Source organism: Physella acuta, unplaced genomic scaffold, assembly GCF_028476545.2.
Source record: "Physella acuta isolate Inbredline_101_S28 unplaced genomic scaffold, ASM2847654v3 ptg000651l, whole genome shotgun sequence".
Lineage (NCBI taxonomy): Eukaryota > Metazoa > Mollusca > Gastropoda > Physidae > Physella > Physella acuta.
In genome coordinates, this window is record NW_026732170.1 from 170,695 (window position 1) to 242,783 (window position 72,089).

Sequence of the window (72,089 nt, forward strand, 5' to 3'; positions counted from 1 at the left end):
CCACCCCCCCACCCCACCCCGCCCAGTATCAAGCAGAACTTATCTCCCCTTAGTTTCAAATCGTTTAAAAACCAAATTATCTGCCCCTAATAGCCGTCAATTATTCGAACCGGCTCTACGATTGTAAACATTCGGAGTGGACCACAGCTCACCTGACAGGTGGGGATGAGTGTGGTGGCTAAGCTGCGTGGTGTTTTCTATGGTCTCCATATATATATATATATATATATATATATATATATATATATATATATATATATATATATATATATATATATATATATATATATATATATATATATTGAGAGAGAGAGAGAGAGAGAGAGAGAGAGAAGAGAGAGAGATTGTTATATGAATTATTTAAACATTGAATTATGAGTTAAATAATTTTTTTAAAAAATCATGTTTTGTAACTGAAGGTTATAACGTTAACTGTAGGGTCTTTCATTGCATTTGATAAACAAAAGTTGAACCACCGAACATAATTACTGAATGGCTCATGAAGTGAAAAATACTTTTTTTTTTACAAAATTTACAGAAGAAGGAAGTTCACAGTTGTTTTTCTATAACGAAAAGTTGAAGGCCAGCTGAAAAGATTGATAAGAATCTTGAATCACTGTTTGGTGAATTAATAACCAGACGAAGATTTGTTAAAGTGTCTTAAGTGGCACAGGATGAATAAGAGTTCAACGGTTAAAATCGATGAAAACACGGGTTGTTTGTTAATATAAAAGTAGGGTTCAATTAGGCAAAAATAAGGTTGTCTTATAAGTATAAGAGTATAAGTGTAAACCCAGACCATGGAGTGTTTGGCAAAGCAAAGATATGCCCAGTGGCGTCGCATAAGCCTATATATATATATATATATATATATATATATATATATATATATATATATAAAGTTGCAATTGATGTTACCCCATCCACTATGTCTAATGGCGTCAATTAGCGCGCATTATATTAATCCACCAATTAGTTTATGTGGAAAAAGTACGGTTTTTATCGTAAATTATTAGATTTTGGTGTCACACGTTCCCCGGTCGTTGATTTACTTTATTAGTTATTCAAAATAATCAATAAAAACCTTTTTACTCTGTAAATTTTGAAGTTGGCGTTACACTCTCACTCCCACCCCCCCCTCCACACCCACGGGTGATAGTTTTAAAGACTGTACAGTTAATTTTAATGATGTTCATCTATTGTCAGTTATTAAAATAGGTGGATTAGCTCTAGCTCATCATTAATAGAACTGGCAAAAACATATTTCTTCTATATATTTTTCAACCTTTTGCCATGTTATCACCCCTTAAATGGTGTCACCACTCCACACCCCCCAGATACGCCTCGCGACGCCTCTGGATCTGCCGATCAATATTCCCATGTTATCAGGCATGCATCGTTTTTTCAACTAGACGTATTGATTCAATCAATAATGTACGTTATCTAGGTATAGGCTTTTGTTTGCGAACAATATAATCTAAAAACGGATTTTTTTTCTTTCAATCAAGACTCGCCATGTCTATCCCAGTGTTGGGAGCTGATAAATAATTAAAAACACAGGTGTATGGGGTTGTCGTTTCAGGTTTTATGTTAGATATAAATCTGCATGTGTCTAAAGCCTCGGTACGAACAGTTATTGAATTAAATTGATCATAATATTAAACAAGTAGAGTATCTATACGATTTACATAGTAAAACAGCATTCAGGTTGTTAGTTGCACATATGTCATACATAGGGATGACAAACCGTGGTTACAATCATACCGATAATGACAACAATGATCCATGAAATAAACTAAATACTATCGATAACATATGTTTACAACACTAGATTGTACTCGTCGTCGTTTTAAACAGCATCAGCAGCACATAACGCCAAATTATCTTACTGATTACTAATATGTGTGTGTGTGTGTGTGTTTGTGTTATTATGAGTGTATATATATGTGTGTGTGCGCGTGCGTGCGTGTGTGTGTGTGTATGTTTTAAACTCTAGACCTTCTGTTCAATGTTACACCAGGATAATAAATGCGAAATATACTCAACTTCCCATCTTCTTTTTAAACATTCCACAATCTTCTATATCATCGTTACAATGGCATATTATCTTCTTTATCAATATTAACACGAATTACTTTAAGCTCTACACCATCAAGAAGGGCCCTTGTCCTGTGTGAGAGCACAACGTCTCAAATTTAATTATAATTGTGTGCACCGTAGGATCCCATTTGTCTCTCTAGCTCTGATGAGCACACATGAACTTAAATTGTGAAAGCAACGATGACTAAATTACTAATACTGTTTTCCCTTAAGTTGAGTATAAAGATACTGAACATAAATAATATTGACTGCACGTTTGAAGAAAGATAAATGTTACATCTACTAAAATGAGAAGATTAAACTAATTTCTAGATTTGATTTTGCTATGTTTAGGCTCAATATTAGCAGCAAAATGTCTTCTATATTTAAGACCAAAAACTAGCCGTGTTCCAGGAACAATTCTCGTGACACATATAATTGATACGTTTTCAGTTATAAAAGCTATTGATTGATATCAGCCAAATTAACTGACACTACTTTCAACCAATGTTTCTGTCAGACTTTTTATCCGGGGATTGGGAGAGGGGGCATTTGATAATTTTGTGGGGGGGAGGGGCGGATCAAATTTTCCGGGGTGGCGGACGCTGGTAAAGTATATAGGCCTATATTCTATATGAATTCGCCTTCGTTCAGGTGTTCGGTAGACTTTCCGCCTGAAAAAGAGATGCCTGGAAGAAACTCAATATCAAACCATGTTGGCGCAAACTAGTATTTTAAAAAGTGTATATTTTTTTCTTCTACATAAATATTCAGGCACCACACTAAAAACAAACAAATAGATCTTCTAATGTCTCAAATACAATTACTTTCTCATTCTGTCAAAACATAAAAATATGTTCTTCTATTACTTTAGATAAAGGTTACGTTCAATGCTTTAGTTTTACATTTCTTTTATCTGATTTGTTTGATTTCAGGCTTAATCATCGCTCACAAAACATGGCCTTGATCCATAGATGTCTGAAACTCATACAATATTCAACACGTGGAGTTACGTGTATGTATCTTCTTGTATTTCGCTGTTTTGTGTTCTTGTTTATTTTGCTTTCTATTGTGTTTTTTCAAGTTGAGGACATTTTAATTGATTAAGGTTTTAGGTAATAGCAGTTTAAAAATTGTGTATACAAGATATATATAAATATATATATAAATATATATATATATATATATATATATATATATATATATATATATATATATATATATCATATATCATATATTATATATCATACATCATATATGTATGTATACAAAAATATACAGGAACATTAAAATATGCAGTGATAAATATATAACTATGTATATTTTTTGTTTCAAAGACAATGGTCTCAAACAAAATATTCTAGACAAAATTTCTCAGGTTTAAATATGTCAGGGCAAAATTGCTCAGAAATAAATACCTCAGGACTAAATACCTCAAAACAAAGTATCACAGATTAAATATCTGAGACTAAATATCTCAGGACTAAATATCTCTTGACTAAATATCCGAGACTAAATATCTCAGAAATTTATTACCATACGGAGTCTCTGGTTTAATGTGCTTTTTAAATATAATATAATCATATTAACATTAAATAATAAAACTCAAACACATTCATAGATCCTAAAATTTCATGACTGACTTTTGTAGCACAAAAATGCACCATACAAGTATTACCTACCACCTTGATGGAACGCAAGATGACATTGTTTAGTGCCAACTGCTTGCTTCCTTTCACACCACGTCTAACCTTAACATAGATCATTTTTGGACTTTACACGCCAGTTTGGATATTGGATATTCGATAAAATATGCCACGGAAATCGGCGTTTTGTTCACCTACCCAGTGTATAGAACATTGGTTTTAGATAAGGCAAACATTGCATACAGTTAATTTTACCATCAAATATTAAACTACAAATGGAGTGCTTAGATGCAGACATGTTTAAAAATTTGTAATAATGTATCAGCGGTCGGCGTGGTCGAGTCGGTAAAGCTCATGGTTGCTAAACCGAAAAGACTCGAGTTCGAACCCTCGGGCGGATGAGGCTCGTTAACTGGGGACAGCCACTCTTCTAGGAGAGACAACTCCAAAATTAAACAGCTGCTGCCTTGTAGTTTGTTCTCGGTTGGACAAAGGCTATGGAAGCAAATCCAAAAAGAAAAGACGTCTGAAATCGGAATCAATGGCCTCAATGGCGCATAACCAGTTGACACTTAACGCTTAATTGTGTTGGAGGTGTGGTCGAGTCGGCAAAAAGCTCATGGTTGATAAATTCGAACAAAGTATCGAGTTCAAACCCACTGGCAGATAAATCTCGATCCCCTTCAACACTAATAATTAAGAACGAAGAAGAAGAAGAAGTATCACGGAAAAATCTAAGTCATGGATACTTTGTCCATGACGTCGTCCTTCCTGATGTATCTTATCCTAGGATATTGCGTCTATGATCTTTTATATCAGTGAAATATTTCGAGATGAAATACTGTGTTTTGGAATATTTTGTCCATGGCATCTATTCTTTCGACATATTTTATATCTGAATTTGTTTTCGTAATGTTAAATTAAGATGATTACGTATAAACATATCTGTTGTATTTTCGTGAATATATGCATACATGTATAGATTTAGAGAGAATTAGATTAGAATTTAAGTAGAATCGAACAAACACGTTTCCAAGTTTATTTTAAATTATTTTCACTTTCCAAGCTCTATCAGCACTTCAAATATACAGATTGTTTCTCTCAAGCACAGGCCTCTCTGCTGACAATACACCAGCACATTCCAAATCTGTCGGTCGTCTCCAAATGTTGGAACACTCTACCGTCGATATAGCACTCCCCAGCTGAAATAAATCAAATTAATTGCACAGAAACGATGTTTGTATTTTTAGCTTTCAATTTCCATAGTTCTTCAAGCTCTAATGAATCAAGCACTATTTAATAACACTAGTAGAGATCGGCCTGTTTGGGCCGTTAAAGCTCATGATTGCTGAATAATAAAGCCCCGAGTCCAAACCACTTGACAGTGATACTCTATAGCTAGGGACAGCAACCCATGTGGAAGCGAATCCTTTTAATAGCTACAATAAGGCAAACTGTGTTTCTTCCAGACTTTTTTCTCCGAAGGGGGGGGGGGGGGCACTTGAAATTTTCGGGGGGGGGGGCTGTAGACTTTCTTCGGGGGGGGGGGGGGGGCGGACACTGTTAAAAGAATATATTTTCTATATAAATTATATAAATTTCATTTCGTTCGAAGAGATGCCTGGAAAAAACTCTGAAGGCAAATAAACATTGCTTGAGTAAGAAAAAAGTTGTCTTCTTTCGTGGGTATGGCACGGTCGGGCAAGTGAGTAAATGATTACTTACAAAAGTACCGAGTTCGGACCCGCGGGCTAATGAGGTTTGTTGGCTAAGGACAGCAAACCAGCTGTACTAGTTTTCTTTTCCTACTTCATTTTGCTCCACCAATATAACTAATATAAAGTGTGATCGTGCAAAAAGTTAAAGAAATACCGACTATATGGTATGAAGACGGTATCATGTGAATTCAATGACGACTTGAGGACAAGGCTATGTTATTCTACCATATAAAAAGCCCATGTGCACACATGTTCTCTCTCTCTCTTTCTCTCTCTCTCTCTCTCTCTGTGTCCGCAACACATTTCCCAAGGCCATGAGATCATCAGATAAGGAGCTATCAAGTCTTGTCTGCTCAAGGGTTCAAACTCGGGACTTTACGGCTTAGCATCTATGAGCTTTACGGCCCTACCATGCCAAGAAAAATAACGAGAATTATACAATTTTAAGGGAGAAAACTACACATATACTACACTTGCAGAGCAATTACATAAACGATAAACATTACCACGGGTATGTATTTTACTTTTGTTTTACACCGTTACATATCACTAAGGTATAAGTAAATGTGTGTAATTGACTTTGACTTACCAACGATTTCCATCAGATATGTCAAGGCTAAGAAGACAGAAACGGCTATCAGAGAATAAGGTTTCATCCTGCCCAGATGGTAGGACTGTTTGTTGAAATAAAACGTTTATTCTTCCTCTACACTGTCAGTTGAATTAAGAAGAACTGAAATGTATTATTATGGCTTTAAAGTACGCAAGGGGGAGGAGGGGGGCAGGAGAAGCTGAACCATTTTTATAGATAATGATTTTTGGAGATTAATTAACTTTGACTTACCAACGATTTCTATCAGACATGTCAAGGCTAAGAAGACAGAAACAGCTATCAGAGAATAAGGTTTAATCCTGCCCAGATGGTAGGACTGTTTGGTAAAATAAAACGTTTATTTTTCCTGTACAGTCCAAGCTTAGTTAACCCTTTATTTTACGGAATTAGGTTCTGAATGAATTTTGTTTTCAACAATGTGTTATCATATTGCTTTTGGCACACTTAAAGCATATGTCGAAGGAAATTTCGTTTCGTAAATTTTTAATTACCCAAACATATATTGGTACTTATAAGTACCGTCAGGAATGTAGGATATTTTCTCCAAAAAATTTCTTTTTTTACAAAACAGAAACAAACGAAACAATATATCTTAATATATAAAAGCCCATGTGCGCACTTCTCTCCTCTCTCTCTCTCTCTCTCTCTCTCTCTCTCTCTCTCTCTCTCTCTGTGTCTGTCTGTCCGCAAAATATTTTCGCCGGATATCACATCAGAAGCTGCAGGAATATATGGAGAACTTTATACGGACTTTTGTTGAAAATAATATGTTAGATGTTTTAAATGTATAACCACAATTTTAATTTAAAGAAGAAAAATAAAAAATAAAGGCGTATTCGAATGCAGAAAAACCATTTTAATTATGCAACCGGGAAAGTGTTTATACTTGGGACAAGAATGCACTTAACAATGTCGTCGCGTATTTTTTACACTAAAAGAGCACGAAACTAATGACGTCATCTGCCGAGTTTAGGATAAAAAGAAATAAACTATTTCATTCAAATATGATTTAGAGCTACGTACGCTATGAAATGTATACAATACAATTTTCTCGGCCTAAACTTAAAAAATTCACTTCATCTATTAGGATTCTAGATCTAGATAATATCCCAGGCTAGATCTACGCAAAAGAACTAGACGTAGACGCTAAGATCTAGAGTCTAGATCTAGATCTAGATTCTAAATTTAGACACTATCTGCTCTAGAATCTATTCGGTTAATACATTTCTATCTTGTATACAATACAATTTTTCCGGCCTAAACTAAATAAACCGGGAGTGATCTCCCCTAAACTTTCTCGAATATTCTAATATAACACTACGTGGGATGGCAACTCGGAATATAGACATGATTTTTGTTTACTTAAACTTTTAGAAATAGAATACAAATCTAGTAGAAAAAAGAATTGCAATATTATTAGTACTTTATAAATTTACATGTGTTTTTTGAGAAATCGGAAATAGCGTAAATTAGTACTTCCGGTCAACGGAAATTACTCACAATTTAACAGAAGGTAGAGAATTAGATCTTTTACTTACATGTGAAATTTCATTTATCTATCTGAAATAGTACTCAAGTTATAGGCTTTTGAAAAATTCAAAGTAGAAAAAGTACCACTTCCGGTTATCGAAAATCGCTCAAAAGTTGAAACGGATCTACGATTTTGATAAAATACTTATATATGAAATTTCATCAACCTAGCTGTAATGGTACTCAAGTTATCGTGTTTACACACAGACAGACAGACAGACACACACACACACACACAGACAGACACACAGACATACGGACAAGATTGCAAAATTATGTTTTTCCGTATCAGTGAGGTGTAAAACGTCGAGATTTGTAAAAATCTCGATTTTTTTTTTGCACGATTACAAGACTTTCTCTATACTTCGTATATACGAGAAAGTAAAAAGTCAAAACCTCAAATCTCGTCTAAAGCGCAAAAACTTGCTATAACTGGGCAGGGTTTGTGTAATTTGTAGTAACTATACCGAAATGTCTTTATTATTGTGCGGCTTTGTGTGCAACAAATACATAAACGACATAAAAAGCAAATATTAATTAATAAATTCACATTTCCGAATTTATTACAATGTATGTTTAAAATAAACCGGTAGTGATCTCCCCTAAACTTTCTCGAATATTCTTATATAAAACAACAGGGGATGGTAACTGGGGATATAGTTATGATTTTTAATCCATTTTAAATACTTAAACTTTTAAAAATAGAATAGAATCTCATAAAAAAAACATTGCGCACCAAGCAAACGCCGAATAAAAACGCGTATAATAGTGCGCAATATTATTAGTACTTTAAAAATTTACATTAGTTTTTTGAGAAATCGGAAGTAGCGTAAATTACTACTTCCAGTCAACGGAAATTACTCAAAATTTAACAGAAGGTAAAGAATTAGATCTTTTACTTACATGTGAAATTTCATTTATCTATCTGAAATAGTACTCAAGTTATAGGCTTTTAAAAAATTCAAAGTAGGAAAAGTACCACTTCCGGTTATCGGAAATCGCTCAAAAGTTAATACGGATCTACGATTTTGATAAAATACTTATATATGAAATTTCATCAACCTAGCTGTAATGGTACTCAAGTTATCGTGTTTACACACAGACAGACAGACAGACACACACACACACACACAGACAGACACACAGACATACGGACAAGATTGCAAAATTATGTTTTTCCGTATCAGTGAGGTGTAAAACGTCGAGATTTGTAAAAATCTCGATTTTTTTTTTTTTTGCACGATTACAATACTTTCTCTATACTACGTATATACGAGAAAGTAAAAATGTATTGTATCTATTTGGATTCTAGATCTAGAGATTCTAGATCTAAACTAGATCTAAATCTACGCAAAAAACTAGACGTAGAAGCTAAGTCGCTAAGATCTAGATTTAGACTCGGATGATTATAGATACCGGTGTCCGATAATGGAATTTTCTTTAAAAAAGAGGTGTTAGGTTGTTAGTAGTATTGTAATCTCGACTAATTTTTATGGTTAGAAATTAGGGTTAGGCGTATGGTAGGACCAGGTTTAGGGTTAGGGACAGGGTTAGCATAGACATTAGCCAGACAAGTGTGTATTATTTAACTATCAGTAACCTAACACCCATTTTTTAAAGAAGATTTCATTATCGGACACCGGTGTAAACATATTTTATAGAAATCTTTGTTTAACTATGGAACTTGCTAATTTGTGGGGGGGGGGGGAGCAGGGTTAGCGGCCGCTGAACCGTATTATGGATGGTGGCGAATATTTTTAGACAAATTAAATAAAATGTAATTTAAAACAAATTCCGCAAAACAAATATAAATAATAACACACAAAAAAAAACAATACAGCAAACACATTACTGAAACTACTCTTATGTTATGTACACAATTTTTAATAACTCTTTACAATTAGATGTATTGCTTACTTCTTAGCTTACTTATTGACGCCAGACACGTAAAAATGTTCACTTTAGCGCCTGCACATCTACTTTCCTGTGGTTTTCCTGCTGGATATACACCATCAACAACCTACAGATCGATCTAAATTCACAATTGTAGCCTTCGCTTGAGTTGTCAGGTTTAATTCAGCCTTCCCTCTTTCATATTGTAGTCCTATTAACTTTAGGTTTTAAGATCAATCTAGATACGTGGGGTAACTGCTTACATAAATTTTATTTCAAGGAGGAAAATAAAAGTAAAAGCTTATTCGAATGTAGAAACATATTTCTAACTAAAGCGTTTATTGTCGTGCCAAGAACGTAATATACAATGACGTCAAATGACACATGTTTAAAAATAAGGAAAGAACACAAAACTAAATATAAAGAAATGCACTAATTCATTCGAATTTGCTTTAGATCTACTTATTAAGACGTACGCCAATAATGAGTTTCTATACTTAACTATCTCAGGGCTTGATTTTTTTTATACATCTTTGCTTGCTTTGCTATGGAATTAACTAATTTGGGATCAAATTTAATTTGAAATAATAGTGCATATTCGCGTACTTTAGTTTCCTAAATAGCCCATTTATTCAGCATCAAAGCCAAAGTGCCTAAATAGCTGATAGAGTAATAGTTACCTTGCGGGTGGTACGGGTTCGAGACACACCAAGTGAATCTTTTTTTTTTCAATTTTTTTTAGATGAGAATGATGAAGTTGCACGGAGCAGGTGAAATATAGTTCACCTGTTTCTGTCTTCTCAGCATATGAAACGTTAGTGTGGTCAGACCCATGCTCGGCCGAACTACGTGTTTTGAAAAGACAAAAGCAATATAACTACCATCGAACAGCCGGCTTTTCAGCAAAATTGTGTCTCTTAATGTTAAGACTCTTAATCAGCGTGTGCATTGAATGTGGTGCTGTGTTGACTAATAAAATCTTTCCTTAGTGTAAACACGTGGCATGTGACGTCATTGTTTATTGCGTTCTTCTCAAAACTATAAACACTTTTCCTTTTACATAATTACAACGGTTTTTCTACATTCGAATATGCCTTTATTATTATTTTCCTTCTTCAAATAAAATTTAGTCTATACATTTAAAACACCCAAAATATTATTTTCAACAAACGTCTATGACAATGTCTCCACATATCGCTGAAGATACTGGTCAAATAGCATGTGAAAATATTTTGCGGACAGAGAGAGAGAGAGAGAGAGAGAGAGAGAGAGAGAGAGAGAGAGAGAGAGAGAGAGAGAGAGAATGTCACACATTGGCTTTTATACATTAGGATAGTTATTGTTTAGAAAACTATTTATTTCTTAAAATGCATAATAATTGATAAACGAAAATGTATTTATTTACACAAATTTACTCTCAAAATGTTTTTTTAAAAAAATCACATACTCGTTTAAAATTAACTTTAATTGTTTTTCATTACACTTAATACATTATATTTGTTTTTTTACACACAAAACATTAGTGACCCAGCATATACATAGTTTATCAGATATGAACTCCCACTCTTTGTACGTCTTCCCACCATAGATGCAATCACCAGCTAGAAGATAAGAAAAACAAATCGTGTAGCATCTCTCTTGTGTTACGCTGTGTTTTCTTTTCAAGTTTCTATAAATTACTAGCTTTATTTTTTTCCCGTTAATCAGACTGAACTGAATTTAGAGCAGATTTATATCCCATCAAAATAGCTACATGAAAGATCGAAACTGTTAATATGAAAAAAAAGGTGTAATGCCCGGTTAATGTAATAAAAAAAAAACAAGATTTTAGATACACTAAAAATATAAAAAAATGAAACTATTCTGTTTTTTTTCATAAAAGCTTTGGTCGCTAAAATATGTTTTACAAATCTTATGAATGACCGAAGCTTTTTCTGATAGAAAGCTGACTACTTTTATTTTGTTATTTTCAGTGCATTTAAAGCTTGTATTTTTAGCTTTGTTTGTTTTCTAAGTTTTAGTGATCGCTGCGTTTAATCTTGTTAAGTCACATTAGTTTCGAAACCGTTTGAATAAATTTTTATGCCAATTTACTATCTTCTTCTTCTTAAAAATTTTAGAAAACACAATTAAGAAAACGTGTCAACTGGTTATGCGCCATTGAGGCCATTGTCTCTGATTTCAGCCTGCTTTTCTTTTTGGATTTGCTTCCATAGCCTTTGTCCAACCAAGAACAAACTAAAAGGCAGCAGTTGTTTGATTTTGGAGTTGTCTGTCCTAGATGAATGGCTGCCCCAGCTCACGAGCCTCATCTAGCCGAGGGTACGAATTCGAGACTTTACGGTTTAGCAACCATGAGCTTTACCGAATCGACCAAGCCGACCCCTAATTTAACATCTAATTCAATACAAAATAGATATTAATGCAATGACTTCAAAGACGAAGGTATATTAAAAATTTTAACGAAATCTATGCTTTAAAAGTTGGTCAAAATTGATCAAGATTTGTCACAAACGGCATTGGTGTACCAAGTAAAAGCTTGTAAAAATAGATTAATGCAAAATTTTGACTAGGTAAGAAAACAAGTTAATTAAAAAGTCTAGTGACATTTAAGCGCAATTTCCTTATGTTATCTAAAAATAGCTCTGTCGTAGCGTAAATCAAGAGCAGGGTTAGTAAAACCATTGGTTAGTTATTTAAACGTTTTTTATTAATTTTTTTTTCAGTATTTTACATGTTTTATTTACAATAGAGTAACATGACTAAAAACCATTGCGCGCCTAGCTACCGAACGTGATGTCGCAGCCATTGAACGTGATGGCGCAGTTATTGAACGTGATGACGCGTGTGGTGTGGTTGGATAAAATGCCTACTAATTCGGTCCAAATTTCAATTAATTAAAAAAATTGTTTGTGACCGAACGAAAGGATATTTTTGAAAATTTTCTTCAGCAATATTGTTTTAAATTATGGCAGAAATCGATTGGTACATGTTTCAAGTCGCTAAGTTGTCTGGTTGCCGAGATATGGGCCGAAAACTGCATTTTTTCGAGGTTTTTTGGAGGAGATACGACTTAAAGCTGCGGACACATATCCATCCATCCATCTATTCATCCATTCCCAGAAAAGACGAGTTAATAAACGCAATTCTCCTGAATGGAAATTGCGCTAAAAATTACGATCTAATTTCCAATTATTAAATGTCAAATAGAACAAAATTACAATACATTCTAGCATTAAATGATCCTAAATTTAGTCTCGCTTTTTAAACATTTAGACAATGTAATTTTTTTTTTCTTGAACAAATTTCCTCAGTGGATTTGAAATCGGAAACGTGGTATTGCTTATTACATTCTCTTTACCTCCATCACTAAATTCTCTTATCAAAACAAATTATATATATATATATATATATATATATATATATATATATATATATATATATATATATATATATAATTAAAACATGAAGTTACAATAATTACTATGCGATGACGTTTACATATTGTCTTAATAGAGACTTACCAACACATGTCAACATATAAATCAAGGCTACCATCAAACAGTAAGCGATTATTGAAAGTAGTACATGTACGGCCCTCAATTTAAAAACTCTAAGATTTGTACAGTGTTGTTGTACAGTCTAACACAAATCAACGTAGTGTATCACTTTTGTTAAATTAGCAGACCCTAAGTACACTATGTGTTATGAACTAATCTAGCAAAGTTTGATAATTAAATTCATCGGCGTATCGTAATAATTTTAAAATTTCTTTAGCTAGTAATGTTTGTTTTGGTAAAAGTGGGTTGTTAATGTTGAAATAAACCGGGAGTTTTCTCCCCTAAACTTTCTCGAATATTCTTATATAAAACAACAGGGGATGGCAACTCGGGATAAATACATAATTTTTCATCCATTTTTAATTACTTAAACTTTTAAAATAGAATAGAATCTCATAGGAAAAATAATTGCACACCAAGTGAACGCAACACAAAATGTGTATACTAGTGCAGAATATTATTATTACTTTATAAATTCACTTGCGTTTTTTGAGAAATCAGGAAATAGCAAAAACTACTACTTCTATCAACGGAAATTACTCAAAATTTGAAAGATGACAGATAATTAGATCGTTTACTAACTTGTGAAATTTCATTTATCTATCTGAAATACTACTGAAGTTATAGGCTTTTTAACGTACAAACACACACACCAACAGAGAGACAATCGGACCAGATTGCAAAACTATGTTTTTTTAAACTCAGGGACGTGTAAAACGTCGAGATTGCAAAAAATGTCTATTTTACTTTTTTGGCACGATTTACAAGACTTTCTATGTACGAGAAAGTAAAAAAAGGATACTTCCATTTGAGTACATTTTATTTGAAGGAGGAGAAGGGTGACACCCAAGCTAAAGTAATGTGTTTCACTCCACCTAGTGACGCCACTGAGTAGTAATTACTATAAGCATACCGTTTGTGTAACTGGAGAGTTATTGTTAGTGGATTCAGGAACGGTCTACTGAATTGAATCAGGATTTGAACTCCATAACTTACGGGTTTGCAGTCCAGCTCTCTACCGCTAGGCCACACCGACTCATCTCATGTTCAGTATAATTCTTGTGCAATGAGTATAAGTAAAGTTGCACTATAGACTAGCGATTCATAGCGTAGTTATGGTTATATAGTGTAAATCACACATGGTTATAGAGTGTACATCAAACATGGTTATAGAGTGTATATTACACATATGGTTATAGAGTGTGCATCACACATGGTTATACAATGTGCATCACACACATGGTTATAGAGATTACATTTAACGGAAGTTTAAAGAGTGTACATTACACATAAGTTTATAGAGTGTATATAATACATATGTTTATAGAGTGTACATTACACACTTGGTTATAGAGTGTATACGACACATCTATATATATAAAGCAAAGTGGTCAAGTGCCCGATAGGGCACTTCCCGGCTCCGCAGGCGCGTCACATTTGGCACGATGGTGCCTGGGAGCGATATAACACGAGGGCCGGTGACGGTTCGCCGAAAAGTCTAAGGAGAGGGGGTCAAAACTGACCTCGACTGACCAGTGCCTTATATGGGCTATATTACGAAAAAAACTTTCCGACGACGACCCCCCTTAAAATTTGTGAGGTGGTAGGAGAACACCTTGGGGTGTCATGAAAAACTCGCCATGTCCGGGAAAAATCTGGAAATGGGTAAAAACTGACCAATCGTATTTCCCTATATAATCTGTGTATTTTATGGGGAAAACAGAGGGTATTTTGAAAACGGATTTTAGGGCACTTACCCTCTTTACATCTGGCTAAGTTTTGGCATGCTCATATGTAAATGGCTTGACCGTAGGACAAACCTGTCGGTTTCACTCAAAGCCCTCGACGAGGGATAAAAAGTTACCGCGAGTGAAATTCTCTTTATATGAGCTCTATTACGAAAAAAAATTCCTTCGACGATCCCCCTTGAAATTTTGTGAGGTGGTAGGAGAACGCCTTGGGGTGGCACAAAAAACTCGCCATGTCCGGGAAAAATTCTGGAAATGTGTCAAAACTGACCATTCGTATTTGTATTTTATGGGAAAAACAGAGGGTAATTTGAAAACGGATTTTAGGGCACTTACCCTCTTTATATCTGGCTAATTTTTGGCATGCTTATAGTTAAATGGCTTGGCCGTAGGGCAAACCTGTCGGTTTCACTTAAAGCCCTCGACGAGGGTTAAAAAGTGACCATCAGTTAAATTTCCCGTACATAAGCTATATAAAAACTTGCCTTATATTTTGTGAGGTGGTAGACCGACCCTGGATGGTAACAAAAAAAACTTTATTCCAGTCGGAAAAAGCCATTATGGTCGTTAAATATGTCTAGATACAATTTTTTATTGTATAAGCATAGCAACTGTTTGTTTACAAAAAAAAAAAGTAAACAAAGACATACGTCATTCGTTTAATTTTCAACGGAGGTAACTTTTTTAAAATAATTATTTTCAAATAATTGTACACTATTTTAAACATAAACAGAAAATGACGAAGTATAGCATTTGTTTCAGTAAAAAATTAAGTTGTTATTACTTAGTTATTAATTAATTATTTTTATAAATTACGAGATACACTATTCATGTAACCTCTGTAGTTCTAATTCCATTTTGTCATACATTTCACACTTTCCAATATTTTGTCTGTAAACGGACTTAAAACAACAAACAACAACATTTTCTCTAAAACTAGCATTACTGTTTAAATTTAGGCACTCCACACCTCATTCATCACTAAATAATTAAGTATTCTAATTCTTAAATGTTTTTGAAAACCTAAGCGAAGCCAGGCAGTATGCCTAGTATATATATACAACACAAGATTGTACTCATCGTCGCTTAAATTAGCGTCAGCAGCACATAACCCCAAAAGTATCCTACTGATTACCAATATGTACTAATTACCAATTATATATATATATATATATATATATATATATATATATATATATATATATATATATATATATAATATATATGTGTGTGTGTGTGAGAGAGAGAGAGAGTATGAGTGTGTGTGTTTGCGAGCTAGCGTGCGTGCGCGCGTGTGTTTGTGTGCGTGTGCGTGTGTGTGTGTTTTTAAAACTGTAAACCTGCTGTTCAATGTTACACCACGGTCATAAATATGAAATACACTCAACTTCCCATCTTCTATATCAACATAACATATCATCCTGCATATCGAGATTAACACGACTTACTTTAAGCTCTATACCATCAGCAAGGGCCCTTGTTATGTGTGAGAGCACGAGTTTACAGTACCCAACGTCTGAAATCTTATTATAATTGTGTGCACAGTAGTATCCCATTTGTCTATCCAGCTGTGATGAGCAGATAGCTAAAATGAGATAAAGCAACGATGACTGAACTATTGATACTGTTTTCCCTTAAGTTGAGTAGGAAGACACAAAAAATATTCACTGCACGTTCGGTGAAACGATAAATGTCACATCTTCCAAAACGAGAAGTTCAAACTAATTTCTAGACTTGATTTTCTATGGTTATACTCAAGACTTGCAGCAAAATATCTTCTGTACTTTAATCCACAAACTAGCTAGGAACACAACAAACTCAAACAAATAATTGAAATGGTCTCAGTTAGAAAAGCTATTAATACCTACCAGCCAAATTAATAGAAACTACTCTCAACCAGTGTTTCTTTTAAAAGTTTTACTCCGGGGGGAACGGCGAGGAGGGGGTGCTTGACAATTAATGGGGGGACGGGACGCGGATTTAATTTTCCGGGTCGACGGGTGCTGTTAAATTATATATATATATATATATATATATATATATATATATATATATATATATATATATATATATATATATATATATATATATATATATGTATATATATATATATATATATATATATGTTCTATTTCGATCGAAGGGGGGTAGGGGCGTAAAACATTCTTCGAACCCCCCCCCCCCCCCCCCCCCACTGCAGAATAATTTCCTGGAAAAGAATCTAATCTCAAAATCAAATCATGTTGTCGCAAACAAGTATTTTAAAAATGCATGTTTATTTTCGTCTACAGATATATTCAGGCAAGACGCGAAAACAAATAAAATGATCAGCTAATGTCTCGAATACTATTTTTCATTCTACCTAAGCAAAACAATTTGCTTTTTCTGTTACTTTTAGATCAAGGTTTAGTTCAAGTCTTTAACTTTTATTTCATTTCTTTTTATCTGATTTGTTTGATTGCAAGCTAAATCATCGCTCACAAAACATGGCCTTTGTCAGTAGATGTCTAAAACTTATACTAAACTAATTGGTAATTAGTATGATATTTTTGGGGTTATGTGCTGCTGACGCTATTTAAGCGACGATAAGTACAATCTATTGTGGTAAACATAATATGTTATCGATAGCATTCGTTTCTTTTAGACATCATTGTTGACATCGGTATTATTGTTACTTGACTCACAAGCATTGTCACTCCTATGTATGAAATGTGTATAACTATCATCTTAAATACTATTTTACTATATAAACCGTATAGGTACTCTACTTGTCTAATATTATTATCCAAACAAAATATGTTCAGGATAGGTACTAAGTTTTCTATGGTGATTTAATGAAGCTATTTATAGCACAATTATAATATTCTATTCTAAAAAACGTGTTTGCTATTTGTTTGGTCCTGCTTTGGTACGAACTCAATTTGCATTTGTTATTAATATAATTCAACGACACGTTTTTACAGAGTCTTTAGACCCAAACAGATTTAATCCTAACATAATACCTAAACCGAGAATCCCATACGCCAGCGGGTTAGTATAATAAATTATAAGCTCCCAACATAAGGATAGATATAGCGAGTCCTAATTGAAAACCCGTTTGGAGATTCAGCTGTCCACAAACAAAAGCCTATACTTAGATTCATTACAATAACGTACATTATTTATTGAATCAATACATCTAGTTGAGAAAACGTGGCATGCCTGATAGCATGTAAATATTGATAAGCAGATCTCTGCTTTGCCTTACCTCTTTGTTGTCGGGGTTTATATTTATAATAAGATAACGCCGGTATGTTTACCAAATTGAAACATACTTTTATATTACAAGACAACGCGTGTTTTCATCTATTTTAACCAATGATCATTTATTCATTTGTGACACTCTATCACGAGTTCGTCTAATTATCAATTCCCATCAAGTGAATCAAGACTATAATCAATCTCTGAGGGAGAACTAAACTGGTGTTTTTATAAGAAAACATCAGTGAACTTATTTTTTTTCCAGCAAAGTTTGTACCAGATAAAACTAGTTTTTCTTTTTTTAGCCCTTCAGTAAATATTATCGGTGGTTTAGTTTTGTTTTCAATCAAGTGCAAGTGCAGAAAAAAAAAAAAAGAACAAAAAACTAACACAAAATAATAATTAAAAAATCCATTCTGCTTAAAGCTAATTCAGAAATTTTATATTTTAAAATAATTTTTATAAAAATTGCAAATCAAGAGAACTTGAAAATGTTGTGTTTTTTTTTTAGCTTAAGCCTACATTTCTTTTCATTTGTATCAAGCCTACGTTTTAACCTGAAGTTTTGCTTTCAGAAGAGATAATATGTGCAGCAACTTCCTGATCGATATTCTGAAAACCAAACGTTGTAAAAATGTCATACACGTTTGTACTTAAAACTTTGCCGATTCAATTTTAAATTTTGGAATATTGATTTAAATCATAAAAGCCTGGATCAGCAATTTTTTATTTCCATTTCTGTGATAAGTCTAAGTAGCAAAATTGTCTGCCTTTTTAAAATTGGTATTTATCTACTGAAAATACTTAAAACATCAAATACGTCCAATCGTTAGTTTTAGTAACGTCCTTTAAAAAAAAACAATTTTTTAAAACCATAATTATTTTAATAACTTGGTATGTTTTTACTTTCTAATATAAACGAGGTATAGAGAAAGTATTGTGATCGTGCAAAAATAAAAATCGAGATTTTTGCAAATCTCGACGTTTTACATCTCCCTGGATCGGAAAAACATAGTTTTACAATTTTGTCCGTATGTCTGTGTGTGTGTATGTGTGTCTGTGTGTCTGTGTGTAAACACAATAACTTGAGTACCGTTACAGCTAGGTTGATGAAAATTCATATACAAGTATTATATAAAAATCATAGATGCGAATCAACTTTTGAGCGATTTCTGATAACCAGAAGTGGTACTTTTTTTACTTTGAATTTTTCAAAAGCCTATAACTTGAGTACTATTTCAGATAGATAAATGAAATTTCACAAGTAAGTGTAAGATCTAATTTTCTGCCTTCTAACAAATGTTGAGTAATTTCCGTTTACCGGAAATAGTAATTGTAACTATTTCCGATTTCTCAAAAAAAAAACGCATGTGAATTTATAAAGTACTAATAATATTCCGCACTATTATACACATCTTTATTCGATGTTCGCTTGGTGTACAATTCTTTTTTTCTATGAGATTCTATTCTGTTTTACAAAGTTTAAGTATTTAAAAATGAATGAAAAATCATGTCTTTATTCCGAGTTGCCATTCCCTGTTGTTTCATTTAAGAATATTCGAGAAAGTTTAGGGGAGAAAACTCCCGATTTATTTTATATCAACATAAACAACCCACTTTTACCAAAATAAGCAAACATTACTAGCTAAATAAATTTTAAAATTATCACGATACGCCGATGCATTTAATTAACAAACTTTACGGGATTAGCTCATACCACATGGTTTACTTAGGGTCTGCTAATTGAACAATAGTGATACACTACGTTGATTTGTGTTAGACTGTACAACAACACTGTAAAAATCTTACAGTTTTTAAATTGAGGGCCGAACATGTACAGAATGAAACTAATTTCAATAATCGCTTACTGTTTGATGGTAGCCTTGGTTTGTATGTTGACATTTGTTGGTAAGTCTCTATTAAGACAATATATATATATATATATATATATATATATATATATATATATATATATATATATATATATATATATATATATATATTAGGGGTCGGCTAAGTCGATTCGGTAAAGCTCATGGTTGCTAAACCGATGAGTCTCGAATTCGTACCCTCGGCTAGATGAGGCTCGTGATCTGGGGCAGCCATTCATCTAGGACAGACAACTCCAAAATCAAACAACTACTGCCTTGTAGTTTGTTCTTGGTTGGACAAAGGCTATGGAAGCAAATCCAAAAACAAAAGTAAGCTGAAATCAGAGTCAATGGCCTCAATGGCGCATAAACAGTTGACACGTTTTCTTAATTGTGTTGGATGGGATCCTTTCAATCACTAAAATTTAAGAAGAAGAAGATAGTAAATTGGCATACAAAAATTATTCAAACGGTTTCGAAACTAATGTGACTGAACAAGATTAAAATAAGAAAAGTAATCAGCTTTCTTTCCCAAAAGCTTTTTCGTTCAAAAGATTTTTAAAATATATTTTAGCTACCAAAACTTTTATGAAAAAAAAACATAATAGCTCCATTTTTTATATTTTTTAGTGTATCTAAAATCATGTTGCTATAAAGGTTATTTTAATTTTTATTCCATTAACGGGGCATTACACCTTTTTTTTCATATTAACGGTTTTGATCTTTAATGTAGCTATTTTGATGGGATTTAAATCTGCTCTAAATTCAGTTCAGTCTGATTAACGGGAAAAAATAAAACTATTAATTTATAGAAACTTGAAAAGAAAACACAGCGTAACACAAGTGAGATGCTACACGATTTGTTTTTCTTATCTTCTAGCTGGTGATTGCAAATATGGTGGGAAGACGTACAAGCACATGGAGGTCACATCTGATAAACTTTGTAGATGCTGGGACATGGCTGTGATGTGTGCCTGAGAGCTGATGTAATAAAATACATATAATGTATTGAGTGTAATGAAAAGCAATTAAAGTAAATTTTAAACTTGTATGTGATTGTTATATTTTAAACATTTTAAAATTAAATGTGTGTAATTAAATACACTTTCGTTTTTAAGAAATACATAATTTTCTAAACAATAACTATCCTAATGTATAAAAGCCAATGTGTGACATTCTTTCTCTCTCTCTCTGTCCGCAAAATATTTTCACATGCTATGAGATCAGTATCTTCAGCGATATGTGAAGACATTGTCACAGACGTTTGTTGAAAATAATATTTTGGGTGTTTTAAATGTATAGACTAAAGAAGAAGGAAAATAATAATAAAGGCATATTCGAATGTAGAAAAACCGTTGTAATTATGTAAAAGGAAAAGTGTTTATAGTTTTGAAAAGAACGCAATAAACAATGACGTCACATGCCACGTGTTTACACTAAGGAAAGATTTTATTAGTCAACACAGCACCACATTCAATGAACAAGCTGGTTAAGAGCCTTAAAATTAAGAGACACAAATTTGCTAAAAAGCCGGCTGTTCAATGGTAGTTATATTGCTTTTGTCTTTTAAAAACACGTATTTCGGCTGAGCATGGGTCTGACCACACTAACGTTTCATATGCTGAGAAGACAGAAACAGGTGAACTATATTTCACCTGCTCCGTGCAACTTTATCATCCTCATCTAAAATAAAATTGAAAAAAAAAGATTTACTTGGTGTGTCTCGAACCCGTACCACCCGCATGGTAACTATTACACTATCAGCTATTTAGGCACTTTGGCTTTGATGCTGAATAAATGGTCTATTTAGGAAAATAAATTACGCGAATATGCACTATTATTTCAAATTAAATTTGATCCCAAATTAGTTAATTCCATAGCAAAGCAAGCAAAGATGTATAAAAAAAAATCAAGCCCTGAGATAGTTAAGTATAATAACTCATTATTGGCGTACGTCTTAATAAGTAGATCTAAAGCAAATTCGAATGAATTAGTGCATTTCTTTATATTTAAAATTGGAAGATGACTCCATCAGTTTTGTGTTTTTTCCTTATTTTTAAACATGTGTCATGTAACGTCATTGTATATTACGTTCTTGTCACAACAATAAACGCTTTAGTTAGAAATAAGGTTATGTTCAAGTCTTTAACTTTTATTTCATTACTTTTTATCTGATTTGTTTGATTGCAAGCTTAATCATCGCTCACAAAACATGGCCTTGGTCAGTAGATGTCTAAAACTTATACTAAACTATCCGTCCCGGCCAGGCCCTACTCTGGCCTCTGTGAAAAACCTATCTGTAAAGGACCATGACATGTGTGTTTTGTACTCAGCATATATCCGGCATTGCCCACCTTAACCACAACCAACCTAAACCAAAACACACAAAAAAAGAACCGCGAACATAACACAAACAAACACAACACAAACACAACACAACACAACCACATCACAATCACAACACAAACAAAACACAACACAAACAAAACACAACACTACACAAAACAAAACACAACACAACACAACACAACACAAACCGGGACGGCTAGTATTATATAAAATTGTATATCTTCTTGTAGTTTGGTGCAGGTGTCTATAAAAGAGCTTTCTGAAACCTATCTGTAAAGAAACATGACGTGTGAGTTTAGTAATCAGCATATACCCGGCATTGCCCACCCTAACAACAACTAACCAAAACCAAAACACAAATAAAGAAAGTAAACATAACATAAACGCAAACACTAATACAAACGATAACACAAAACCGACCACAAACACAAATACAAACACAATCCCAAAGAAAAAAAACACAAACGAAAAAGAAAGAACGAAAACGAACAAAATCAAAACGCAAACCCAACCACTAACGCAAACCCAACCTAAACACAAAGAAAACACAAACGCGAACATAAACGCAAAGTGCTCACAGGGGTGCCAAATCGCGCCATGCTGGGCCGCCGGCGGAATTGCCTGTTTCAGCTTAATAAACGACTATAATACCCCAACTTATTCAGTCTTTTGCACTCACTTAAACGAACGTAGGCGCCAAACCGAACACGGGAGGCCCGGGGCCCCAAATCGCACACTGTCTTGGCGCCAGAGGACAATTATAATACTCCAAGCTTATCCGTAAACGGAAAGAAATAAACATATAGGACATGTAGGACCAGGCTTATTAACTGTTATTGATTTTAAAAAAAATTAGTAAACAGTAAGTTCAGTGTATAGAATAAATAAAAGGCAGTATTAAAAATACCTAACACATTTGCACTTGATCAATCCCCACTAATTATGTAATTATTTTTTTTTCCCAACACCAAAACAAAGTAATAAAAAGTACATTCTTTTCCATTAATGTATTGTTTTATAAAGGGGAGTAATTGTGTTTTCCTAAATTATCAAAGGAAAGTAAGTGCTAAAGGACTAAATATAAATAATTTTCAGACATAATTAGAATTTTTGTAAAAGATGATAATTTTTTTAAAATTGTGTTTAATGAACATGCCGACAATTATTACTATCAGTTTGCAAAATGAAAATTATTTCCCAACACTTTCAGTTTTAATTTTTTAACTCATAAATTTAGACCACGAGTACTATAATAATCTAAAACTTAAATCCATTTAAGTATCCACGACAAACAATTTTACGATCATGTTACATACAGAATTGAGTTTTTCCCACGTTTTCTTTAACATTGCTTTCGTCTCTGTTTTTCCAATCAAATCTTGCGATCGAAATTTCTGGCACTTCCCAGTTAGCTAGCGCGCTGAAATTTTCAGGGAAGCTTTGTTTTGGACGACAATAGAATATACAATTTTTATTATTACTAAATTGATCCATGAAAACATTTTATTGAGCATTTTAGACCGCTATATAATTGTAGTAAAAACGTGGGGAAAAAGGGACATCACCCAGTAACTGTAATTTGATGAAAACAAGGTTCGGTACTCTCCCTCTTTGCTTACTGAGTAGTGTTCAGGCTGTATTTGTGTACAAACAACCGTAACAACTGGTGGCCAGTATGGGGGAGACGATATGGTCGAGTGGTTGGGCACACGATTGCTATCCCACTCGACACGGGTTCAAATCTATGTGTTCTAGTCAGTAACGTATTCACACAACGTGTTTTTTACGAGTTGTCTTTTTACGAGTTGTCTTCGTTTACCCAAAAAAAAGTGAAAAGATAAAATCGATAGCAAGATTTTAATGCAAACAAACAGACAAAGACTAAAAAGTAGAAAATAATAATCATTAAAAAAGTTTTTAAAAACCCACGTTTTCTGATTGAACTAAAAAGTAGAAAATAAATGCTATACATCACAATAATGCAAGCGATCACTCTACTATAAGCGATCAAAAACGTGGGGCGCCGTGATTTTCTTACAGTTTCTAATACTGTTGACTCTCTACAAGCTCCCTAATAAAAGTCAATAGTATTATCTAATCAATAGTAATATAACTTTTACTTCGGCGCCCCACGTTTTTCATCGCTTATAGTAGAGTGATCGCTTGCATTATTGTGATGTATAGCATTTATTTTCTACTTTTTAGTTCAATCAAAAAACGTGGGTTTTTAAAAACTTTTTTAATGATTATTATATATACTAGATTCACCATGAGGGGTTGCGTGTATTTATCTTTTTGACGAACTGAATGCATTTCGCTGTTTTGTGGATTTCAACAGTGAGCATGTTTTAAAATTTTTCTTTTAAGGTGAGGCTATTTTAATCGATTCGAATTTGGGATCTTAGTTTAACGTTTTAGTTAATTGCAGCTGAAAAAAATGAGTGTAAAATTATGCATATATATGTGTGTGTGTGTGTTTGTGTGTGTGTGTGCGTGTGTGTGTGTGAGAGTGTGTGTGTGTGTGTGAGAGAGAGAGTGTGTGAGAGAGTGTGAACAAGGCAGCAGAAGACGAATGTCCTTCTTTGTTTCGTCCCTTCTCACGGCGCCCAGATGCGAAAGTATATTTTGTCCATTGCATCTATTCTTTCGACATATTTCGTATCTGAATTTGTTTTCGCAATGTTAATTTAAAATGAATACGAATAAACATATATGTTGTATATTCACGTATATCTTTATGCATTCATGTAAAGATTTAGAGAGTATTTGATTAGAATTTAAGAAGAATCGAACAAACACTTTTCCAAATTTATTTTAATTTATTATCACTTTCCAAGCTTTATCAGCCCTTATAATATAGTTATTGTGCCCTCAAACACAGGCCTCTGTGTCGAAAATACACCAACACATTTCAAATGGGTCGGTCGTCTCCATATGTTGGAACACACTACCTCTGACATGGCACTCCCCAACTGAAATAAACCAAATTTAATGCACATAAACGATGTTTGTATTTTTTGTGTTTCCTTTTTGATTTCCAAAATTACACAATCTCTAAGGAATCTGGCACTATTTAATAACACTAGAAGGAATAGGCCTGGTCGGTCCGATAATCCTCATGTTGACTGAATAGTAAAGCCTCGAGTCCAAACCACTTGACAGTTGATACTCTATAGCCAGGGAGAGCAACCCATCTAGAAGCGAATCCTTTGAATAATAAACATTGCTGGAGTAAAAACAAGGTAATTAAAAAGTCTAGTGACAATTTTAGCGCAATTTCCTTATGTTATCTAAAAATAGCTCTGTCGTAGCGTAAATCAAGAGCAGGGTTAGTAAAACCATTGGTTAGTTATTAAAACGTTTTTTATTAATTTTTTATTTACAATAGAGTTACATGACTAAAAACCATTGCGCGCCTACTGAACGTGATGGCGCAGCCATGGAACGCGATGGCGCAGCTATTGAACGTGATGACGCGTGTGGTGTGGTTGGAAAAAATGCCTACTAATTCGGTCCAAATTTTAATTAATTCAAAAAATTTTTTGTGACCGAACGAAAGGATATGTTTGAAAACTTTCTTCGGCAATATTGTTCTAAATTATGGCAGGAATCGATTGGTACATGTTTCAAGTCGCTTAGTAGTCTGGTTGCCGAGATATGGGCCTAAAACTGCATTTTTTCGAGGTTTTTTGGCTTTTCCGGGAAATCCATGAAAGAAACCCGTAATTTTTATGGCCTATGTTCATCCTCGTAACTTGCTTAACATAATTGCTTTTGGAACTAGTCATCGATATTGCTTCGTTGAGGAGGAGATACGACTTAAAGCCCGGACACACATTCATCCATACATTCATCCATCCATTCATCCATCCATTCCCAGAAATGACGAGTTAATAAACGCAATTCTCCAGAATGGAAATTGCGCTAAAAAGTTGTATTTTTTTCGTGAGTATGACACGGTCAGGCGAGTGAGTGAATGGTTGCTCATACCAAAAGTACCGAGTTCGGACCCACTGGCTAATGAGGCTTGTTGGCTACGGACAGCAAACAAGCTGTGCTAGTTTTTTTTTCCTACTTCAATTTACTCCACCAATATAACTAATATCAAGTATGATCGTGCAAATATTATATAGAAATACAGACTATATGAAGACCCTATCCTGTGAATTCAATGAAGACTTGAAGACAAGGCTATTTTATCCTTATATAAAAGCCCGTGCGACACTTCTCTCTCTTTCTCTCTCTCTCTCTCTTTCTCTCTCTCTCTCTCTCTTTTTCTGTCTCTTTATGTCCGCAACATATTTCCCACGACGATGAGATCATGAGATAAGGAGCTATCAACCCTCGTCTGCCCGTGGGTTCGTCTAACTCGGGACTTTTCAGTTTAACGTCTATGAGTTTTAAGGTCCTACCATGCCAAGAAAACTAACAAGAACCATATATTTTTAAGGGAGAAAACTACACATATAGGTCTACTTAATTAACAGAGCTATTAAATAAACGATAAACATTACCACGGGTATGTATTTTACATTTCTTTCACACCGTTACATATCACTAGGGTATAAGTAAATGTGTGTAATTAACTTTGACTTACCAACGATTTCCATCAGACATGTCAAGGCTACGAAGACAGAAACAGCTATCAAAGAATAAGGTTTCATCCTGCCAAGATGGTAGGTCTATTTGTTGAAATAAAACGTTTATTGTTCCTGTACAAACCAAGCTGACTTGTGAAGAAATGAAATGTATTATTATGGCTTTAAAGTACGCAGGAGGGGGGGGGTGGTAGGGGAAACTGAACCATTTTATAGATAGTGATTTTTGGAGATTAATTACATACAATTAAAAACACGTACCGCAAATAAAAAAAAAAGCAAACGCATTACTGAAACCAGTGTTAATCTATGTACTCTAAATATCACATTTTTTTAAAATAGCTCATTACACGTATATGTATAGCTTACTTCTGAGCTTAATTATCGGCGCCTAGCTAAGCCCTAGGCATGTGCATATATATCTATATCTATATCTATATCTATATCTATATCTATATCTATATATATATATATATATATATATATATATATATATATATATATATATGTATTTATACTGAGAAAGAGAGAAAGACAGGGTGAGAGAGAGATAGGCATATTGGGTTGTGAGAGAGAAAATGACCCAGTAGATTATATAACCGCTAGAGCAAAATCAATGCACACTTCTCAAATCAATAACAGGTAGCATGTGCGAGTGACAAATAATTAATTTTTTAAAATAATGTTGGCTTTGGGAGATATAAATTGGTGTCAACAAGTTATGCATTGCGCTTGTTAAATCTTCGGGCTACATGCTATATCAATATTTTAGACTAATTAAACAAGATGCTGGTATAGGCCTCAAAGATCTTTTCGTTTAGAAAGCAACACGGAGAATTACATCAGTTTTGTGTCCTCGAAGTCTGTCACGGATAAAATATCCAGGTGTTGCCCCCCCCCCCCCACCACCAGACCCCACCCCCACTCCCCTGAACGGTGAAGTCACAAAGTAGCCGAGGCAGAAACTTACTGAGCTTTTAGTTTGGGGTTGCAAAAGTTGATGCGTGTGTACTGATAGTAAATGTTCTTATGCGTATTGTTGTAAGAGTTTAGTTATTTTGTTTGTTGTGTATGATTCGTAGAAGAAACAATAACTGAGAGAATAACTAAGCTCCGTATACAGTTTGCCGCTAAAAGCGTCTAAAGTGACGCGGTGGGGGGGGGGAGGGTTCCAATTATTTCCGTTATTGTAAATATATATATTATATAAATAAATTTAAACATATATATATATATATATATATATATATATATATATATTTATATATAATTTATACTTATATAATATATAATACAGAGATCGCATTACATATGAAGAGTGTAAAAGACTGAACTATTATGTATAATAACTATATTGTAATTGACATGAAGTTGCGTGAATGTAGAGTACCTGGCCAACGGAAGTAAGTGTGAGCGACCCGTCATGTATTTACATGCTTTTTGTGAGATCGTTCACTGACGTAAGGAGAGAGAAAGCTGTGTATAAAAGGTGAAGCGCAAGGTGAACGAGTGTGCTTGCCTGTGAATGTGTAGTAGGATGTCACCACGTTACTTTGCTTCTTGATTGTACTATACCAGTTGTTTTTCTTTCTACTATGGATTATTATCATTTCATTGTGGATATTGTAAATAAAGTTTAAAGTTGCAAACTACTGTTGTGTTAGTGTATCAAACGAACCCACGACAACAACGTATCATCCAATCGACAATGGATATTACTGTTGTTACAAAGAGGTTCGTCATAAGATAGAATGGGTAAAGTCCATTGAAGAACATAATAAGCATAGATAAAACAAAACAAATGCGATAATAAGGGCGTGTTACACAAGCCAATGGCAAATCCTAATTATAATACAGGTCAATGTATATATATATGTATATGTATATGTTATATTTCTATCAAAGGGGGGAACGGGGCGAAATTCCCCCCCCCCTCCGGCGGAATAAATGCTTGGAAGAGACTCTAATCTCAAAATCAAATCATGTTGTCGCAAACAAGTATTTTAAAAATGTATGTTTATTTGGTTCTACAGATATATTCAGGCAAGACGTGAAAACAAATAAAATGATATGCTAATGTCTCGAATACTATTTTTCACTCTGTCAAAGCATAAAAATTTGCTTTTTCTGTTAATTTAGATCAGGGGTCTCCAAACTTTTCAGTCCAAGGGCCGCATTAACTTTCGAATTTCAGTTCGGGGGCCAGTTTTTTTCCAGGCATGTCTTTGATTTTTCTTGGCAAAGTTCCTCAGCCTTCACCAACAAACGAATTTTCCTTGGACAAAAAGATCTCCGTGGGCTGGATGAGGGGACTTCGCGGGCCTCATCCGACCCGCGGGCCGTAGTTTGGAGACCCCTGATTTAGATCAAAGTTAAGTTCAAGTCTTTCCTTTGTATTTCATTTCTTTTTATCTGATTTGTTTGATTGCAAGCTTAATCATCGCTCACAAAACATGGCCTTGGTCAGTAGATGTCTAAAACTTATGCTAGATTCAATATGAAGCGTTACGTGTATTTATCTTTCTGACGTACTGAATGCATTTCGCTGTTTTGTGGCTTTTCAACAGTGAGCATGTTTTAATTTTTACTTTCAAGCTGAGGCTATTTTAATCGATTCAAATTTGGGATCTTAGTTTAAGGTTTTAGTTAATTGCAGCTTAAAAAATTAGAATAAAATTATGCATATAGGCCTATATGTGTGTGTGTGTTTGTGTGTGTGTGTGTGTTTCTGTGTGTGTGTGCTTGTGCTCGTACGTGTGTGCGTATGTGCGTGTGTGTGTTTGTTTGCGTGAGTGTGCGTGTGCGTGTGTGCGAGTGTGCGTGTGTGTGTGTGCGTGTGTGTGTCTGTGTCTGTGTGTGTGTGTCTGTGTGTGTCTGTGTGTGTCTGTGTGTGTGTGTGAATTTGTTTTCGTAAAGTTAATTTAAGATGAATACGTATAAACATATATGGTGTATATTCGTGTATATCTTTATGCATACATGTATAGATTTAGAGAGTATTTGATTAGAATTTAAGTAGAATCGAACAAACACTTTTCCAAATTTATTTTAATTTATTATCACTTTCCAAGCTTTATCAGCACTTATAATATAGTTATTTTTCCCTCATACACAGCCCTCTGTGTCGAAAATACACCAACACAGTTTAATTGGGTCGGTCATGTCCATATGTTGGAACACTCTACCTCTGATGTTTGTATTTTTTGTGTTTCCTTTTAAATTTCTAAAATTACACAACATTTTATTTAAAGAATAAAAATAAAAAAATAGAGGCGTATTCGAATGTAGAAAAACAGTTTCAATTATGCAATAGGAAAAGCGTTTATAGTTGTGAAAAAGAATGCATAAAACAGTGACGTCACTAATGTTTATACATTAACTAATGACGTCATCTGACGTGTTTAGAATAAAAAGAAATGAACTATTTCATTCAAATATTATTTAGATCTAGTACGCTATAAAATTTATACAATACAATTTAGCTCGGGCTAAACTTAAAAAAAATAAAATTCTATTAGGATTCTAGATCTAGATATTCTAGATCTAGATATTCTAGATCATCTAGATCTAGATGATCTAGATCTACGGAAAAATCTAATACGCCTTTATTTTTTATTTTTCTTCTTTAAATAAAATGTTGGTTATACATTTAAAACCCGACCACGCCGACCCCTATTTAGCATCTAATTTAATACAAAATAGATATTAATGCATTGACTTCAAAGAGGAAGGTATCTTGAAAATTTAAACGATATCTTTGCATCACAAGGCGGTAAAAATTGATGAAAATTTGCCACAAACGGTCGTTGTGAACTAAATAAAATCTTGTAAAAATAGACTAATGCAAAATATTGTTTATATAAGAAAAAAAGTAGTATCTAATTTTCACTTATTAAATGTTGAATGGAATATAATTACTAAACATTCTAACATTAAACAATCCTAAATTTAGTCAGCGCTTATTCAACAGTTAGTCGATGTCATTCTTTCTTAAACTAATTCTTTCAGTGGAATCTTGGTATAGTTTATTACATTTCTTTTTATCTTGACCAATACAAAATCCTATCAAAACATATTAATTCCGTTGAAATAAAACGTCATCGCATAGAAAATTATTGTAACCACATATTTTAATTAACTATATATTTACATATTGTCTTTAAAAATCTAGAGACTTACCAACACAGTTCAACAGACAAACCAATGCTACTATCACACAGTAAGCGATTATTGAAAGTAGTTTCATTCTGTATATGTTAGGCCCTCAATTTCAAAACTGTAACATTAATTAATCGTACTTGTACAATCGATCACAAATCAACGTAGTGTATCACTATTATTAAATTAGCAGACACTACGTAAACCATGTGTAATGAACTAATCCAGCAAAGTTCGATAATTATATGCATCGGCGTATCGTGACAAGATTTTGGAAAAATATCGATGTTTAAATACAAATTCAACTGCAATTTTGAGGGGGTTGTACGCTGAGGTGTGACATCATTTTAGGGGGGGGGGGGTCTGGCTTTTTGTGACGACATGTGACGGACGGGAAGGGGGGGGGGGGGTAAAAATCGTCAAAAAAGCGTGACGTCATTTATGGATGACCCCTTAGGTTGATTTTGTATTTATAGAATGCCGTTCAGTGTCCGCGTCTAAATGTTTACGTCGCCGCATTATAAAAGTTACCAAAATTAAGTTGTTTATGAGATATTAACGAAATATTTTTAAGGGCGCTTACTCCTGATTTATTCATTACTATCGATAAGTTTTATCATTTTTTCCATATTAATAGTTATTGTTCGGAAAATTATTTCCAATGCATAATAAATAGTAAAAAATGTAAATGTAAACAAAAATCTTTTTCAAAATGTTTAAAAAAAAACAAAAAAACAATCGCATTGAAGTTTAAAATTGACTTTAATTGTTTTTTTTACACTTAATACATTGCATGTATTTATTTAAATTACATCAGCTTTTAGACACACAAGACAGTCGTGCCCCTGCATTTACAAAGTTTATCGTATGTGATCTCCCCGTTCTTGTACGTCTTCCCTTCAAAGATGCAATCACCATCTAGAAGATCAGAAAAACAAATCGTGTAAAAGTTTCTTGTGTTACCTGTGTTTTCATTTCAAGTTTCTATAAATTAACCAGCTTTATTTTTATCCCGTTAATCAGAGTGAACTGGATTTAGAGCAGATTTTAAGCCTCTCCAAAATAGGCACATGAAGCATTGAAACCATTAAAATGAAAAAAATATAATGCCCGCTTAATGTGATAAAATATATAAAAGATTTTTATAGCAACAAGCTTTTAAATACACTGAAAATAAGAAAACACATTTTTATATCAAAACATGTTAATTTAGTTCAGTTGAAATTTGAATAGTAATTTCGAATAGTAATTATTGTAACCACATATTTTAGTTAATTATATATTTACATATTGTATTTAACAATCTAGAGACTTACCAACACAGTTCAACAGACAAACCAAGGCTACTATCAAAAAGTAAGCGATTATAGGAAGTAGTTTCATTCTGTATATGTTAGGCCCTCAATTTCAAAACTGCAAGATTTTTTCAACGTAATCGTACAACCTAACCCGAATCAACGTAGTATATCACTAATTCTAAATTAGCAGACACTAAGAGAACCATGTGCTTTGAAATAATCCGACAGTGTTCGATAATTATATGCATCGGCGTATCGTGATAATTTTTAAAAATTAGTATTCTTGAGAATAATAATTATTGGTTGACATTTACTACCACATGTGGTCTATGGTTTGATTAGCTTTTTAAGCATATTATTATCATATTAATATTAAATAATAAAAAAATAAACACACTCATCTATCTATCTATATATAAAGCAATGTATGTTTGTCTTTGTGTCTGTCTGTCTGTCTGTCTTTTATGCATTACTACACCTCTCATCACATCGCCGTGAAACTTTGGGAAGTTGTTATGAATATTTCTGGGGAGGTTTCTGCGGAAAAAAAAAGAATTCGCAGGGGTGGCGCCCCGATAGGGTGCGATTTGTTTTTTTTTCTTCTATATATTAAATATAAAAATAAAAGTAGATTTTGGTTTGCCACCGCTGATCCGATAGGCTTGAGACTTTGGGGAGTTGATTAGAACACTACCTGGAATGGTTCTGTAAAAAAACATTTTTAATTTCGAAAGGGCGGCGCCAAGGGAGTGTGCGATTTTTCTCTATATACGGTATATCAAAATAAAAGTCGATTTTGGTTTGACACCGTTCATCCGATGGCAATGAGACTTTGAGGGAGTTGATTAGGACACTCTGGGGTAGGTTTCTGTTAAAAAAAAAACAACATTTTTTTTAATTTCGCAAGGGTGGCGCCACGGGAGGGTGCGATTTTTCTCTATATTATATGGTATATAAAAATAATAAAAGTGAATTGCGGTGACAACGTTCACACGATTGTCATGAAACTTTGGAAAGATGTTGAGAATGTTCCTGGGTGAGGTTTCTGCGCTAAAAACCTTTTCGAATCCGCAGGGGTGGCGCTTAGGCAGGGCGCGATTTGTTTTCTCTATATATATGGTATATAAAAATCAAAGTCGATTGCGGTCTCACAACGTTCATCTGATAGCCATCAAACTTCAGGGACTTGATAAGAACACTCCAGGGAAAGGTTCTGTAAAAATCATTTTTATTTTCGCAAGGGCGGCCCCACAGGAGGTGCGATTTTCAGTATATAAGGTATATAAAATAAACGTCGAATGCGGTTTCACGGCTTTATTCCGATCACCATCAAACTTTGGGAAGTTGATAAGAACACTCCAGGGAAGGTTTCTTTAAAAATTCATTTTTAATTTCGCAAGGGTCGCGCCACGGAAAGGTGGGATTTTTCTCTATATACGGTATATAAAAATAAAAGACGATTGCTGTTCGACACAGTTTATCCCGGTGCCATAAAACTTTAGGGAGTTGATGAATACTCCCTAGAAGGTTTCTGGGGTGGGGGGGGGGGGATAGGGGTGGGTGGATGGTGGGGAAGGAGGGATTTAATTTTGCATTGGCGCCCCCCCCCCCAGGCAGGATGCGATTTGGCGCCCTGGTCTTTCCCGTTAGCGCTATGGTGACTACGGTCGGTCTAAACAGTGTGATAGACAATGGATAGGATAGTGCGTTGCAAACACTCACTAAATTGAATCACGCGTGTACTCTGGCGCCCTGGTAGGGTGCGATTAGGCTGCAAATAAAAATGTCTGTTTCGGCTCCCAAAAGCTCACATAGGTCGCTGAGGGCAATGATATACGTTTTATTTTAATAATCAGAAAAATAAAACAAGGTTAGATTATTAACTGGGATGTTTCTTTTTGTCCGTAAAAAAATCCAAACAGTTTTGTCACTTTGCGAATGATGCAAAAAGCATCTATTTTTAGACAATCCAATCAGAAATTGAGATCGAGCATCTAAGAATATACAATTAGTAACGCTAACATATTGCATCAGTCATAATGATGTTTAAAACACGTCAAATAATGTTTTACGTGTTCAATAACAAATTCTGTTCAATTGTGTCACTTTAGTGAATGACGCAATCTGCATTATTGTTAACAGGATGCTATTTGGCCTATGTGCCTAGAGCGCCCCTCTACGTCTCTGACTTATTGGCGGTCAACGAAGTGTGTTCTACCATATTATTTCGGTGAGTGATTAATGTACAGTCAAGGTTTTCATGCGGTAATGTAGGTAAACCCGTGTCCCGATATTTATGATCCAAGCGCAGGCATTGTTTACATTTAAATAGCTCACTTTTAGAAAACATGGTCAAAAGTCTAAGAATATAGGATTGGTAACGCATGGATGAAACCCTTCTTATATATTTCGTCGGACTTTCTTCTATTCCCGCGGCAACGCGCGGGGACGGGTACGCTAGTAGATTCTAAAATTTCATGACTGACTTTTGTAGCACCATACCATTCTTTCCTACAACCTAGTTTTTTTTGTAATCATATCGAAAATAAATTACACACATTTGTTTTCAAAATAATTTTAAAAAATAATTTAAAAAAAACAATTACTTAGGAGTTTAAATTTCATTTTTATTGTATTTCCTTACACTTAATGCATTGTTTGTATGTATTTGAATTACATTAATCTCTCAGCGACAAATCATAAAACTGTCCCAGCATTCACATTTTTTGTCAGCTGTCAACTCCTGGTGCTTGTAAATCTTCCCTTGATAGCTGCAACCCAGTTTGCCGCTAACAGCGTCTAAAGTGGGGGGGGGGGGGGAGGGGTTCGAATTATTTCCGTCATTGTATATATATATATATATATATATATTTATATATATATATATATATATATATATATATATATATATATATATATATATATATATATATGTATATATATATATGTATATATATATATGTATATATATATGTGTATATATATGTATATATATATATATATATGTATATATATATATATATATATATACATATATATATATATATATATATATATATACATATATATATATATATATATATATATATATATATATATATATATATATATATATATATATATATATATATATATATATATATATATATATATATATATATGTATATATTTATATATATATATATATATATATATGTATATATATAATACATACATAATACCTTTTATAATTTATACTTATATAATATATAATACAGAGATCGTATTACACATGAAGAGGGTCGTCATAAGATAGAATGGATAAAGTCCATTGAAGAACATACTAAGCATAGTCGAAACAAAACAAGTGCGAGAATAGGGCTGGTAAGTAGGTCACCAACCAGTTCTACGGCTAATAAAAACTGCATGAGCCATAGAACTTGTTGGTGACCTACTTACCAGCCCTATAAAGGGCGTGTCACACAAAGCAAGGGCAAATCATTTTATAATACAGGGCAAGATGCCAGGAGGGAGAAGACGGGGAAAGAGAAAGACGACATTAGATAGAGGACAACAAGGAGTAGACTGTCGTGAAACAACAAATTACACAAAACAAAATTGCTCTAACTCATTTCGGGTGTGAAAGATATAATCAAATCGTATTTTAAAACGTTTGTATTTCATTTATACCTTTTATTTAAAAAGCTTTCATTTTTAATATCTGCCTTCTACCCGCCTAAACTAGTGAAAATTTATGTCTGGTAAGCTGATCAAAAGAATTTAAACACTGAAGTTTGTTTTGTGTTATGGTTTCCCGTGTTTGTTTTATTCTTGAGTTTTCTGCATGTATATTAATAATACTGAATACTTTTCTTTTTTGCAAATAGGTCATTGTTTAGTTTACTTTTATTTAATAATAACAGATGAAATTGCTTTTTAACGTGCTTAGTACAAAACTATTCAAATTGTTAGATTAATTAAATAATTAAATTAAAAACATATAGGCACTAATTACCACGAATGAATACGGAAACAGACTAATGGAAAATTTTGAAAATGTAAGTAAAAAAGTAAGATCTAGTTTTCAGTTATTAAAAATTAAAAAAAAAATGATTAGCCTTACAATACATTTTATTCTATACTGCCATTAAACAATCCTAAACGTAAGTGTTTCTACCAATTTTCACAAATACGGCCTACTATTGTTTTTTTTTTTAAATAACATACTTCAAAGCTGTACAGAAAGTTTACATAAGGTAACTAGCTCTTTTTTTTCATAAACAGACTCCAAAATAACATCCGTTTTGATTTAATTTAATGTAAATAATTAGTTATATAATTTATTTTAGTTTGGTTGTTTCTTTGTTGTTTCTTTTTTTTTTTAATTTGTTAATTTATTGAAATAAAACAAATCAATAATCGTTATTAATCCATTATGTGTTCTGTTTGCAAAGATCTATCTGGCAATCCTTTAAAAGAGGATATGTACTTGATAAAGAAGCAAACAGCTATCGCATTCGCGATCCTTCTCTAGAATCGCCGTCTTCCGTCACGCATTTCTTTCCGACCACGGAGAAAGGCGACACGTGGTGTTTTTTTTAGTTGAGTGACGAGGTGCAGTTAGATTGTGGGAGGTCTTCTGTCTCGAACAGGGTCAGAACTGCTCACGTTTAATTTAGGCAGCGCTTATGTAAAAGTTAGACGATGTCAAACATTCTTAAACAAAATCCCTCCGATGATTCGAACTCGGAAACTTGGTATTGCTAATTACATTCATTAACTTTTGCCTCCACCACTTAGTAGTAATATTAAATTATTTTAATCTCCTACATTTGAAGTCAAACGTCATCGCATAGTAAATGTTGTAGCCACATGTTTTGATTAAATTATATATATATATATATATATATATATATATATATATATATATATATATATATATATATATATATATATATATATTTATATTTATATTTATTTATAAATATATATATTATAAATCTGAAGACTTACCAACACATGTCGACAGAAAAACCAAGGCCAATATCAAACAAACAGCGATTATGAAAGGTCGTTTCATTCTGTCTGTTAAATTCACATTGAAAAGGCGAATGAGTAGATTTTTTTTTATTAAACTCTACTTATTTCAAGATAGCGGGCGCTGAGTAAATCAGGTGTTCAGTACTAATCCGTAAAAGTTCGATAAATTTCTGCATCGGCGTATCCTGATAATCCAATTTGTTTTTCTAAGTTAATTTGCTGTCAATCAGGCCCTTTGTGACTGTAGCGTTAAAGTAAGTGGGGTATCTGAGTTCTTGTGACTGTAGCGTTAAAGAAAGGGGGGTGTCTGAGTTCTTGTGACTGTAGCGTTAAAGTAAGTGGGTATCTGAGTTCTTGTGACTGTAGCGTTAAAGTAAGGGGGGTGTCTGAGTTCTTGTGACTGTAGCGTTTAAGTAAGTGGGTATCTGAGTTCTTGTGACTGTAGCGTTAAAGTAAGTGGGTATCTGAGTTCTTGTGACTGTAGCTTTGATAAAGGTGGTGCTTCTGAGTTGGTCGCTATTCTCTGGCCCTTGATGACTATAGCAACAGTGAGTTGTGTTTGTAACGTAGCTAACTCGTGTATCAATATTGGACTAAAATTGGTGTATAAAGTATTTTCGGTAACTAAAAAACATATTTGAAAAGGCTGAAACAATTTTGTGATTACATTTTATCAAAGCGATTAAAATAAAAATTCGAGATCTAGGCTTTTATACTTTAAAACAAGTTTATTTTATTTAAAAAGTTTGTGGGCCAAAGAAATGAGTACAAAGAACTATGAGATTTTTTTTTACAAAAATGGGTTTTCGAAACATTGATCACGGAGTTGCTGTACAGTCAATTAACTTTCTTTTATAAAAAGCCACAATTTTAGGTTATAACTTAGGCTTGATGAACATAAAAAGAAATGTAGCCTTAAAGTAAAAAAAAAATATTTTCAAGTTATCTCGATTAGCAATTTTTATAAAATCGATTTTAAAAATATGAAATTTCTGAATTATCTTCAAGCTTAAGTGGTTTATTTTTCGTTCTTTGTTTTCTTTTTCTGCCGCTTGGATTGCAACATAAAAAAAATAATTTAAAAACTCGTTATTGTTTCCATATCAACAATAATGGTGGAATGATTCTTGTCCATTCTTTGATATGACTATGGTATTATCATTTTGATTCAAATTTTATGAAGCACCATGAAAATCATTAATATAAAGCATTTGATTGTAACCCCTTGGGACAGTAAATAAATGTATTGCAATGTGTATCAACACGTTTCATTAGTTTAATTATAGTGAGGATTTAAAGCCGGATTTAAGTATAAGCTAAACAAATCTTGAAAAAGTAAGGTATTTTTAACCATGCTTTCTAGATTCATACTGACAGATGCACCGTGCATCTACAAATTCCATATGCTAGTAGACCCTATCTGGAAAATTGCAATCCCCAATTGAGTTACATTTTAAACAAAAGGTTACATTGCATCGATTACGTATTTTGATTGTAGTTACCTATCTTAACTTTATGTGAAGAGATTACTTTTTTGCACGAAGATTCAAACTCAAGACTTTTAGGGTTAGTTATCAAGCTCTCTGCCCACCCGGCTACACTAGCAATCATGCGCACACCTATCGAACCACTTAACCTTAATTACCTTTTACATATTACTTATCTTACGTTTAGTAAAGGACCTGAAGTTGTTTTACGGACAAATAACTTTACAGTTATAAATAGTATCTTTGGAACTGAGTGTACCTTTTAAAAGAATTGATTGTAAATAACTCTGTAGTTATTGTTTTTTTAATTTATACTATTATTTTTTCAGTTCGAGATGTATAGGTGTATTTAATGTTTTTAAATGGGTAAAATTGACTATTAGAGTGTAAAAAATATAGCTCAATAGTCTAAGTCTAACAGATGATTGGATAATTGCGTATTGGAAATTTAAGCACAAAGCTTGGGCTTTAAGCTGAGATGAGCCAGCAGCTGGCTGCTTTATCGTCAACAATAAATTACATGGAATTAATAGTTTATTCTCAATGTTTATAACATCTAGATAAGTTATCATTATGCAATTCTTAGTATATTTATGTGACTATAACTTACATGCCACCAGTCAAGAAACCACAAAGCAAAGTCAACACTTTAATGATAAAAAAATATGCTTGAACTGCCTATGAAGTCGTTGTATAACCTTGCGCAATGCCTTCTTAATGGGTAATTTAAGAAATATATATTTATGTATTGATGTCTACTTTTTTAAAATCATTTTTAACAGATAGAGGTAAAAAAATAATGTACACTTCTCAAATCAATAACAGGCAGCATGTGTGAGTGAAGGCTTATTTATTTTTGTTTTTAATAATGTTGGCTTTGTGAGACTTAAATTGGTTTTTTACGCAAATTTATATATTGCGCTCATCTAATTATCGGGCTACGTGTTATAACGATATTTGAAACCAAATTTAAAACCAAATCTCGTCGGATATCCAATGGTATTATCTATGTCAGAAATGTTGGTATCGCAAATAACCTTTGATCAACACCCGCAGTGAACAAAATGCCTGTGGACAACTCGTGGCTGTGGTAAAAATAATGCGGGCTTATCACCTTTAGTCAAAAAAAACATATATAATTGGAAAAACGTAGGAATGTATGATTCTATCGTTTTTAGGAAATTATTAAAAAACGATACAGACGTTGATATAAAATATTTCTATCTATGAATGATGTGTAAAACTTCAATGCCGGGTATAGGCTTCTCAATAAACATTGTCCTTAATAGATAGTGTTTTTTCACAGAGGCCAGTGCAAACGTAATAGCATAGTAAGTGTTTTAGCCACATGTTTTAATTTAATATATTTATATATATATATATATATATATATATATATATATATATATATATATATATATATATATATATATTGATTTTATAAATCTGGAGACTTGCCAGCATATGTGCACAGACAAACTAAAGCCACTATTAAGCAAACAGCAATTATTGAAGGTAGTTTCATTCTGTCTCTTAGGCCCGAAGTGTAAAGGCGAGAAGATTTCTAATAAAAAATCTATTTGTGTAATCATTTATTTTTGTTAATGGATGCTAAGCGAAATATATGTATTAAATACTAAACCGGCAAAAATCGATTATTAAATGCAACGGCGTATCCTGATAATCATATTTGTTTTGATGAGTTGGTTGCTGTGTACCTTGACCCCGTGTGAAAGTAGCTTTAACAAAAGGGGTGTGTCTGAGTTGGTTGCTGTATTCCCGAATATATCTCACATAGCTGTGGGCCTTAGCCAATCTAGTTTAGATAGGTTCATTAGGCCCATTAAAATGACCTTGTTATAATAAAAATAACATAATAAAAATAAAATATTTTCTTAGAATAAACAGCTTAAATTTCATGCATAGTCGGTGAGGTCGGGTCGGAAAAGTTTATGATTGTCCAATCAAAAAATCCCGAGTTCGAACGCCACGGACTATAGTGCTGAGTTCAGCAAGCCATGTAAGCTGAGCTCCCCCCCCCCCCCCCACCCGAAGAAAGTCTGCCGCCCCTTCCCCCAGAACGAAAGGAAATTTAAATTATATATATATATATATATATATATATATATATATATATATATATATATATATATATATATATATATATATATATATATATATGTATATTAACAATGTCCACCCCCCCCCCGGAAATTTTAGTCCACTCCTCCCAAAAATTTCAAGTGCCCCCCCCCCCCCTATAAAAAAAAAGGTCTGGAGGAGACACTCTATCTAAAAGAGGCAATCAAACCGAAATAAAACAAATTATGCCTTGTAGAATGTTCTAAGGAGGACAAAGGCTATTGAGAAAATCGAAAAAGAAAAACAGGCTGAAATCGGAGTCAACTGCCTTAATATCGCATAACAAATAGATATTCAATACTTAACTGTGTCCAAGGGACTAGCGTCTAACATACAAGACCGAAGAAAAAGAAGAAAAACATCTGTATTAAATATTGTAATAGGTACATTTATATTAAGCATACCGCTACAGATCTGCAACTTACCAGTTACCTTCCCATAAAATATTAGCCTAAACATGTTTGTTTCTGTGCATCGCGTTGTTTGACTGCTACAATGTTAACCTAAAGCTTGCGCTTGTAAAAGTGACCTAGATTTGTTTTACCGCCAAGCTGATCTCAAATGTGTGCATTGTCATAAGGTTTTTTTATCTCAGCATTTTTGTTTGGCGTTTCAAAGTTCATCAAAGTCGAATAAACTGGTTTTGGAATTTAAAAATATATGTTTCTGACTACCTAAGGTATGTATTACATATTTTATGTGTTGTTTTGAAAATCAATTCATAATTTATTTATAAATCTTCACAAACCGTAGGTTACAGTACTGCAACGTTATGCATGTTGACCTACTTTTTGCACTATTTTTTTTTTACATTAAACATCAACATTGGTGATTATATACTACCTTGTTTGTCTTCTAGTTTCAGCATAATCATTGCGAAATCATAGGTGAATCAAGGTGAAGAATAATATGAAGTAGATGCTTTTGGTGATCCAGAGTATTTTCCTGGAATTCCTGGACCAGTGTGGACCCTGAATCTCCTGGACCAGTGTGGACCCTGAATCTCCACGACCAGAGTGGACCCTGGATATCCTGGACCAGTGTGGACCCTGGATCTCCTGGACCAGTGTGGATACTAAGTCTCGTTGAATAGTGCAATGACAGGTGCAAATTCACATCAAGCTAAAACAGTTTGCCACAAGTGCAACATATATCTTTGTTGTAACAAGATCACCAACTGTCTCAAAAAGTATCACCTTACTGCATAATGTTGCAGACATGCAACAATTCGATTTTTAATTAAAGAACATGTATAAACTAAAAATATTTTTTTTACTTGACTATACTCTTCATATACCCATCAAAACAATATAAAAATATTTTTTCAATTATTTTTAAAAAGTCAAAGAAAAAAGTTAAAGAAAATCCTTAAAATCGAAAACCATTTTTACAAAAATAGCAAGATATATCACATAATTAATAACAACTTCAAATAATAAAGACCGAGAAAAAAATTAAAATCTTGAAACAGATGACAGAGATTCATGCTGACAGAAACACCTATCATCTACAGGTTCCATATGCCTGTAGACCCTATCTGGAAAATTGCAATCCCCATCTGAAATACATGTTAAACAAAAGGTAATATTGTATCGATTTAGTACTGAGATAGTAGTTATCTACCCTGAATTTTTGTGAGGCTATCACGCTCTTCAACTTTAAAATCTTCTTTTCTTCAATACTTCTAATATCTCCTCCATTTTTACAAGCTTTTATTTAACTCAATTCCTCTATCTGTCTGTCTGTCTAGATGGAAACGCCCAAGCGAAATTGTAGGCACTTTTGACAGATACGGTTCGTAATTGGTACGTGGGTCAAGACATGAAGACAAAGCATAAAGCATCGTGACATTCAATTTGACTGAATTGGTCGCCTGATTAATTTTTAAAGAATTAGTTTAAAATTTGACCATTAGGCAGTTTTATCCAACTACTCCACACGCGTCATCACGTTCAATAGCGCGTCATCTTGTTCAATCGGCGCGCAATGGTTTTTACTCATATAACTCTATTGAAAATGAAAACATGGTAAGTACTAAAAAAAAATTTTAAAAACGTTTTAATAACAAGCACTAAATAATAATAATAATTCACTAAAAAGGAGAAAATAAATTATACACTACTATTTAAAAAAACTATAAAGAAAAGCGTGTGTCTTTTCCTAAATATTAGTAAAGGTATTTAATAGAGACTAAAGTGACCCACGCTTTTCTTTATAGTTATTTAATTAGTAGTGTATAATTTATTTTCTCCTTGTTAGTTCATTATTATATAAAAGCTTGTTATTAAAACGTTTTTTATGACTTTTTTAACTAATGTAGCCTAAGTCCTATTAGTTACTGAATTAATTTTCATTTCTTGTTTGAAATTGCCCTTGGGTGTTTATGTTCCGTAGTTTCAAAAGAAATTGTAGAATGTGCCTTGAGAGTCCAGTTGAGAAGAGCCAGGTGTTGCTTATGTATTAGCATCTCACTCTCGCTCACTCTCTCTCTCTCCCTCTCTCTCTCTCTCTCTCTATCTATCTGTCTCTCTCTCTCTCTCCACAATGTTGATGGACCCAAGAGAGAGGAGTTGAATTTTTTTAACGGCTATGTTGTAGGAACTACCGATAGAAAACGTGAGTAGGTAATCTTATTCTTTGTGAGGCGTTACCCCAGGTTGATTTAGGATTTTTACTCCAAGTAGGGTTTCTGTCCCCAGCTAACAATCATCTAGCCCCCGGAGATTCAAACTCAAGACATGTTGGGTTAGATACCCCGCTCTCACCCAAACGGCTACACTAGAAACCATTCGCTCACCTTTCGCAATAATCAACCTTAATTACCTTAATTGATATTATCCATTAACAAATTTACAAATTGTTATTAGGTGAAATAACTTTAAAATTATAAATAATATCTTCAGAACTAAAGGTATATTTTAAAAGCAATGATTTTAAATAACTGAAATTTAAAAAAAAAAATTATGTTATTATTTTTCAGTCCAATAAGAGTAGGTCTACTTAATCTTTTAAATAGGTAAAAATTTATATTAGAGTGTAAAAAAATTATCTGTATTGTCTATTAGACCATTGGATAATTGCGTATTTGAAATCCAAGCACAAAGCCGTGGCCTTAAGCTGAAAAGAGTCAGATGCTACCAATTACCAACAATACAAAACTTATATTGAATTAATAGTCTATTCTTAATGTTAATAATATCTAGATAAGTTATAGCAATGCAATCCTTAAAATATTTATGTTACTACAACTTACTGACATATACCACAAGACAAAACATAGCCAAGATAACACAAAGCAAAGTCCACAGTTTCATGATCACCAGATATACTTGAAGTACTTATCAAGTCGCTGTATAGCCTTGCACGAATAGGCCTACACGTATTCAGGTTTTGATGAGTGTAAATACAATTATATCTGCTCACGAGCTCTTTTAGTTGGTTCTTTTGACTAATAGAGTGTGTATGTAGGTGGCAGAGGTGTAGCCATCTTGGGTTTTAAGGGGTACCGCCCCCCCCCCCCCCACACACACACCTAAAGCCACAGGTAGGCAAACAACCCCCATCAATGAGAAGACAGTCTAAATATGCACCCGGTTATTGTTTAAAAAAAAAAAAAAGATTTGCTTAGTACATTTTCCGAAGCCCTGTAAAATTGATTTGCAATTAGCATGTTTGCTTGGCAAGATGTATCAATAAAATTAATTACTTCTTATCTAGCAGTACAACACGAGATCGTCTCATATGATAGGCCAGGCAACATCCAGTTAGTCTACTAGACGACCAGAGATGCCAAAGGTGGGTGGGGTTGTGGGGGAGAGGGGCATAATTGGCGAGCTTGATCCTCATAAGAATTTTGGAAAATATTTTTTGAACATTTTTTACTTTCTCGTATATACGTAGTATAGAGAAAGTATTGTAATCGTGCAAAAAAAAAAAATCGAGATTTTTACAAATCTCGACGTTTTACACCTCACTGATACGGAAAAACATAATTTTGCAATCTTGTCCGTATGTCTGTGTGTGTGTGTGTCTGTCCGTGTGTGTGTCTGTCCGTGTGTAAACACGATAACTTGAGTACCGTTACAGCTAGGTTGATGAAATTTCATATATAAGTATTTTATCAAAATCGTAGATCCGTATCAACTTTTGAGCGATTTCCGATAACCGGAAGTGGTACTTTTCCTACTTTGAATTTTTTAAAAGCCTATAACTTGAGTACTATTTCAGATAGATAAATGAAATTTCACATGTAAGTAAAAGATCTAATTCTCTACCTTCTGTTAAATTTTGAGTAATTTCCGTTGACTGGAAGTAGTAATTTACGCTACTTCCGGTTTCTCAAAAAACTAATGTAAATTTTAAAAGTACTAATAATATTGCGCACTATTATGCGCTTTTTTTATTTGCGTTCACTTGGTGTGCAATTAATTTGTCTACGAGATTTTATTCTATTTTTAAAACGTTAAGTATTTAAAATTGATTAAAAATCATGTCTATAGCCCGAGTTCCCATCCCCTGTTATTTTATATAAGAATATTCGAGAAAGTTTAGGGGAGATCACTCCCGGTTTATTTTTCATGTACAAAGTTAATTTGCACAATTGAATTACTGTTCATACTTACTAGTTGGAGCACTTATTTATTTGTATATTATATAGTGTCACTTTTTAGACAGGAAGGCTGATCCGTAGTTTGGGCATATATTTGTATGTAGTCTCTATGTTTCTGGATCCTAAATACATGCGCAATAATATTCCATGTATGGCGTTTAAATCATATTATATTAAAGCCCATGTGCGCACTTCTCTGTCTCTCTGTCTCTCTCTCTCTCTCTCTCTCTCTGTCTGCAACATTTTTGAGGCTATGTGATCAGTATGTTCGTATGAACTCAAAGATACGGATATTTTTTTAAAATAATATGTTGGGTGTTTTTTTATATGTATAAACTTAATGTTATTTAAGGAAGGAAATTAAAAATAAATTCATATTCAAATGTAGAAACACAGTTTTACTTTGCAAAAAGAAAGGTGTTTTTTGTTGTGAAAAGAACGCAAAAACAATGACGTCACATGTTTAAACAACGGAAAGTACACACAAAACTAATGGCGTAATCTTTCAAATTTAGAAAATGAAAAAATAAACTATTTCATTCAAATTTGATTTAGATATATATATTTACTTATCAAGACGTACTATATTGAAAGTAGACAATTTTCTAGGTAAAAAGTAATACAAATTCCGTTTAAAACCAAGCTGTTTTGTTTGTTTAATAAGCCATAACTATTTTAAGTATCTATCAAAGAATTGTCCATCGTCAACAGTTTATGTCGGCCCACACGAAAGAAATATTAGACACAAACTTAACAATTACAATAATTAGCAAACAGTGTAGAATTATCAGTGAAAATGTGTTTTGTATCATCATATATGACAACAGAGTGCTTCTACCTAAGATAGCATTTCAAGAAATAGGGCCCGTTATTTATTCCATTTTAGAACCTTTTCTCCCCCTCCCCAAAGGACGTAATAAATGTAAAGACCCCTAAAGTACATGACGTAGTCATGTAAACTCGCTTATAGTATTACTTTATTACTTTCTCAATACTTCATAGTTAACCATAGGTAACTCAATAATACAGATGCAGTAGAGTTTAGTCTTGCTACTGTATGAAGAGAGTGTTGCAAGTACTATCCCCAGGGGTCTTTGTATTCTCTAATGTTAGTTAGGTACCCAACGTGTTAGGTACCCAACTTGTCAGGTACCCAATGGGTCAGGTTCCTACCTTGTGTCAGAGACCTAAGGTGTGCCAGGTACACAACGTATCAGTACCCAACGTGAGTCAGGTACCCACATTAATTAATGTACCCACCTTAAGTCAGGTACCTACCTTGTGTCAGACACCTAAAGTGTGTCAGGTACCCAACGTGTCAGGTACCCAACGTGTCAGGTACCCAACGCGTCAAGTACCCAATGTGAGTGAGGTACCCAACAGGAATCAGGTACCCAACTGAGATGGTTGTATTAAGGGACGTTAAGCGAGTGATCACAAATAGTTTTTAAGTTTAGGCCTGGTCACGGCAATACTTCATAGCTGTTTACTCCCCCCCCACCCCCTCCCAAACAAGATGGAGATGATGACAGTGAGGTGGATGGTATGAGACACGTGCAGATTTTCCTATACGGCCTAATTGCCCTATAAATTAAAGAAGAATACAATCAAGTTTAGGCTTTCAACATAACCAAATTATGCAACGTACTTATGTAACAGCTGGTGTGTGTGTTATGTTGAGTTTAAATTTGTGTGTAATTCGATCTAAGTGTCTTATGCATACATCCCTCTGCTGTACTTTGTAACACCTTGTTGTATTAATTATTATTAATTAAAATAATACTTCTTTTAAAAATGGTTTCGAAGCTAAATATAGCATCACCGTGTAAATATTAGATTGCTTAAAGAAATTGTCACGTGTTCACGTGTAAATGTTCCCTAGAACAAACAGCTTAAATTTGATCAATAGTACAAGACAAGAACAGTATTGGAGCGTTAATTTGGTGATGTCTACACAATCAATTCGATATTGACTTACTTACTTGACTTAGTCCTCTTTGCTCCATATTTAACATAGGGCCTCCACTATAATTCGATTAGGGGCAAAACAAAAGTTGACACGTAGGTGAAGAATTAAAGACAATGCAATCTGTATAGTATAAGAGCGTTAATATGGTGATATTTATCCGATTGAGCAACTAACGTGTATACTTTTATATACTATTCCATTATTAGTCCAAACATAAACTTTGTAGATTACACAACGGTTTCACTAACGTAGATTTCATCAGGGCTTATGATGGTGCTATATCTCACGTAGTTTAGTGGCCTTAACCTATCTAGGTTAGATTGGTTGATTAGGGCTATTCAAATAACAGTTTTATAATAATAAAATGTTTCCTAAGAAACAGCTTAAATTCGACGCATAGTCGGCGAGATCGGGTCGGTAAAGTTTACGATTGCCCTATTGAAAAGTCATGAGTTCGAACCCCACGGACAGATGAGACTCGATGGCTGAGTCCAGCAAGCCAATCTAAGAGAGGCAACACCGAAATCAAACAAACAACTTATGCCTTGTAGTTTGTTCTTAGGAGCGCGAAGGCCAAGGTGGCAAACCTAAAACGAAACACAGGTTAAAATCGAAGTCAACTGCCGCAAAGGCGTATAACAAGTATATAGTTAATACTTAACTGTCTTGAAGGAACTCCTTTCTAACATACAATTATGAACGAAGAAGAAGAAGAAAAACATCTATTGTAATAGATACATTTATAGTATAGAAAATCATTAAAATAGAAAACCATTTTCACCTAAATAATAACAACATTAAATAATGAAGACGGAGTAAAAAAAATAATACTGAAACAGTAGGTATATTTTTTATTAACATGCTTTCTTTAGTACCAACATGACAGAGATTCATGCTGACAGAAACACCGTTCATCTACTGATTCCATATGCTTGTAGACCCTATCTGGAAAATTGCAATCGCCACCTGAAATACATGTTAAACAAAAGGTAACATTGTATCGATTAAGTACTGAGATAGTAGTTACCTACCTTGATTTTATGTGTGGCTGTCACGCTCTTCGCCTTTAATTTTTTTCTTTTTTCAATACTTCTAATATCTCGTCTATTTCTAATTAATAAATCCTACGACGTATCAGTTACTGAATTAATTTTAATTTCTTATTTGCGGTTTGCATTGCTTGTAGAGACCAATTTCAGACAATGAAAAATTTACTAAAATTAATTATGGCTAGAAGAATATTTTTTTTTGCAATGGCCTTTGTGTGTTTATATTTCGTACTTTCACAAAAATGATTGTTTGTTGTGACTTTAATGTTCAGTACAGAAGAGCCAGATGGTTCTTATGTATTAGCCCCCCACCCTCTCTCTATCTCTCTTCACTGTTGTTGGACCCAAGGGAGGGGAGATGCCTATACACTTTATTTTAACGACTATATTGTAGGAACTGCCGATAGAAAACTTGAGTTGGTAATCTTATTCTTTGTGAGGCGCTACCCAAGGTTGATTTCGGATTTTTACTCCAAGAAATGTTTCTGTCCCCAGCTAACAATCATCAAGACCCGGGAGATACAAACTCAAGACATGTTGGGTTAGATACCCCGCTCTCTCCCACCCGTCCACACTAGAAACCATTCGCTCACCTATCCAACTAATCAACCTTAATTACCGTAATGAGCAATACCATTTACAAATGTAATTATCCTACGTTCAGTAAAGGTTCTGAAGTTTTTATTTGGGTTAATAACTTTACAGTTATAAATACTATCTTCCGAACTAATGTACTTTTTTAAAGCATTAATTTTAAATTACTGAAATTTTGTTTTTTTATTTTATTCTATTATTTTGTAGTCCATTAAGAAAATATATATTTAATTTTTTAATGGGTAAAATTTAATATTAGAGTGTAAAAATATAGCTCCATAGTCTAATAGACCGTTGGATAATTGCGTATTAGAAATCCAAGCACATAGCCTGGGCCTTAAACTGAGAAGAGCCAGATGTTGCCTATTACCAACAATAATACATTACACGGAATTAATAGTTTATAATTAATGTTTATAACATCTAAATAAGTTATCGTAATGTATTTCTTAGTATACTTATGTGTTTATAACTTACTGACATATACCACCAGACAAAACATAGCCAAGATAACACAAAGCAAAGTCCACAGTTTCATGATCACCAGATATACTTGAACTATTTATCAAGTCGCTGTATAGCCTTGCACAAGTAGGCCTACACGTATTAAGGTTTTGATGAGTGTAAATACAATCATATCCGCTCACGAGCTATGATAATTGTTGACTAATAGAGTATGTACGTCGGTGGCAGAGGTGTAGCCAGCTTGGGTGTTAAAGGGTGCCCCCCCCCCACATAAAGCCAAATGTAGGTGAACAACACAGACATGTGGGGACCTAGTCTGAATATGCAACCGGCTATTATTAAAATATTAATTTTTAGATAACATTTTGATATAGTAAATTTTCCGAAGCCCTCTAAAATTGATTTGCAAGTAACACGTTTGCTTGGAAAGGTTTATAAATTAATTAATTAACTCATTTTCTAGCAGTGCATAAATGATAGGCCAGGCATACTTTAATTAATCTACCAGATGACCAGAGCGGCCAAGGAGAAGGGGGGTGGGGAGGGCAAAATTGTCGAGAAACTATTTTCTGAACATTTATTTTCATATATAAAGTTAATTTGCACAATCGCATTACTTTTCTTACTTTCTAGGTGGATGGAGCACTTATTGGTATGTATATGTAGGGTTACATTTTATAGAGGAAGACCTAATAAGTGGTATTTGCCTATATAGAGATGTAGTTTTCTAAATATCGGGATCGCATATACATGTGGCATAATATTCCATGTATCGTGTCTCAATATAAATATAGACCGACACATTGGTCAGGGAACATATACAGATGCAGATCTCTCTTTTGAATTGCCCGTATTGAGATAGACATTAATGGATGATAGAATTTCAAATTAAACATGCCGAGCTAATCAATTACAGGTAACATATTTTTATCACTGAATATCTTTATTGTGTGTTTACAGAGCTAATCTTGTATTTCAATTATAGAAAACACGTCGATGATTTGATTTTCACAGAGAGGTTCTGAAATAGTATATTTTGCTTAACTTAACTTAACTTAAATTCAATTCATTTTCTTTTGTTATTTTACACCTATCAACAACGTCGAAAAATACTTATCAAAACATTCGCTGGATTCTATAATTAAAATGTTCTCAAACTATCAACATTTAATGTACTACCAGCAAGCACAATAAAAAAAAGTTCCCTTTTATAACTTGACGGTCCATGGGTCAAGTGAAGAAGAATTCCACTGTTTCAGAAGGGATGGTATAATCAGCACTGAGTCCAAGCAAGTAATGTTAGACTATTGGGAATATGTCTATTAAAAAGAATGTTGAATTGTTTTATAAGCCATAACTATTGTAAAATTGCTTTAAAAGAATTATCCATCGTCAACAGTTTATGTTGTACCACATGAAAGAAATATTAGACACAAAAGTAACAACTACAATAATGAAGTAAACAATGTAGAATTTTCAGCGAAAATGTGTTTTGTATCATCAAATCTGACAACACAGTGCCTCTACCAATTAAAGCATTTGAAAAATTAGAGTCAGTCATTTATTCCATTTTAGAACCCTTACTTAATTTACCTCATCCAGCGAGGACGTAATCAATGTAATAGAGAGCCGGATGTTTTCCCTAAAGACACTTGCCCGAATGCCGTTTGCCCGAAGGCCGATTTCCCGAATGGACCACTCGCACGAATGTAATCAATGCTCGAACAGACACTTGCACGGATGTGCCAAATGCCCGAGAAGACACTTGCACGAATGCGACTATTGCCCAAGGCTCCCGGTCAAAATCCCCCTGGACATAAACCCACCGCGACATCAACCCCCCGCGACATCAACCCCCTGGACATAAACCCCAGGGGGTTTATATCGCGGGGGGTTTTCGTCCAGGGGGTTCATGTCGCGGGGGGGGGGGGTGTCCAGGGGGTTCATGTCGCGAGGGGTTTATGTTGGGGGATTTTGTCCAGGGGGTTTTTGTCCAGGGGTTTTTTGACCGGACACCATTGCCCAAAAGGACATTTGCACGAATGTGCCAAATGCCCGAAAGGACACTTGCACGATTGTGACAAATGCCCTTATTGACATTTGCGCGAATGCGACGAATGCCCAAATGGACACTTGCACGAATGCGACTATTGCCCTAATGGACATTTGCACGAATGTGACAAATGCCCTAATGGATATTTGCACGAATGTGACAAATGCGCGAATGGACACTTGCACGAATGCGACAAAAGCCCTAATTGACACTTGCGCGAATGCGACAAATGCCCAAATGGACATTTGCACGAATGCGACAAATGCCCGAATGGACACTTGCCCGAATGCGACTCGGCTGTTAATAATACTGATGCAGTTGAATTCAGTATAGCTACTGTATGAAGAGATTAAGTAATATGCCCAGGCATGTTCGTATTCTCTAACGTAAGTCATGTACCCAACGTGAGTTAGGTACCCACCTTATGTCAAGTATCCAACGTGAGTCAGGTACCCACCTTAAGTCAGGCACCCAACGTAAGTCATGTACCCAACGTGAGTCAGATACCCCAACGTGAGTCAGGTACCCCAACGTGAGTCAGGTACCCACCTTAAGTCAAGTATCCAACGTGAGTCAGGTACCCCAACGTGAGTCAGGTACCCACCTTAAGTCAGGCACCCAACGTAAGTCAGGCACCCAACGTGAGTCAGGTACCCACCTTAAGTCAGGCACCCAACGTAAGTCAGGCACCCAACGTGAGTCAGGTACCCCAACGTGAGTCAGGTACCCACCTTAAGTCAGGCACCCAACGTAAGTCAGGCACCCAACGTGAGTCAGGTACCCACCTTAAGTCAGGCACCCAACGTAAGTCAGGCACCCAACGTGAGTCAGGTACCCACCTTAAGTCAGGTACCCAACCGTGAGTCAGGTACCCACCTTAAGTCAGGCACCCAACGTGAGTCAGGTACCCACCTTAAGTCAGGTACCTACCTTGTGTCAGATACCTAAAGTGTGTCAGGTACCGGAAACAGATGGCTGCATTAAGGGACGTTAAGCGAGTGATCACAAATAGTTTTTAAGTTTACCCCTGGTGACGCCCATACTTCCTAGTTCTTTACCCTTCCCCTACCCGTCTTAAGCAAGGATGAGATGATATTTAGGTGGATGTTATGAGGCACGTGCGGATTTTCCTATTCGGGCTAGTTGCTCTATAAATTAAAGAAGAAAAATATCCAGTTTAGGCTTTCAACATCTCCAAAAGGTGCAATGTACTTGTAAGGCACCTTCGTATTTTTATTAATTTGTCTAGTCATACACATTCTCATGTTTTGTTAATAAAGGATGTGGAACAGCTGGTGTGTGTTTTGTTGTTTTTAATTTTGTATGTAATTTGATCAAATTGTCGTATTTATACAACCATGTGCTATACTTTGTAACACCTTGTTAAAATAATTGCTAATAATTAAAAATTTTTTTTTTTAAAAACAGGTTTGAAGCTCAATATAGCATCACAGTGTAAATATTAGATTGCTTTAAAGAAATTGTCACGTGTTCAAGTTTAAATGTTCCTTAGAACAAACAGCTTAAATTTGATGAATAGTTTAGGAGCGTTAATATGGTGATGTCAACACAACCAATTCTATATTAGTGCAAAATAAATACTTACAAGTTTCTATTTTCAGAATGAACTATAAGTAAACCCAACTGTCATGGAAAAGGAAGAGATGTAACTAATAAATTCTTAGAAAAGTATGCATAAAAACGTTATGTAATGATGCACTAAAAAAGAGAACATAAATGATTTTCTATAAATATATAACAATACACTACCATTTAAATAACTATAAATAAAAGCGTGGGTCACTATTTTTCTATCGGATACCTTTACCAATATTTAGGAATTAGAGACCAACGCTTTTCTTTTTAGATGTTTAAATAGTAATGTATTATTATGTATTTAAATACAATATTTATTCTCTCCTTTTTAATGCATTACTAGATAAACGTTTGTTATTTAAACGTTTTTTTATGCAATTCTTTTCATAAGCTTTTATTTACTTGCTTTATCCTCATGTAGTCCTTGATCAAAAAGGGCGGTCAAACTTTCGAGCACTTCTAACTGACTGATTCATTTCAAAGTTGACACGTTGGTCAAGAATAAAAAACAATGCAATCTGTGATTAAATTTAACGTCATTGGATGCCTAATTATATAATTTATCACAAAAGCATACATGTAATACATTTCTTTATGGGACATTTTAATAAAAGACGTAGAATACAAAAAACACTTCATTAGTTTAGAATGTATCGTTGTTGACGTGCTTTCGTTAGTACCAACATGCCATAGACTCATGTTGACAGAAACACCGATCATCTATAGCTTCCATATGCATGTAGAATCTTCCGTAGAAATAGCAATCAGCGCCTGAAACATGTGTTGACAAAACGGTTAAGTTGTCTCGACTAATGTTCTAGTTTACCTAGCTTGACTTTGTTATAAAACTAGTTCCGTTTAGTATTAACGGCTAAATGCTTTGTATACCCCCCCCCCCGACCTTGTGGACCATTTTTCACTGTTAGAATTTTATAATTTTAGACCTGAAAGATTCTGAAGTAAGATTCATGTTGAATATCTAAGTCACATTTATTATATCTTGTTGAGACTCATCGAAAATCTACTTTAAAATTAAAAGCAAATAATAGCAATAAGTGCCCCCCCCCCCAACCCTTACCCAAACCACATTTTCACCATTTAGACTTTAAGACCTAAATGTTTCTGCAACAACTTCAGATGTTTTTTTTATTATTAAAGGAGCGCATGTTACCTTTATTGAACCAGCCACCGTAACGGTTAGCCTACAAATGAAACATTTTGTTAAATAAACATTGTTTTCATAGTATCACTAGCGTGCCCGTCCTCGCGAGTTGCTGTGTAATTAGAAAATGTCCGAGGATAGCCCGGGGCTAATCGCACCCTGAAGGGGCGCGAAGGACTATAATACCACTTGCTATCTATATTATATCGCACTCTTTAAAACTAACTTATGATCCATAGCGGTCAAGGGATAGCCCTTACGGCTAAATCGTACCTTACCAGGGCGTTGGCGGACTCGCCTGATTCAGTTTAGCGAACGAGTTTAATGCCCCATTGAATTCTATAAAACGAACGTACCGTAGGCACTAAATTGCACCATGCCAGCGCGCTGGCCGTGCGAAATTGATTTGTTTTTTGGTTCGCATAAACCTCCCAGGAGTATTCTCAACAACTTCCCAAAGTTTCACGGTGATCGGATGAAAGGTGTAGTAATGCATAAAAGACAAATAAAGTCTGACGAAATATATTAGTAGGGTTTCATCAATGCTTTACCAATCCTATATTCAGAGTTGTTTAAATGCAAACAAAGCCTACTCTTAGATCATTTTTACTTTCTCGTATATACGAAGTATAGAGAAAGTATTGTAATCGTGCACAAAAATTACTTGAAATTTAAACAATTTTCACCGTATTACACCTCAGTCCTTCACATCCGAAGTATAGAGGACTTATTTTAATCGGGCAAAAATTATCAATCCAGATTTATCAAAATTAAGAGGTTTTATGCGTAATCCAGTCTGAAAAACTGGGCTTTGCAATTCTGTCCGTATGTCTGTGTGTCTGTGTGTCTGTCCGTGTGTAAACACGATTACTTGAGTACCGTTACAGCTAGGTTGATGAAATTTTATATAAGTATTTTATCAAAATCGTAGATCCGTATCAACTTTTGAGCGATTTCCGATAACCGGAAGTGGTACTTTTTCTACTTTGAATTTTTCAAAAGCCTATAACTTGAGTACTATTTCAGATAGATAAATGAAATTTCACATGTAAGTAAAAGATCTAATTCTCTACCTTCTGTTAAATTTTGAGTAATTTCCGTTGACCGGAAGTAGTAATTTACGCTACTTCCGATTTCTCAAAAAACTAATGTAAATTTTTAAAGTACTAATAATATTGCGCACTATTATGCACTTTTTTATTTGGCGTTCACTTGGTGTGCAATCTTTTGTCTACGAGATTTTATTCTATTTTTAAAACTTTAAGTATTTAAAATGGATTACAAATCATGTCTATAGCCCGAGTTCTCATCCCCTGTTCTTTTATATAAGAATATTCGAGAAAGTTTAGGGGAGATCACTCCCGTTTTAATATCTTACCAACACTACCGCCCAGCCCGCCTTGGCGCAAGCTGTATGAAAGCCTTGAGTGTACGTTAATCACTCACCGTAGTATCATCGTTAATCACTAACCGCATAAGTTTCGGGGACGAAGAGCCCCTGATTACACTATCGCTGGGGAGCCGCGTTCGGTCCTTTGTTCGGTTTAATTATCAAATCTCGTGTGCCGATTTGTCAATATTGTAGGAAGCTCCTTAAAACTAACGTAGGCGCCATAGTACTTATAGGATGGCGCAGGGTGCTAAATCGCACCCTGTCGGTGTGCCGGCAAACGCTCCTGATTAGTTTAGTGAACGACTCTAAAACCCCATCTTATGTATAGTCTATCGCGCTGTTTAAAACGACCGTATGAACTATAGCGCTCATGGGATAGCCTGGAACGCGAAATAGCACTCTACCGGGGCGCCGGCAAACGCGCCTGTTTTAATTTAGTGAGCGACTATAACGCCCCATCTTATCCATTGTCTATCTCACTATTTAGAATGAACGTAAGCACCATAGCGCTCACTGGAATGCCAAATGAGCAAAATTGCACCATGAATCGATATAGTCGACGAGTATTGTTGCCCATCGTGTCTTTAGTGTATAGCCTTTTAAAAATAAAACGAACGTAGGCGCCATAGTGCTTACAGGGGACCCTGGGGCGGTTCGGTTTACGCAATAGCCAGGACGCTGGTGACTATGCCTGTTGAAGTTTTAATGCTGACTCTAGTAATACCCCTTACCCGCTATGCAGGAGGCCCGATTTACGGATACCAAGTGCTAAGATATCCGTTCTGGAACTCTAAGTGCCAAACGGTGTATTGACAAAAATTGAGCATACTCGGGTGCCGTACATAATAAATTGTAATTATTCTTCCGCCGAAATCAGCTCGGGAGTATTCGCATCAATCCACAATGTTTCATGACACTCGGAAGAACGATGTCGAAAGGAATCCGACTCTAATTTTTTTATACACCGTATTGAGAGAAAAATCGCACCCCACCGGGGCGCCGCCCAAGCGAAATTTCAAATTTACAGACACCTCCCTTTGAGTGTTCTAATAAACTCCAAAAAGTTTCATGGCTATCGGATGAAAGGTATAGCAATGCATGACACACAAAAACACAAACACACATACATTGCTTTACATAGATAGATAAAGACGCTTTTTTTCTACTGATTTTTTTTTCTTTTTTTTAAATCTAAGAATAAAAAATTAATTGTTTTTTTTACACATAGGGGAGATCACTCCCGCATTATTTTTAAATTTAATTATGATCATAAACAATAAAAATAATACATTAATTAATAGGTTGTTCTTTTTTTTAGATAAATCATTGCAATCATAAATTCTACGAAATGATCATACGTAGCTAGAACTTACTGACATGTGTCACCAGACAAATCATAGCCAAGATGACACCGAGCAGAGTCAATAGCTTCATGATTACTAGACACTGTGACAAAATTACTTGTGAGAGATTCCAGTTCAGATTGGGTATAAGTCTAGTCCTATAGTTCACAAGCTGAAGTTACGTTGGGTAGTCTGTGTATATAGGCGGCAGTAGTGTAGACAGGTTGTGTTGTTCAAAGGCTCAGATCATGGTAAATTGCTGCCTACGCCACTGGAATACACAATTTTACCGCCCTGTGTAATATCCCACCTAAAGACGTAGCGCTAGTAAGTCTCGTTCTCTCTCGCTTAAAATTAGAAGACTCGTATGTCAGGGAGAGTTATAAATTTTCGAACAAAATCAATTTCCTGAACATGTTTCCCATTGATAAAAAAAATTAAAAAATGTATGTGGTGGCTCTTTGTCTCTAGGCCTCGCTTCAATATTTTAAAATACCAGCGTAGGCCTTCTCAAAATGAAATTATTATAAAATGTGTAGTAATAATATAAACTAATTAATTACCGGTAGGCTTAGGTTGTAAATATTATATTCATAGTGTAACTACGTATACGACAACTTGTTGCGGATAAGAATAAATAATAACAAACTGTACTCTTCTTTAAAATTAAAATAAAATCACAGTTTAACGTAATTTTCTGTAACCTAGCTTACATTCTGTAGTCTACCATTATCATTGTATACGATTTTAAACAACTATAGTGGAAGTAATTTATCTATATGTTTTTACCGATTTAATAAAAATAATAATATTTGGTTTAACATTATACTAGCTGGTAAGTGCGAGCACGAGTAGTTGGTGACCTACTTACAAGCCCTATTATACAACGATCAAATTACACGTCTGGGCCAGTGTTAATAAACGGCACAGGTGTGACACTGATTTGCTATGTGTTATGAGCGTAATCAAACCAACAACAACGATCGAAATTGATTACATTTCAAAGGCTCGCGTGTTAGTTTACATGACAATAATAACATTATCGATTTCCGGGGAAATGCGTTTATGTTAAGAACGCATGCAAACATTATTTAGTTTATTCAGTGTATTGAGACTTAAACATTAAAAAAATGGTACAAACTTGCAACAAATAAGGTCAAAACTATTGTAAATTATTTTTTTATGTTAAAAGTAAAATATAGCTAAATATTTGTAAGAAATTGACGCCCTACGACTTAAGGGTGATTAAAAACTAGATCTATGTAGAGTCTAGGAGTTTGAATTTGTTGAGAAGTTAATGATTATTGATTCGGCTGTGTAATTTTGATAATATGAGCTTTATTTATATTAGTGTGGGTTTTGTGAGGTCAAAGTTTAGTGTGTTAAGTCTAGTGCAATCGAGTCTACTCTAGTTTAGTAACAAATAATACTTTTGGACTGGAGGCTCTTTCTCATTCCTGATATATATATATATATATATATATATATATATATATATATATATATATATATATATATATATATATATATATATATTCCTTTTTGAGATCGAATAACAATCAATTGACGTTTTTTCAAGAATTATTGATAAATTGTATTACAGTGCGTAGACATCAGGACTATGTATACGTCAAGGGGTCTAACTCATTGTATTTTTTTCAAAACATGGACGTGGAACCTTCTTTTTTAAATTTGCTGACAAGACGTGAACATTAAAATTGTAGTCTATAATTGAATGTTGAGAATAGTTTTTAGTAAATCTTTTTTTCAGTTTCGGCATTCAGAACACAGAAAAACAAAAACTGTAAATATAATTAATAGCGATAAATAATTCCTTTGTAAAGTGGCAATAACTTTATTTGTACTTCGTTTTACTACTTGCACGTTACTAGTCGACAATCTCTTTAATTACTAATCCAGTACCACTTAATTGCATAGCATTATTAGATAATGCATACATCTATTTAAATATCAAATCAATACAACGACCAAGCGCTACATACAATAAAATCACGTTATAAAACACTACTTGTGTGCATGTATTGAACATTGGTCATCTGGAATATTAGAATTGGAAGATGAACGTTTTAAGTGTTATTTATAATCAATGCGTTATAGACCTCTTTCTAAAAGCTATAAACTTTAGGTTACCTTGATTCTCATGATAAATACTGGAAAAGCCAATTTGTGTACTGGACGACTTAGATAAAAATTATATTTCTACAGTGTTTTCTGTTTAAAAAAAACAGCGGGCTGAATCTATTAGGGTTATTAAATTAAGGATCAATGATTATATGGCCACTTAATATGTTAGTTTACGAATTTTTTGAACTCCACAAAAGGTTTTTTTTTCAAGATGGCCGCCATTGCTATGGCAACCCTATTTTCAAAAGATTCCCCGATACTTGCAAACATTTTCCTTTAAGTACCCTAACTTAGATATACACAAATAAATAAATAAAACATTAATTAAGAAGTTGTTTTATTTTCTGAAGCCTAACCCCTTAACTTGAATTATTCTATTGACTAATAACTGCTTTATAATTTTAAAAATATTATTTTAGTCCACAATTGAATAATAAAATATATGACTATACAAAATAACATGTATATTTTATCTTGAATAACAATCACCCCCCCCCGTCCATTTCATTAAGAATAAGACTGTTTTCTATTCTACCCCACTTGAGAATAACAGTACCCACTCTCGTTTCTTATTGCATCAAACCAAATTATGTGTAATAGTGCTAAAATCCAAGCGTGCGTCTTAAATTTAAAAAAAATCTATATTTCAAATGTTATCCCCAGTTAGTAAAGACGGGGTACTTGTACATTCGTGTGATTGTGAGACCTATATCTCACAGACGTAATAGTAGGTGTAGCTACAGGAGGTGTCGCCCAGGGGAGCTCTACCCATCTCATACATGACGCAGTCTTGTACTCCTCCATAGTTGTTGGGTTCGCCTGTTGAAGAGAGACTGCTGTAACACAGTTTTTGGGATAAATTCATATACAAGTTAAGCGTGTAGGGCAAAGTTTTATAACCAGTCCCTTTGTTAACCTTGATCACAAACATAAACATTTTACATTTAAGTAATAACGGATATGGAAAACTACGTTGGATTTACATCCGTAAATTTTAATTATAATTTCTATTGAATGACTCATCGGTCTTTGTTTCCAGAGTTTCTTCAAGGCATCTCTTCGCCCCCCCCCCCCCCCCCCCCAAGAAATTCTACCGCCCCCCCCCCCCACCCGAACGAGATGGATTTTATATAGTAAACATACACTTTTACTAGTGTCTGGAACCCCCCCCCCAAAAAAAAAATGTTGACCGCCACCCCCACTCCCGAAAATATCAAGTGCACCCCCCCCCCCCCCCGGAGTAAAAAGTCTGGAAGAAACACTTTTTGTTTCTTATTAGGTAGACCTGAATAGAATAAAGATGTGAGCTTTAGGTATTTCGAAATGAGGGGTTTCGGACAAAGTATGAGCTACGGACACGAAAGCGGGTAACTTAGTTGTGATTTCAGGTTAGCAATATCATATCCAAGAGGGACGGCGTGGTCGAATGGTAGACATCGATACCAGGTTGACGACAACTACTTTAAATATTCAATACCCACAACATATCAATAACAGCGCCCTTACATGGAGTTGGGATATATTTCAGAAACCTTTTACTTTTAGGGGTAAAATACCTTTTTTATGCATTTAATTGGCAGTGATTCTTTCGGACATTTTTCTCAAGGGGGGGGGGGGGGTCACTTGAAATATTGAGGGGGGGGGGGGGGGACTAAAATTTATATTAGAATAATAATAGATTTATACATTTATCTCTGCACAGTTTAGCATTCTGTAAAGTAGTAGAGTCTCTAAGAGATTTGAATATAAATAAAATAGAAATTGTTCTGATTTTTTAAATAAAATTAATAATATTGTTCTCATGAAATATCAAGTAAGATTAGTCCTCAACTATACTGATAAAAAAGTTATGAAAACGTAGTACTGCTTTTAAAAAAGTAAAATTTTATATTTTCTATGAATTCTATTTCGTTTGGTGGGGTGGGGGGGGGGGGGGGGGGGAGGGGCGGTAGACGTAGAAGAGATGCCTGGAAGAAACTCTGTTAATTTGAATCAGAGGCGTAGCGACCCTTCCCGGCGCCCGGGGACAAACTTTCGATTTGCACCCCCCCCCCCTCCCCTCAAACTTTCAATTTGTTTTTCAAACCCATTTTGGCGCTCTCCCTAAGATCGGCGCCAGCGGACATATGTCCCCCCCCACTCCCGCCCCCCCCCCCCCCCTCGCTACGCCTCTGATAGGAATGAAAACATCTAAACACGTAAGATGTTATTACCAGAGTGAAAAATGTGCTGTCTCCACGCATAGTCCAGGACTGACCCATCATCTTCCCACACGAAAACATTTTCCTTGACCATATCGTTAAGGCCTACCCAGGCGTCCGTTCTTAAGAAAGACACCAAGAGGTCCAGCTTCTCTTGGGTTTTTAAAGTGTAGAGGTGAGCTCCTAGCGCTGTAAAGTTTGGTCAACGTGAAATGATTGGTTACAGTGATACATTATTGTACACTTAATTAAGTTGATTTCATTGTAATTATATCACAAAACAGCCTAGTATTGCACAATTTCAAATATTAACAGTACATGTTGAATCGCTTCTCTATAGTTTCTCTATGTCAATGGCGTAGCGAGGGGGGCGGGGTGTGCAAAAAATAACAAAATATATAGTGAAAAATTTGACGGGGGGGGGTGCAAATCGAAAGTTTGAGGTGGGGTACAAATCAAAAGTTTGAGGGGGTGCAAATCGAAAGTTTGAGTGGGAGTGCAAATCGAAAGTTTGAGGGGGGTGCAAATCGAAAGTTTGAGGGGAGTGCATTAAGTGCCGCACCGGGTGTCACCCGACCTCGCTACGCCACTGCTCTATGTTAGAATAATAATAGATTTATAAATTGACTTTCTGTATAGCTAAGCATTCTGTACAATAGTGGAATCTCTAAGAGATTTGAGTACAAATAAACTAGAAAATTGTTCTGAATTTTTTAAATAAAATTAATAATATTGTTTTCATGATGTATCAAGTAAGGTTAGTCCTCATCTATACTGATAAAATAGTTATGAAAACGTAGTACTGCTTTTAATTTTTTTTTAATTAAAAGAAAATGCCAACCTTTGCAAGCCTCTCTAGCGTTTGTGTAGTTGCGTTTAGTCTGAGAGATGCTGTAGCAGACGATCTCACCACCGGCGTTGTAGAAAACAAATCCTGCAGACGAGTCGCACAGTTGTCCTGCTGAGTACAGCATTTCGCTGGGTGAATATGTGCTTGATTTATATGAGAACGCCCAGGAGCCTATATGAGAGCAGATAAAAAATGTCGTGGACGAAACAAAAAGTTCAAGCTTTTCGAAGTGAAATATTTTATTTGTTCAGCAATAAAAGTTTAGAAAAAAGAATATTCGTCTGATTTATTGAAAAAAAAATTAAACACATTTTGTGGTTTTAAAAATAACTTTTATTTTCATTGTATGTTTCGCAATTGATTGAAAAAAAAAGTATTAAAAAATATTTTCTGTGTATGTCAAATAAATACACAAAAATCCTACAAATTTGATTTAATACTTATTTATGAATATTCTATAACACAAATGAAACAGTACTAAAGTTATAGAGTCCACGGACACACATATAGACAAACAATACTGCAAAACTAAGCATTTCAGACTCAGGGAGCTGTAAAACTGAAAATTATCAAAATCTATATTTAGATTTCTTTCGTGATTACATTAAGTCCTCTATACTCCGTATTCGATAAAGTAGGGAGGTGTAAATCTGCGAAGTGAATCTCATTTAATTTTTATGCCGATTACAATATTTATTCCGTACTTTGAATACAAGAAAGTAAAAAAAAATAAAGACATAATTCGTTTAGATTAATTTTAATTTATCTAATATTATGAAAGGTATAGGCTATAATTTATTATTTTTGTTTATAAAAACAAAATGAATAGCCTAATATTATTTTTTAGGGTTAACAACATCTCACGAAACGATTATTCACCCTAAAGAATTATAGATAAATAAACTTTGATTCGGATTTCGTTTTCAACATTTAACTTTTTAAGACATTGCAAGCAAAACACTAAAACAATGCTACCAAAAAGAAATATCTGACCATCAAACACACACAATTTCTTACCAAACCTACAGAGTCCGGTCTCGGGCTGGTAGATAAAGTTATAGCATGAAGCATCGGATGCACATTCGGATGCACAGACCACAAGTCTAACGTTAGATAATGAAGTGCCAAGGGACAACATTGAGATTTGGGCTCGTGACAGCAAAGTGAATGTGTTCTTTTGTGCTAAATAACGACATGAATAATGGAGACAATCTATTTATGTAATTATATATATATATATATATATATATATATATATATATATATATATATATATATATAAATGAAAAATTATATTCCAAACTTTTTCCTTATATCGCATGCAGTGGCGGAACTAGAAAAAAAAGGCCACCCCGCAAAAAAATGTGTAGGCCCCCTATATATATATAAGCCTATATATATATATATATATATATATATATATATATATATATATATATATATATATATATATATATATATATATATATATATGTGACTAGGGTAGGCCTAGCCACTAGTTACAAATCTGATAACGAACGATAAGCCGAGACGCAGTATTGCAGTCTGACGCAACATAACAGGTGGCTTATTGGGTCGGGCTGATAACAATCTCAAAGCCAACGCGTGCTATTTTGGGAGACGGTACGAGGAGTGAGACGGCCTGTCAACTTTGATTGATAGGATGCAGATGTTATTCCACGGACTGTATGTTAGAACTACGCAACTGGTGGTCGGAGACATCGAGTACAAGTATCGATTACGGAGGAATACAAGTACGGAGACGAGTACGGATACAAGGCATAAATAGGAGGGGACGGCAGAACTCGCTCTCTCTCTTCCGTCGTCGTCGCTTGCTTTAGATCAGTCAGTCTGTGTGACATACTCAAGTTGGTTATATTGTGTTAAGAAGGACAATAGACATGTGGATTCAGTTATATGAAGCCTAGTGAGGACTGTTAGGGGGTCAGTTGATTCAGACTATTATTGTGAAACATTTCTGTTGATTCATTGTGTTATATTGAAACATTTCTTGATTCATGTAATAAAAGGATCAATAGCGAACCTGCATCTTCGAGTCTTTCTACTGTAGTCGATGTTGTGTAGCATGAGTGGTTCAACTCGTTACAATTGGCGTTGTCGGGCAGGATAGACTCGGGAAAGGTCACATTTGGCGTTGCGAACAGGATAGATGCAACTAGCCTAGGTCACATTTGGCGTCGTCGGCAGGATAGACTCGGGGAAGGTCACATTTGGCGTTGCGAACAGGATAGATGCAACTAGCCTAGGTCACATTTGGCGCTGCGAGCAGGATGAATTCAACTAGACTTGCCGATTTAGGCACCCATAGTCAACCTTGTGCATAACTGTGTTTTGTGTGTATGTGAATTCGGACATTCAGGAACTGTGAAAATTGAGGAACGAGGAAAAATTTTTTCATATACACACGGTAAGAAAGAACTCTTTTGTTTTACTTACGGAATAAAATGTCTACTCTGGACGAGAAGCAGACCCATATAGTGGTCCTACCCAGAGAGTCCCACATTAACAAATTTTACGGGGACGGTGATCCCACTTTAACCAACAGGTTCAGTGAAGAGGTCAAAGCGGCCTGGGCCTCGAGAGGCATGTCACCAGAGGAAAGATTAAGACTGCTGATGGGCAGCATAGGAGAGACGGTTAGGGCAGAGGTCAAATGCCATGATAAAACCATCCAATCAGATCCGGATAAGGTGCTGGATCTGATTATGGAGACCTTTGGGGAGAGACGGTCGGGATCGCAACTGCTGGCAGGGTTCGTAGGCTTGAGGCAGAGATTGGCGGAGAGTGTGATGGAGTACTCACACCGGATGAACAGTGCCTTTGATTCGGTAAAGGTCAAAACACCGGACATTGATGTACGCCTACTGAGGGACCATTTCATTGAGGGGCTGGCAACCCCGAGCCTAAGAAGAGAGTTGAAAGAGGAGGTCCACAAAGAACCGCAGTTGACCTTCCTCCAGGTCAGGAACTCAGCGATCCGCAGGTCCGAGGATGAGGACCAATCGAACTGTTCGGTGGACAAAGTTTCTGTACCTGAACAGAGACAATCCCCACCCACAGGGGCCGACACGATGGAGACCATGATGGCTCAACTGTTGGCCCACCTAGATAAGGTTGACCAACGTTTGGAGAGGTTAGAAAGCAGGTCAACAGCTGAGAATCGGGAAAAGAACGGGACAAAACAGGGACGGGTTGGACGGCCGCGTCCGGCCAAGCCATCACTCCAATGGACGGCCGACGGTCGACCAATTTGTTTGTCCTGTTCACAACCCGGACATATGGCACGGTACTGCCAGGGAAACGGTCGTCCTCTGTAAGGCAGGGCCAGGCTACAGAGGGGCGAGGGTATGGCCCAAGAAGCAAAATGATGGGAGTCTGTCCCGAAATGGTGATTACGATTGGGGACATCGCGGTGAAGGCAATTGTGGATACAGGCTCCCAGGTGACGACAATCACGGAAAATTTTTACACCAAATGGATGAAAGGAAAAGACCATAGGTTGAGGTCTGACACATGCATGCGCCTGACGGCGGCTAATGGACTAACCATTCCATACTGTGGTTATTTTCTGGCGGATGTCGTGGTGGCAGGACATAGGTTGAAGCAGGTTGGGGTGTTCGTTACGAAACACAACCTAGAGACAAATGTGTCAAATATACCTTGCCTGTTGGGCATGAATATTCTTGGCCAGTTGCCAGAATTTCTTACAAATATTGTCGGATCGACCACACCAGGTCGGGGATCCAAGTTGGCCAGGTTTGCCAAGACCAGAGGAAGGACAGCAGTCCCGGCAAACACGGTCAAGGCAATCACATTACAAATTGGTGATAGAAGCGTGAATGGTGATGTGATGATAGAACCATGTGGCGCCGCACTGAGGGCAGGCGTCGTGTTACTGCGGACATACACATCAGCGGAAAATGGACTAGTTCAAGGATTAGTAGCAAATGTTTTGGATGAGGAAATTTTTATACCGCCTAATACTCTGGTAGGAGTACCACAGAACGTCGAGGTACAAAGGTCGGCACAGTGCATCGAACTGAGCAATACCAGCAGTAATGAAGTAACAATTAGGTCGGTCAATGTGACGGCCGAGGTGAAGAAAGAGGATGGCCGATCATATACATTCCCGGAAACTGAGGACCCAAAACTAAATGAATTGCTGAATAAATACAGTGATATATTTGCCTCGTATGAGGGTGATTTGGGGTACACGGAAGTAATCAAACACCAGATACCCTTACTACAAGACAAGCCGGTGGCGCAACCCTACCGAAGATTACCACCGAGTCACTACTCGGCGGTGAAAGCACACCTGAATGATCTACTAAAAAAGGGAATTATTACAACCAGTACGAGCCCGTATGCGGCACCGATAGTAGTGGTAAAAAAGAAGTCAGGGGAGATAAGACTGTGTTGTGATTACCGGAAATTGAACAGTATCACAAGAAGGGATGCATTCCCCTTGCCTCGTATTGATGAATGTCTTGATGCGTTGGGGGGAGCAAGATTTTTTTCTACCTTGGATTTGGCTAGTGGCTACCACCAAGTGGCCATGCACCCCAACGATCAACATAAAACTGCATTTATTTCTCCACTGGGACTGTACGAGTGGACCCGTATGCCGTTTGGTCTAACTAATGCACCTGCTACATTCCAGCGAGTAATGCAGAGTGCTATGAGTGACTTTCTATTTCAAATAATGTTGGTGTATTTGGATGATATTCTAGTTTACTCAAAAACTTGGGAGGACCATCTAAAAAGATTAGAACAAGTGTTTCTCCGTCTTAGGGAGATAGGAGTAAAGCTGAACCCAGACAAATGCTGCTTTGGTTTGAAATCGGTACATTTTTTGGGTTACGTGATTTCGTCGGATGGCATCGCCACTGACCCAGATAAAATTGCAGCTGTTAAAGAATGGAAACAACCAACAACTACGGTAGAGGTCAGGTCATTCTTGGGTTTTGCCTCCTATTATAGAAAATTTGTGCCGGGTTTTGCAAAAATTGCCGCACCATTGCATGACTTGGTAAACAAAATGACAAAGAAACACAGTAAGGAGAAAAAGAAAGGTAAAACACAACTGATAGGTGAATTATGGACTGATGAATGCCTGAACTCGTTTAAGCTATTGAAAAAGGCTTTGACAGAGGCGCCGATATTGGGATACGCAGACTTTGACAAACCATTTCGGCTAGAAATTGACGCCAGCTCTAAAGGTCTGGGAGCTGTGCTATCACAACAACAAAAGCAAGGTTTCAGGGTTATTGCGTATGCAAGTCGAGCTCTGAAGGGATCAGAGAGGAACATGACAAATTACAGCGCCATGAAACTAGAACTTTTGACATTAAAATGGGCTGTGACTGAGAAATTCAGGGACTATCTATTAGGTGCTAAATGTGTGGTATACACTGACAATAACCCCTTGAGTCACCTAAAGACAGCAAAGTTGGGATCCATCGAACAGCGATGGGCAGCAGAATTGGCACTCTTTGACCTAGAGATAAAGTATCGCCCGGGGCGGTCCAATGGCAATGCGGACGCCTTATCAAGGAATCCTTACGAGAGACCGGGTGATGAGGAAGAAACACTGACAGGAATATGTGAGGTCAGAGCGTCAACAGATATCCCTCATGGGGTACAAGTGATGCAAAACGGGCAGACCGGGGTGGAGCACATATCCACGGAACCCGGACATATGGACAATAGTGATTTTAATTGCCTTAATCACCAAAAGATAAGAGATGCCCAGAGAACGGATAGTGGCTTACAACCGCTATTGAAATACGTCCAGGAACAAAAATTCCCAGGAAGAAGGGAAAGAGAACAATTTGGTCGAGAAACAAAGAAAATACTGAGTCAGTGGGACCGTCTCAGTATAGAGGATGGTGTTCTCATGCGGAGAATTCATGACCAAATTGATGGGACAATACACCAGGTGGTGGTGCCTGGACAGTTAAGAGAAGAAGTGCTAAGGTTGGCACATGACAGGGCAGGACACCAGGGTCAGGACAGGACGCACAAAATATTACGACGGAGGTGTTACTGGCCCAATATGGAAATGGAGGTCAAACGCCATTGTGAGGCTTGTGTGAGGTGTCAGCATGCGAAAATGCCAGTTGTCAAATTGAGACAGCCATCAGGACACCTACTAGCGACAAAACCACTAGAGATTGTGGCTATGGACTTTACGTCGTTGGAGCAATCATCGGATGGGACGGAACATGTGTTGGTAATGACTGATGTATTCACCAAATGGACGGTGGCGGTGCCCACGCGAGATCAGACTGCCAAAACAGTGGCAAAGGTCTTAATAGAACATTGGTTCATCAAATATGGCATACCAAGACAATTACATTCTGACCAAGGAAGGGCTTTCGAGTCAGAAGTAATTAACCAACTGTGCAGCCACTACGGGATCAACAAATCTAGAACAACCACATTTAATCCGAAAGGAAACGGACAGTGTGAACGGTTCAACCGCAGCATGCATGATTTGCTGCGTACGCTAGAACCTGAACAGAAAAAACGTTGGCCTGATTTTCTCCCAGAGTTGGTATATCTATACAACTGCACACCCCATGCCACAACCGGCTTTACGCCATACATGTTGCTGTTCGGACGGGAGGCTCGACTCCCTCTTGATTTGTTCCTAGGAAAAAGGGAGAGTATGACTGGCTCATACACCGCACTGGAATATGTGAATGAACATATGAGAAGAATTAGAGAAATGTACAGGGTAGTACAGGAAAGACTAGAACATGAAGCACGGCGAAGGGAACCGCCGGTACAGACAAAGGACCCGCCACTCAAACTGAATGACAGGGTATTACTGCGTAGCCACCCGTTAGGCAGAAACAAAATCCACGATCTCTGGGGACAGGAGATATGGCAAGTCGTGGAGATGCCTAAGGTAGCAGGTGGCCCCTTTAAGATAAGACCCATCGATCACGCCAAACCGGATCGGTGGGCGAACATTGCTCAATTAAAGAAATATTGGAATAGGCAAGAAGAGCAGTTACACACAAGGAAATCCAAGACAATTAGGGAACCGGAAACTATAACGGAAATTCACATACCCATCCCGGAACCATATCACCATCATCAGAACAACCGCGATACACAAGTGGAGGATAACGGCAACAAAGAGGATCCCGTTCCTTCCAGAAGCAGAGAGACAGTAGACCATCAGATAAGTGGTCCGCGGAGAAGTTTGAGGAACAGAAGGAAGACGAAATTTTTTGTCAGCAACCATCAAGTCTTTCATGGTCGCGCTGGTATGAGAACAGACTGTTCAAAAAGCTATAAAAGTGAACTGGTGAAGGCACCAAACGAAAAGGGTGGATGTGAATTCTAGAACTGTTTTGTGTCTCAGGAAGACGATGTAGACACAGTTGATATGTGAAATAGGTATAACTGTCAATCGTATACGAATGGGACGTCGTGGACAGTGAGTGGAACAATAAAATTTGTTTACGATTATGCGATTGACTCTGGAGGAGTGCACCTGCCAGGCGTTGTTTGTGGTTGAAAACACACAAAAAAAGGCAGGGGTGGATGTGACTAGGGTAGGCCTAGCCACTAGTTACAAATCTGATAACGAACGATAAGCCGAGACGCAGTATTGCAGTCTGACGCAACATAACAGGTGGCTTATTGGGTCGGGCTGATAACAATCTCAAAGCCAACGCGTGCTATTTTGGGAGACGGTACGAGGAGTGAGACGGCCTGTCAACTTTGATTGATAGGATGCAGATGTTATTCCACGGACTGTATGTTAGAACTACGCAACTGGTGGTCGGAGACATCGAGTACAAGTATCGATTACGGAGGAATACAAGTACGGAGACGAGTACGGATACAAGGCATAAATAGGAGGGGACGGCAGAACTCGCTCTCTCTCTTCCGTCGTCGTCGCTTGCTTTAGATCAGTCAGTCTGTGTGACATACTCAAGTTGGTTATATTGTGTTAAGAAGGACAATAGACATGTGGATTCAGTTATATGAAGCCTAGTGAGGACTGTTAGGGGGTCAGTTGATTCAGACTATTATTGTGAAACATTTCTGTTGATTCATTGTGTTATATTGAAACATTTCTTGATTCATGTAATAAAAGGATCAATAGCGAACCTGCATCTTCGAGTCTTTCTACTGTAGTCGATGTTGTGTAGCATGAGTGGTTCAACTCGTTACAATTGGCGTTGTCGGGCAGGATAGACTCGGGAAAGGTCACATTTGGCGTTGCGAACAGGATAGATGCAACTAGCCTAGGTCACATATATATATATATATATATATATATATATATATATATATATATATATATATATATATATATATATATATATATATATATATATATATATATATACAAACTCAAAATACGAACATAGAATACTCATTGCTGGCCTGTTCGGATTTTGAAAAAAAAAATGTTTTTGGATTTTGATAAAAAAAAGGTTTTTTTTTCGGATTTTGAAAAAAAAGGTTTTTTTTTCAATTTCACAAATTACTACATCACGTCATGTGTGTAAGTGCATTAGTGTGTTTTGTGAAAATCAGTGTTTTTTTTTATCTTTTTATAGCTCCTCTCAACATCTAGTTGGCCAAAAGAATATAAAACATGAAAGCTTTGTAGAAGTAACGGTGTCTCGTGTTGCGATTATTGTTATGTTTTTTTTTGTATTTATATTATTAATTTTAATACATTTCCTTTTTATACAATGTCATTCTTTAGTAAGTACTTTATGATAAAATATTTAGTAAGAGAAGTAATTGCTTTTTTAATTTGTTTAGTACAAATCTATTAAATGGAGCTTATGGGCACTCTAATTTGACTATTTTAAAAAGGGAAATAAGTCCTGGAAGTGGTTTGAACGTTTGCTTCTCTTTGCTAAGTTTAATTGTAGATGAAAAAAGGACTCGGCTTTCACTGTGGTTTAAAAACAAAGGGAAAAAGAATTTACAAGAGCGTGGGGTGGTGTCAATAGAATAAAGATAATTCAACCGCAGCTACAGTAATCGTTTTATAAAACAACAATCAAGTAAAAAATGCAAGAAATTAGATTTTTTTAACTATAAAAAACATTATTATGGTCGGCTGTGGGCCCCTAAATGGCGTGGGCCACCCCGCATTGCGGGGTCTGGTGGCACTGTAGTTCCGCCCCTGATCGCATGTCGGTAAGCAACACCTAAATCACATACAGAATATGATACTTATTCTTACCTTTTATTATAATGGTACTAAGTAACATACAACAGGTGAAAACAATCTTCTCTCGACGCATGGTAACCTCTACCTTCAGAATAATTGAAACAGTAATTCACATTACATAGAAACTTCAATGAATACTGCCTCAGTAATTTATCGAATTTATTTATCAAAGAACATTTACAATTATATTTTGCTTCCACTTTCTTTTTCCTGTATAATTGAAACAATTGTTTTTTTTACGTACATTGGGCCTTCAATGGAAAAATATTTTTTGTATAACCTATTAATTATAACTATTTCTAATCACAAAACAACAGCTATACGATTAAATAACATGTTAAAAATATTTAAGTAATACGGGCAAATAAAACAACAGAGCTTTAAGATCGCTATAATTGAGTTTTATTGCTTACTGGCCTGATATACAGATTTACGAAGTCATTACGTCAGAACATATACACATTACAGTTCTGTAA

At 35.2% G+C, this 72,089-nt stretch overlaps 3 long non-coding RNA genes across 3 annotated transcripts; 1 reads left to right on the forward strand and 2 right to left on the reverse strand.

Moving 5' to 3' along the window:
• Positions 1 to 4,750: 4,750 nt before the first annotated feature.
• Positions 4,751 to 6,170, reverse strand: LOC131948607 (uncharacterized). Its single transcript, XR_009388034.1, has 2 exons — positions 6,033 to 6,170; positions 4,751 to 4,927 (listed from the first exon to the last, which is right to left on the reverse strand). It is a non-coding gene; the product is annotated as an uncharacterized LOC131948607 (long non-coding RNA).
• A 13,873-nt stretch (positions 6,171 to 20,043) lies between these two features.
• Positions 20,044 to 20,947, forward strand: LOC131948611 (uncharacterized). Its single transcript, XR_009388038.1, has 2 exons — positions 20,044 to 20,228; positions 20,779 to 20,947. It is a non-coding gene; the product is annotated as an uncharacterized LOC131948611 (long non-coding RNA).
• A 4,117-nt stretch (positions 20,948 to 25,064) lies between these two features.
• On the reverse strand, positions 25,065 to 27,252 carry LOC131948608 (uncharacterized). Its single transcript, XR_009388035.1, has 3 exons — positions 27,215 to 27,252; positions 26,845 to 26,977; positions 25,065 to 25,219 (listed from the first exon to the last, which is right to left on the reverse strand). It is a non-coding gene; the product is annotated as an uncharacterized LOC131948608 (long non-coding RNA).
• Between the last annotated feature and the right edge of the window lie 44,837 nt (positions 27,253 to 72,089).